Source organism: Trichoplusia ni, chromosome 2, assembly GCF_003590095.1.
Source record: "Trichoplusia ni isolate ovarian cell line Hi5 chromosome 2, tn1, whole genome shotgun sequence".
NCBI lineage: Eukaryota > Metazoa > Arthropoda > Insecta > Lepidoptera > Noctuidae > Trichoplusia > Trichoplusia ni.
In genome coordinates, this window is record NC_039479.1 from 16,281,600 (window position 1) to 16,353,435 (window position 71,836).

General features: G+C 36.0%; 6 protein-coding genes across 7 annotated transcripts in view; 3 read left to right on the top strand and 3 right to left on the bottom strand.

The window, feature by feature from the left end:
* Window positions 1–1,374, top strand: part of LOC113508424 (serine-rich adhesin for platelets-like) — a 10,008-nt gene extending 8,634 nt beyond the window's left edge. Inside the window, exon 8 of one of the 2 annotated variants that reach the window (XM_026891466.1) lies at window positions 1–1,374. This exon is cut by the window's left edge and continues 754 nt beyond it. The gene's annotated coding sequence lies outside the window, so the exon portion shown is untranslated. The other variant, XM_026891467.1, reaches the window with a different exon arrangement.
* Window positions 1,375–3,960: 2,586 nt separating this feature from the next.
* On the bottom strand, window positions 3,961–7,836 carry LOC113508429 (caprin homolog). The gene is made up of 4 exons (XM_026891472.1): window positions 7,582–7,836; window positions 6,742–6,928; window positions 6,493–6,655; window positions 3,961–6,259 (listed from the first exon to the last, which is right to left on the bottom strand). Exons 1-4 carry the CDS (start codon window positions 7,702–7,704, stop codon window positions 4,921–4,923), a joined length of 1,812 nt encoding a protein of 603 aa, XP_026747273.1. The 5' UTR covers window positions 7,705–7,836; the 3' UTR covers window positions 3,961–4,920.
* Window positions 7,837–8,925: 1,089 nt separating this feature from the next.
* Window positions 8,926–10,130, top strand: LOC113508427 (single-stranded DNA-binding protein, mitochondrial). Its single transcript, XM_026891469.1, has 3 exons — window positions 8,926–9,097; window positions 9,519–9,603; window positions 9,689–10,130. Exons 1-3 carry the CDS (start codon window positions 9,080–9,082, stop codon window positions 10,024–10,026), a joined length of 441 nt encoding a protein of 146 aa, XP_026747270.1. The 5' UTR covers window positions 8,926–9,079; the 3' UTR covers window positions 10,027–10,130.
* A 705-nt stretch (window positions 10,131–10,835) lies between these two features.
* On the bottom strand, window positions 10,836–15,661 carry LOC113508426 (ets DNA-binding protein pokkuri). The gene is made up of 5 exons (XM_026891468.1): window positions 15,402–15,661; window positions 13,593–13,869; window positions 12,923–13,480; window positions 12,497–12,746; window positions 10,836–12,397 (listed from the first exon to the last, which is right to left on the bottom strand). The coding sequence occupies exons 2-5, from the start codon at window positions 13,858–13,860 to the stop codon at window positions 12,055–12,057; spliced, it is 1,419 nt and encodes a 472-aa protein (XP_026747269.1). The 5' UTR covers window positions 13,861–13,869; window positions 15,402–15,661; the 3' UTR covers window positions 10,836–12,054.
* A 24,062-nt stretch (window positions 15,662–39,723) lies between these two features.
* Window positions 39,724–44,604, bottom strand: LOC113508428. The gene is made up of 3 exons (XM_026891470.1): window positions 44,504–44,604; window positions 44,331–44,429; window positions 39,724–40,272 (listed from the first exon to the last, which is right to left on the bottom strand). Exons 1-3 carry the CDS (start codon window positions 44,533–44,535, stop codon window positions 40,050–40,052), a joined length of 354 nt encoding a protein of 117 aa, XP_026747271.1. The 5' UTR covers window positions 44,536–44,604; the 3' UTR covers window positions 39,724–40,049.
* A 20,709-nt stretch (window positions 44,605–65,313) lies between these two features.
* Window positions 65,314–67,197, top strand: LOC113501119. Its single transcript, XM_026882147.1, has 3 exons — window positions 65,314–65,558; window positions 66,323–66,513; window positions 66,846–67,197. The coding sequence occupies exons 1-3, from the start codon at window positions 65,418–65,420 to the stop codon at window positions 67,141–67,143; spliced, it is 630 nt and encodes a 209-aa protein (XP_026737948.1). The 5' UTR covers window positions 65,314–65,417; the 3' UTR covers window positions 67,144–67,197.
* Window positions 67,198–71,836: the final 4,639 nt, after the last annotated feature.

A 71,836-nucleotide genomic window follows, 5' to 3' on the forward strand; every position in this document is an offset into this window, starting at 1 on the left:
AATAAATAGTACACATGCATTATAACTTGTTGAAAATACAGCTGACATTGTTTTGCGAGTTAGGGTCGTTAAGGCTGCCCTGACGGATCTTAAGCAGAATAATACCTTCCTGTACCATGACGCAGTCTTCCACTCAGTTTTACCAAATGAATTAAATATGTATTAATTTTTTTTAAGTTGTTATATTGCCTATATCTGTGAAAGTTTAATCCTAACGATCTACTGCGCTATTTTGAAAAGAAAATATATTAAACAGGCAGAAGAATTGGATTGTGCGAGTGTCTGGTAACGGAAAATATTTTGGGATGTTAAGCATAATAATTGTTTAAATAAACGTTAGTGCTGTTTAAATTCATTTAAAAACTTTAAAACCTCAAAACGGATTTGTGATATCTTATTATTTAAGGCCTAATTACTGTAACGGCAAAATGTAATGGTACGTAAAATCTTTTGTATGTATTTTTTATTTTATATTCATGTTAACATAGCTGCATAGGGAAATGTAATTACGTTTGAACAGTATATGAAGTTACTCATTTTATTTCATTTGAAACTCGTTAAAGGTTGTATAATTATTTAAATACATGGGTTTATTAATTTGCGATGAAACTGGAAGGGTTAATTCATACATTTCAAAGCGCATCTAATCCTCACAATTTATATGAATGCGCTTGCTCTTTGATGTCAATCTAGAAGAAGGCGTCGCTGGTCGCGTGTCAAGCCCTTGTATTCCAAGATATGCGCGTACAAATATCAGCATATGATGTCGTTGTGTTCGGGGTGGATTCTCTAAATCAACTTCAATCTTCAACTCGACTCGGATATGAATTGGCCCATGATTATACTGATTAAAGTTTATTTGTTTTACCTATGTTAAGCTGCTGAGTTTCAAATTTCGTCACGTGGTCTGAAAAATCTGTTATTGATTCTGCTTCCACCACATTCCAGATTTTTGTATGTAATTCAACTAACTATATACCATACTATTTTATTTGACCAACCTGCATTACACGCCTAGAGCAACCGACATGTATGCTAGATCTGATCATATTGCTTTTTTGTGTAGGAATATTATATCAACTGCAGTTTTAAAATGGCCAAATTTACACTTATCCAAGCTTTTAAATTAAGAAGCATTTTATTGTACGATTATCAAAGTATATATTATACTTTAGAGCAATTTTATGTTGTTTTGTAAAAATATGCTACCATCACAGTCTCTATGATCTCACCCTATATTATCTTTAAGGGGCAAATATTATTGACAATATATCTGACTTAGTTAATTGACAATGTTGTGATCAGGGACCGGACAACCCCACTTTAGAGTTAAGCCGTTTGACAGGGTAACCCGTACACGGGGTAACTCATATCGCAGTGTTACCTTTTGTTCGAGTTACATCCTCGAAACCCAGCGAAATGGTTAACACCTTCATTATGGTAACCACTTGAAGGGGTTAACCCCTTCAATAACTTAACCCTTTGAAGTGGTTACCTTCACGAAAGGCTTTTATTCGTGTTACCCTGAATTACCCACTAAACTTGAGCTGCATACTTGCACCCTAGCGGCCCCTCATTGCTTTACTAAGACTACAGCTGATTTTCTTCTATCGCCAACGCGTCGCGCCGCGACTCGCGCCTCTCGGACAAACTACCTACGCGCGAAACGTCATATAGGTAACTAGCTGTTGCCCGCGACTTCGTCCGCGTGGTTAGAAGATATAAGTTAGGAATTTTTGAACGAAAGCCCTCGAAGATTAATATTTTTCCCCGTATTTGCCACATTTTCCATTAAATCTTCGCTCCTATTAGTTGCTGCGTAATTTTATATACCTAGCCTAAAACCTTCCTCGATTATTGGTCTATTGAACACAAAATGAGATCAATTTTTTTAGATGAAATTATTTATAATAATTTAAAAAAAAATCGATTACAAGTTTTTTTCATTTTTTGCATTTTCTGAGAAGATTTGACGGGTGAATTTTCGATTGAAAATCAGAGTGTTTTTTTATATTAATTCAAAATAAGGTGAAAAAATAAATATTTTTAATCAAATAAATTACAGCGTATTTGGGACACATAAAAGTAAGTTTTCACCAAATTTCGTTACAAAAATAAATTTTTGTAAAAGATAAAAATAAAAAACCACAATACACACATAAATTTTGAGGTTATGTGAAAAAAATGTAAACACAAAAGTTTTAGATCTTTTTCTTTTAGAACTTTGCCATTTGACTTTTTTCGGTACGAATTTTAGTTTTGCCGGAAATCGATAAAAACCGTTTTTTACTCTTCAAACGTCACTCCCACCCCCTTCCCGACCTCAGATCACCCGTAAATTATTTTTCCTTTCATTTTTATAATATTCCCCTCCTTTTCTAATGGGTTTCATCCTACTATTTTTTTTTTTTTTGGTTTTAAAAATTATCGACCCTGGTCTACAAGTATAGACACGAAAAATGTATATCACAACGTTTGAAAAGTGCGACAAGCAAAATTAAACTGTAAGATCATATCCACAATGATTTTTATTCCATGTTTACAAGTCGCTCGGTAAATGCAACAATGGCGCCGCTGGGCGGTAAGATGTCACGTGCGCTCGTGGTTATACTATTTTCAAACTAATGTCTATGATAAAGAGTGCATATTGCATTGTCTTAGATTGGAGTGGGTTACCCTGTTACAGTGTTACAGGGTAGTAAAGGGTAACCTGTTCGGAACAGGGTTACAGTAATCCGTTCGAAGGTGTAACATATGTCATAGGGTTTTTTCTTGAAGCGCTTAAAAAAACCCCTTCAAAAACCCTTTCAATGAGTATCCGGCCGGTCCCTGGTTGTGATGTTCAGATTCGAAGTTACACATTCCTGGAACGACATATAAATTCAATTTGTATAAAATACCTCTATATTATAAGTGAATACATTTCGGCACGACAGGTGTTATCTGCCCTTTAATTTATAAATGAACAAAATGTGACGATATTATATTTCTATTTTAAATATAAGTACACTATGAAAAGATATTTTGTATAATTGCTTTAGGTTGTATAGGTTTTTATTAAAACAACTACGAAGATGTAGTTTCAAAGTAGCTATGTAGCATTGAAAAAAATACAGGTTCTGTCTGGTAATTAAAGTTAAAAAGAACTTTATTTATTTTGTTCAGATTGGACAGGTATAGGTCTATTTGTTTTAAAACTATTTCTTACTGTAAGACATAACGGCAATTTTATCGAATAAAACCTATTACTAGCTACTGTTTCTTTTCTTTAATATTACAAACCTTTACCCTCTGTTAGGTATCCCTCATTTACCTTTGTACACGAGTTTTAGTGATATAAATGTATTAAATTAATACAATATTATGTATTAAATACATTTATATCACTAAAACTCGTGTCAAATTTTGACACATATATGCCCAAATCGAGCGATTGACTGTTTTTACAAAATATTAAATGTCTTGCTAAAGTTGGCCAGATGATTAAAAAATCGGATAGCCGAATTGGCAACCAAGCCAAATTCACCGTACTCGACGTGTCGCGGGTTCTATTCCCCGCATAGGACAAGCATTTGTGTGTTCCACGAATGCTTTTTCTGAGGTATGTGATTTGTATGTTTGTAAAACTCCACCGCGACTCAAGGATTAAATTCCTCATTGGGGGACGTTTAAAAAAAAATGAATTCCATGCAGCATACACCTTAGTGCTATCTAATTAGGAAATAGTCAATTATTTTTCATTTTACCATTGCCCCTTTCGGTTTAAAATTTCAACTTGTAAATCGTCCAACGGGAGCGCAAAGCCTGTTTCAAATTTTCCATTTCTCATAAACTAGACAAATTAGTTTTAGCCCTCTACAACTTCATTTTCATGCACACCAATAAAAATAGTCGGTTTCTTCCAAATAATTTGCTATTATCATTATATGTAAGGGTAGGTTTCGAAATAAGTAAACATGCTAATTTTTATAGAATACTTTTAATTTGCTTGCACACAGCCTCTATTGAGAACAATGTTAAGGAATATGTAAAAAAAAGCCTGGACAAGACAAACAAAAATAATTCAGGACATCCAATTACCATAAACTTACATCTGATCAATTTATCGATAATAGCTCTATCTGAACGATAAATAATTACAAGCAAAATCATATAGAGCTATTCGCGTAAAGATCGGAACTTACAGTGCACATACATACATAATGTGTTATGGCCAGTTCAGTATCTTAAAACATAAATGTCAACAGGAATATATGAAGTGGCTTTCGGTATTAAGGTACCTGTTCAATTCCAATATAATTAAAAACAAAACTCTAAAAATTCGCGCAGGAATAGTAGCAAAATTATATAGTTAAGATGAAAGCTTCATACATAATATAATATATATTTAAGTATTATGAGAAACAATTATGTATATAATATCTTAACACATTTATAATTACTATGTTATATCAACTTTATCAATAATACAAAAATCAATGTGATTTGGAAAAAGGTCCCAGTTGACAGTGTTTAGTCAGTTGTGTGCATCTCCTGTACTTAAATTATCACGAGGACGAGGCACGCACGAGGTACTGAGCGACAGACGGCGGCTACAGCGGCCCTCCCGTACCGCCTCACATAGCCACTTGCGTGACGAACTTATACAAGAATCTAGAATTACGTAAGTATTAATAACTGCATATATCATACATCTAAACTCAAGTAACTTATTTTTTATTCAGTTTCAAGTTTCAATATTTTTCTTTTTTTTTATTCTTTTTTTTCTTTTATTTTTATACCATAATCTCTCTTCTTTATTAACCACATAGCGTTGTTGCCGGTGAAATCTGCCTTCCACGAATGAATTTGTCCGTCATAATAATACATTTATGTCGTGGCGATATCGCAAATGCAACACACCCTTGAGATCCCCGTAAACTATTCAACTCTTTCCGGTTTACGGGTGTATTGCGGGCGAGGAGGCCGCGTCGCTCCCCGTGTTCCTCCGCGCGGACCTCCTCTGCCGCGGCTTTTAAATCCGCCTTGGTAGCTCTGGTTATCGTTGTATCTGTCGCGACCACCGTTTTCATTTTGCTGGTGACTATCGCCAGTGTCGCCGTTGCCGTAATACCCGTCGCGATCATCACCTCCGCGATTCTGGTATCCGTCTTTGCCATGTCTATTTTGGTATCCATCGTATTGTCTGTTTTGATAACCATCTTTGTTTGATCGTCCTTGGTAGTCACCTGGGTGCCTACCACGGTAGCCTTCTCCTCCCTGTCGACTTTGAAAGGCTCCACGTCCACGGTGGCCATTCGGAGCGCCGCGACTACCACTTCCGCCGCGTCCAAACCGTCTGTACCTGGCTTGACCGTCACCCTGTCCGTGAATTTTCCGGTCACCACCATTGTCGCGTTCGGGGCTTCCACCCTCCTTGATCTCATCCTCATTCTTTTCTTCCGCTGGAGAGCCAAGGGTCCGCTCCTCCAGTTGCGGCGGTGCAGAGGGCATCGCGGGTGCCATAGTGGGCACTCCCATGGCAGGTTGTAGTGGTTGCACGTGTGGTACGCCCGGCATCGGCACGCCGCCCGGAGGAAAGCCCGCGTGCTCGGGATGTGGTGGAAAGTGCGGTTGCGGCGGCAATGGCAGGGAGCCTGGCTCAGCCACGCGGCCGCCCGGGAGCTGTACAAAGTGCTGGTTTGTGAAAGTCTGAGTCGGAATTGGAGCTGGTGGAGAAGGTTGGTTGGGAATTGCTGGTGGTTGTGGTGTCCCGACTGGACTGTCGATTTCAGATTCTTGCAGAAAGAAAAAGTTTTGTGAGCCGATAACTTCGGCGATAGGTCTTTGTTGAGGATATTGCTGTGCAAAATATGCATGTTCAACCTCTTGTAAGGTTATTGGTGGAAGAGGCCGAAGTGGATATGCTGGGGCAGGCACCACTGCTGGGGCAGGTGGCACAGGCAGTGTAGCTGGTGGGTATGCCGCTGCAACTTCAGGTTCCACTTCATTGTCCAATACTTCCACAGGCTCCACTTCCGCGACTAAAACGTGGCTTTCTTCTACCTCTGCTGTGATGTTGTCCAATGACCGGTCAAAGTAACCACAATCATGGACTGCACTCATGATTTCCTTGATGTGAGTGTAAGTTGTGCCTAATATTTCTTTAGGCTTTCCATCGATGATAGCATATAAATGCTCTGCTGCTTTTGTTGTTTGAATATGGAATCCAGGTTGACCTTCCTCATTGACTTCATGTTTTGGTGTTACTTCAGGATACCTGAAAAATTACAAATAACAATCATTTTACACAAACCAAAATTTGAATAGTCATTCAGAATTTCCTTACTTCAGCATCATTTGTATTATTATATTTTAGGTCAGACCTTTGCAATGTTTTTTACCCATGATCACTTTTATATGATTGGCAGGGATAACACAAATGCTGTTTCCAATATCTTCAGTCAGTGTTTCTTTAATAACTACAAAATTAAAGAATGAATCATTACTCACAGATCATCCAAAATTTTGAGGTCTTCTTCTGTAAGTTTAACTGCGCCATTAGTTCCATTCAGAAAGTCATTTCGAGCTTCTGTGTTACCCATTTGGACAAGACAATCCAAAATAAGCAATACTTCGCGAATTTTATTGGTGTCTGCTGCATAACGCACCCATGCTTCCTGTTAATAATACCTTTATTAATAAACCAGAACTTAAAAATAATCTTAAAGCAAACATCATCTAATCCCACTATTTCCATACCTTCTTTGCTTGTTTTTTTTTTTGCTTCACGCTCAGCTGAGACAGCTATGGATGTTATTTGCTTGGATAAGTCTCTAGCAAACTCCAGAGTCTGAGCGACTTCATCATACTTGGCCACTGCTACTTTTTGATCCGAATTGAGTTCTTTCCCTGCTTTTTGCAAGTCTCGATATGATGTTAGCTTGCTCTATAATTAAACAACAACAAATTAAACCTAATTATTTGTTGGTAACAGAATAAACACAAAGGATATTCTATTATAGGTATGTAACTCTAAAATTTATATTAATTTCTAAAGCATTATACTTGCTTTTGATTATGATGATTATTTGGTGATATGCAAACAAAAAGAATAGTTGAAGGTACTTCACCACAGTCATAATACAAGTTTTGCATTTACAAAATTATAAGTTAAATCTAATAATCTATGTTTTACAAATAACTCAGCAATCCGTGCCAATAAATTCGGTTTGTTATTACGAATAAACATAATCTCGATACCGCCTATAGTATAGAACAGCCGATAAGTTCGACCACGAAACGATAAAAGTTTGGATAAAAACATAATCGGTTTTTATATAGCAGTACTGGACATGGACAAGTAAAGTATAAAGTAAACTAAAGGCGTCATAGTATTGTATCGTCAACATTCCATGAGCACATGTGTGAAAATGGCGTCAAGTCTGCAACAATATTTTAACGCCATGAACGGGCAAAAAATACACGAATCTAGACCGTACAAAATTTGATTTGAGAATCTTAGGCACATCAGCGCTTAACAAAATAACAAATCTTATCAATGTATTGAGTTGTTACTGTTGATAGCAACATAGCACTTACCTTTCTTTTCTCCAAATTACGAATTTTGTGTTCAATAATCGTCATAATTTGTCGTATTGGAGAATTATCCGTAGCCTCCGAAGAGGCTGGTTTCTCGGACTTTGCATTCGCAGCTGAAGGCATCCTTCACAGGCAACAACTCTTCCCGGATTGCTTATGGTGGTGGTTGAAGAGATAGAGATAGAATTTTCTATCTATCTTTATAACCACAAAACAACTGTCATTCGAAGATGAACGACGCAAGTCGTAAACGCTAATTTGTTTGAGTGAGCGGTTGGTAAAACTGGATAAAAGATTTAGTATGGTAACATTCTATGCGGCTTTTGCAAAAAACCGTTAACCCTTCAAGGTTAACGAAATATTTTTGCAAATTATTATTTGCAAGTTTAGTATTTAGTTCATAAAGACAAAATAGTGCTTCCCCATCTAAATTGTAGGTAACTTAAAAAATAAAAGTAAAGACAAGTCTTTCGGTTACGTTTTTTAAAGGAATTACATCTATGAATCATAAAAATAAGCTGTACAGAGGCATAAATAAAAGCACATGTCATGAACATTTTAATAAATTTGGCATTCTTCAGACTTAGGCGATTATTTTTTCTAGTAAAATGCGGAATATTATTATGTGATTCGGTTTAATAATATTTTAATTAATTATTTTTAGTCTGTGGTTACACTAGGGATGGGCAAATGAGGAAAAAATATCGATATATATCGTATCGATGTTTTTCAAATATATCGATAAGTATTGACTAAATATATCGATATGTTGATATATCGATATTTTCTGTGCAATAAGCGATTATCTATAAAAATTGCCAAAATATTCGAAATTTTAAAGCAAATACACATCTGGTGGTTTTGACATCAGTTTTATTATTTGAAAATACAGAAAAGCCAAGCTAAATACTTTGAAAGGAGAATGTTTAACACAGATTTTGATAAGGGTATTGATTTACTTCTTACCAATATTTACTAAGGACATTTTAAATGTCTTATTTAAACATTACAAACGAATTTTTAACATCAAAATGTAAATTTTTTAACTCAAACGCCAAATCGAGAAGCAATTTACATTATGTTTATTATTTGTGTTATTTGTGTTTTAATGCACTGCCTATTTACTCTTTTTCTAAATTTAAGACATCAGATTTGTAAAAAGTCAAATACATGATGTGACGCAAAAGCAGACAGCAGAACTTTAAAAAATATATCGATTTTGATATCTAAAAATAAATATCGAAAGTCGATATATCGCGGGAAAAAATATCGCTGATTTATATCGATTATTTTCTGATAAAATATCGATATTTTGATATATCGATATTTTTTACCCAAGCCTAGGTTACACCCACCTTACCATTGTTTCAAAAAGTTTAAAGTTAGGTTATGTACTTGCTTGTAAAACTTTAGTCGGATGAATCCTGAAACATAATTTCGGATTGATGTGCCATTAAGAATTTACTTCTGTTGCTAGCAAAATCTTCGTCTTACCGCCATGTTTCCAGCACTCAGAGTACGTATAAATTTTATCTATTGAGTAATCATTTCGTGATCACGTATGCCGGCCAAGTAACCAAAACAAGTGATATTCAATTTATAAACAGAGTCTTACCGTGCAAAATCAAACTAATAAAAAACCAAAAATAACGTAAAATTATCGGGTAATTCTAATCCGGTTACCCGGTTGTAAATCATATGTGATTTGTGACCCGTGATTTTACTTAGTTTTGCTTTAAACCTTAATCAAATTGCTGAGAAAGTAATTTTGCCTTTAATTTAAATTTCAAAATCTATAAAGTAAACTATAAACTTTCTAGTAAGGGTAAGTGTGGTCCTACATACTTTAGGTAGTTAAATAACTTAGTACAAAAACATTATTTGAAATAAGTAGTCAAAAAATTATTATGACTAAATATTAGTTGATAAAATTTCAGATTCCACACATATTACGGCAAATCACTGGGTTTCAACATCTTCATTCATCTGCTACACAACATAGTACCCAGAAACAGGAGAAAAGTATGTTTTATTTGTGTTATATTATTTACTTTGTAATAATGTGTACATCATAATACCTATTGAAATTTTGTGTATTTTTTTATAGCAATTAACCAAGTTACATTGCTTGGTAGAGTTGGAGCAGATCCACAGAAGCGTGGTTCCGAGGAACATCCTGTAATAAACTTTCCATTAGCTACTCATTTTAGTTACAAATATGAATCAGGAGATGTCTTACAACGAACTGACTGGCACAGAATAAGTATTTTTAAACCAGGTCTTAGAGACACAGTATATAAATTTCTTAAAAAAGGTCACAGAGTTTATATTACTGGGAAATTGTCATATGGTGAAGTTAAAATGGATGATGGTCAAGTCAGAACTGCTTCCACAATAATAGCAGATGATGTCATATTTTTCCAGAATGCACCTCCTGAACATTAATTTTGGTAATAATAAAATTACTGTGTTTAAGTTTTGATTAGATGCTAAGTATAATGTAGATGAATATGTGATAAGAAATAAAAAACTTTTAAAACTGCCATGTATTAATACTTTTTAATTCCTTATTAATGAAAGCAACACTGACATCAAACTCTATTATCTAAATCGAAGCAAACTTAAGTGTCTTTAGTTTTGTCAAGGTTTATTAAATAGGCTATATCAAGTAAAACTGAGTTGGTCAGTAAAAGTAAGGAATTATTCCATAGATGTCGCTATGGTCGCACTTGAATGCCATCTTTCTGCTCATTTATGGAGTTATGATTTTATTATCCGTGCTTACAGCCATTATTATGCATTAAAATCTTGGAAGACTTGTTTTCTGTAGAAAATAATGCAAAGTGAAATATCTCTAAAACGAAAGTTAAAGGGGCTATTTATTTTCATATTGTCATAGTAGGGCAAATTCTATCCGGACTCAAAATTGAGGGGCCTGTACAATCGACAAGTACTTAAAGATCAATGCAGTAACTAATTTATTGTTTTGATATTTTTTCCTCCTCTTGTTCAGCTTCATTCATAAGCTTAAGAATTTGATTAATCACTCCAAGAGAATTGCTTTGGGATAATTTGAACTGTGCTTGCTCCTGATAAAAAAAAAGTCTTAAAAGAATCCACTTTTCTTCTTGAGGTAGTGAGGAATGTTTATAGGGAGGCTAAGAATAAGAGTTTCTTATAAGCAGCCTGGTAATGAACCAGCTAACTTTTTGTTGATTTCTTTGGTCTTGGAATTTCAATAATAAATGCGCAAATATAGACATAATATTTCTCATTTATTTTAAGTTATAATAATCTGACACAATATTTTAATGTGAAACTTCAAGATTGTATTGTGTACACGCTGGAAATTCTGGCATCCATGCCAAATACAAATTATTGTAAAAATACAAACTCAGTTTTAATCAAACTTACGGATATACTAGGTACTTTAATAAAGCTCCACTTTTTGTTTTACAAATCATACATACACTCTCTTTACAGTCAGTTCCTAATTCTAGCTTAATTATCACTTAATTAATATTTACAAAGACATAATCTTTACTCTATAACATCTAACTACCTACATTGATAAAAGAGATCACAGAAAATTGTAGCTGGAAATCTTTGAGTAAAGTCCCTACAGCACTACATGTCTACCACTTTTATTTTTATCACAGTGGGTGTGTTTTATTGAATTCAAGGCATATTCGAAAAATTGGTGACAAATTATTGTCTTTTAGTTTTTATACATAGATAGTAATATTTAAAAAATCAAAGCCAACGAAACTTAATTTTTCAAAGCTGCCAAATATAATAATAAGTTCGCATTACGTGGTAGATGTCATAGTTACTACATTTCACATGCTACAATTGAAGGTTTGCCAAAAAGAACGAATGGAAGACGTTACAATAAATGTTTTTTTTTTTCAATTCTTAACCCTTTAGATCGTGGGATTGGATATATCCTCTCTTTTTAGCAAATCAAAACAAAAAATATAAAACACTCATAAAACTAATTAAATTACGCAAATGCATTAATCGAGTGCGAACGACACACAACATATAGTATGGATAGATACTGAGTTTTGGCAACGATCTTATCTGTAACTTCAAGATCTCAGTCGACAGTTACACAAATAATAGTTCCATTGCACAAATCTTGAAATAATTCCTATGACTTTAACACAAATAAACTCTAGTCCCTTTTTGCTAACTATTAGATAATTGACACTATTAGGTATAAAAATCACTTGGCACAAAGGCATAATTAAGGTCCATACCCTGTTAAACTCCAATGACCGTTCTAAATCTGTCAAAGTACTCTCAGTGATTGTTCATCAAGTACGTTAATATTTTAGAGGAAGACTTAAATATCCTTTCTGAGAGGAATTTGACTAGAATTTTAGTGGGTGGAGCTGAATGCATATTCAATAATATGCAGAAAATATGCGCATCGCACTAATAAGTGTCCCACGTTTTAGTCCTTCGTAATCATTGTTCACATTTTTCACTTTTGAGGTTTAATGCGTAATGATCATTGTATTCCGATTCCCGTTTCATCATCATGTTGTCCCCGATGAGAGCGCTGATGTGATGTTTGTCATGCGGCGGCGGGGCGGGTGCGGGGTCCGGCCGCGCACGCTTTCGCCATGGCTCCGACGCTGCCATACTCAAATCAGTTGGCATATCTTCGTCGATGGGTTCTTCCTCGCAACGCTCCTCTTTCATCTCAGTTTTTACAACAGCTTGAGGTACAACTCTCGTTGGACTCATTTGCTGTCGTAGTAGTGAAATATTCTTAATGTTTTTCAGTTCAGTTGGGTTTCTCAAAAATCTGTAAAAAAATAATAATTATTAGTTAAGGTATTTAATAACGAAAACTTACTTTAATGAGAATTTAGTTAGATAAACTTAGTTTGAATATAACACTTACTGGTAGCAATGTCTTTCACCCTGCACCTTCCGCAGAATGTTAACACGGTAGTAGTACCGTAATGCGCGTGACATTTTGTCGTAGTTCATTGAAAGATGATTCTTTTGGATTCCCCAAAGTTTGGCTAACCCAGCAGGGTCTACAATTTTAAAGACTCCCGTGTCTCGGTTCTTCCAGGCAATGTAGTTGGTGTACCGCTGAGACGGGTCATTCAATAGCTGTTGTAAGAAGTCCCAAAGTAATCTTCCATCTGCAACAAGAACAAATTGAACATTAGTTTCAAGTTCATAGGGTCCAAGACGATCGTCATAATAATCACTAATTCGCATTTAAAGGTGTATAACAGTAAATACAATAGAATGTTGTTGAACATTAGAGCTCTTTTTAGAGACGTAAATTAATGTAACTACTTTAAATGATGCTTACTTGTATTAGATTCAGGCATATCGTTCGGGAAGAATTCTCTGTGTTGAGCACGGTAATGGGAATGCTGTGGCGCTGGGTGTGGTTGCGGTGCAGAATTTGTCAGCGGAGTTTCCTTTGGCGATCGTGGCTGTGGTGCAAATTGGGGTTCTTCATCAGAGTCGGAATGATTGCTTCCTGAACTAGCGGCTTGGGTGGTTGCAGGCATAGACGGCGCATAATTTGGCGCATAGTTAACTGCGTCTCCTCTTTGAGGGCTTCCTGAACTGTCTACTGATGGAGCCGGACTTAACGTCACAGAGTTAGGTTGCTGAGCAGCCGCAGCCGCAGCACTATGGAAGTGATGGAAACTGTCGACCGCCCAGGTCGGTGTGGGCGGGTGTGAATGTGGGGAAGGTGGGTAAGGTGCAGCGCGCGCAGTTGGCGTCACCGGAGATGAGGGGACTCTTCCCAGTAGTGCTGCATCACGGACTAACATTTGTAGCACATTATGTAGTACGTCGCCAGCGCCTGGGCAACGCTCCCCCAAGTCTGTTTTTGTTAGGAGGCATAAGGCCTTTCCTGGAAATAATAATATCTTTATTAATATTTTGCTACAAATTGCGCATTACTAATATAATACGACATGTTGACTAATTAAAATTGTTTCATTTGAAGTGTGTTGTTTACTTACCATTCATCTGGAAGAGATCCATATCGAAGTTGGGCAAGTCGAATTCACGCTCGCACCATTTAAGGAAAACCGAAACGTCTTCTCTTGTCCATAATCTTGGTTCTGGAGGTAGACCTGCTGGCAGTTGAGCCTTTGCATCACCGAGGGGGGAAGGAGGCGGCGGTGCCCATGGCAGGGGATACCGCCAGAGCAACTCCGTAGGGCTAAACGGTAGCGGTAACCGCTCCATGCTTGGCCCGGAAGGCAGTTGAAGACTAACAACTTTCATGTTGATTTTCTGTAACAATAACATATTTATGTTATATTTTAATAATTTATCTACCAAAGAAGTAATATCCGAAGCAAGATCACTCAATCATAAAAGTTTTGCTACTGATTAATAGATGGCGCTACATACTTCTCGGGTTCAACATTCTCTAACGAAAATAATTTGTTTCTTATCTCTACTGATGGCATCTTCTTATCTGTCAGTATTATCACAGAAAACTATGCTAGATGCTACTGTCTATTTATCCTTAGGTATTTTTATTGTTCATGTAACAATCTTTCAATTGTATTGATGTGGTTAAAATTGAATTCTATATGCTGTTATATAAAACCAGTTACTCAAATCAATATTTGTTACTGTGTGTTATTATATTTTATTGTCAACTTTCTTAGAATGCCGATAACTCGCATTACATAATTTATTGCTACAGATGTGATTATAGGTATTTTCTTTTGCAATATAAAGTCCTTTGACGTAATATGTTTTTAGAATCCTTATAGTTGCGAAGCTATTACAATACTATTATAGTTTGTAGTTTTATTTAATTATTTATTTTTATTTTTTGCTTATTGCTATTTAAATTTATTTTTCATCGTTCACATTTGAACATTTTTCCTCAAGACTTCGATTTCGTAGGTTATCACTTTATGATAACCCACACATTTCATAACCACTTTTGGAGGCGTTTTGCGATATCGACAAGTACTTATTTGCGGATCTTAAGATTGGTGTAGTTTTTCTCTAGTGATTGAATTATTCATTGTATTTAACATGATACACCTGCAGTATCTGAATATATTTGGTAGCCGAATTAGGAAAATAGAGAGTAAAAAGTTTTCGTATCGAACTTCTTCGATATATAATCTTAAATCTCCATTTTTATTATTTAGCTACCTATTTGTAATTGATAGGCAGTTATAAACCATTATAAATTTATTACAAATATCGTGTCATGCGTATCATGTTTACATAGGTGACGCAAAGGATTCGACAATTAACTTGTCGAAACTCTATCTAACTCCATACACTTCATGTTTTGACTGCTTACAAAAACTTTACTTCGCTTTGTACCTTGTTGTTGAAGACATTTTATAGCTTTTGTTATTTGTCCTTTTTCATTCTGATAACCTGATCGTTCGCCTTTTTATTAAAGTACATACTCCATCTTGAACTTGAACTGTTTACCAATGAACAATAACAATAAATAAACCGTAACTACCCGAGTTCCAGCACTCCCAGCTTGGATAAGTTCATTATGTCTACATTTTAATCATTGACAGATTCTTTGTGAAGACTGGTTAAACTTTTCCCCTTATTTACAAAACTAAGAGAGCAACTGGTGTCAGAACAAGTTTTGAACTTTTAATTTCCGCGTCTGTTCAGTAATTTAACTATGAAAAATATACATATTATTATATTAATTTTGCTGCCAGATTCGGAGTTCGTATCTCTAGGCATTGTACAGTCAGTTGCCTTATCGGGCGCGGTCGGAAATGCGTGAGTCCGCGATAGCGTGGTCTGCGATAAGCACCGCTACTTACCGGCTGAGCTGATCCGGAACTGGTTGCGTCGTCAAAATCCTATAGGTAGACGGTAACTGGACAAATCAGCACATGTACATCGTCACAACACAAGTAGCACAGAATCCAGTGTTCACAGAGCACCAGGCACACGCGAAGCAGCGGCGGTCCCTCCAAACGTGTCGTGTTACGGCACGCCGTAAACCAGCAGCGTATCTGAGGGATCGAGCTCGCAGACAAGCGTCGCGGGCAACTCTCCAACGCGGACTGATGATGCGGTGGCGGCGCGGGTGGACGGACGCGCGCTAACCTCTCCCCTCCCGCACGCTCCACCACACCGCGCCACCTCACACATTGAGATAAAACTTCGGGAGCCAGACCAAGTCCCATTTTTAACTAAACGTACGAGCACTGTTTCCGCAAACCGTTATCGGATCGGGGTAGATTGACGTTGACCGACGACGCCCTACGGATAGCACTTGTCGCGCCAAATCTTAAGTAATAACAAAAGTGTACGAGGGAACGTAAGTATAGGATTATTATTGTGCCTTAGGGCACGCGGAAGTGCTAGTTAGTGTGGCAAGATTACGTCAGCGCGCCAGTTTTTAATAACTTACAATATTTCCTTGTTTGTACAGTAATCGCAGAGCCACGAAACTTGTTTTTTTTTAATAGACTATGCGTTAATTTCCGCGGCAAAAGAAGACATTTTAATTGTAATTATTTAAAGTAGGTAAATTAAATGCCTGGATTAAACGTAAGTATACTTTTTTAAGATATTGAATAATTGCGATTTATAAAAAATAAGATAAGTATTTTAAATGTAAAAAGTTTAATCCTACAAAAACATAACATGATGTCAGATGAAGATAGCCAGCTGCTAGTCTATCTTCAGGAGCGTTTTACTGGGAACCCACGAATGTGATCTATCATCGAGCTGTTCAAGATATCGTGACAGTACTGAGACAAAGCACAGGAAACGTCTCAGCAACCGGCTGGCAGTTTCCTGGTGCAGAGTGAGACAATATGAGCGCTAACCGGTTTGAGTTGAGCTCATTCGACTCAGCAATGTGTGCATTATGTTTGTAAGCTTTGCGACACGCATAAAATCACTGAATCGCACCTTTTAAACATACATTTAAGTGTTCTCTTCCACGTACAATAATGTTCAGTACTAATTCATTTTAGCAGCCTTAATTTATGTCTTTGTGTTTTAGCATATGTAATATAATTTAGGAAACTAATTTGATTGTAAAAACGCAAGCGGAGGGCAAAACTCGGTGTTCGTGTGCGTGTAGGTTGAGATTATTTAGTGTGTGCCCTGGCCGCCGTCCCACTACCGGTTCGAGACAGAAATATTCGGCAGCCAAGACGGAAGTGGCCTCGGAATCTTTACCTGTTGCTCCCTTCGCCCGCCCCGCGCTCCCTGCTCGCTTCGTCTCGCTCTCGCTCGTTGGTTGTACAGCTTGCTGTTCTGGCGGCATGCAGACGTTCGTCGTGGAGTTATGTGCAGTAATTTAGAGAATAAAAGACCATGATGTTCGGTCATACGTGACCGTGACCGCAGAACTTGCTGCTACTTTCTTTGTTTTCTAATGTAACAAGTTTGATGTTACGTGATTACTTTTGACCTAAGTATTACTAGCAACCTTATTACAACTATTATGAAGCAGGTGTTATGCTAACTTGTTTAGATTGTTTTTATATACTTATTTAAATAATTAGATCGTCAATTTACGTAAATAATAGAATTGTGACGCACTAACAAAGTATATTATTTATTAAATTATGTTGGTGAGTAATAAAAATAATAGCACAACTAATTCTCCAGTTAATGTTATTATGAAACATGTTGATTGCGACCGAGTCGGAATTCGATGAACGCTGGACTCAAATCCGAACACATGCGGAAGTACCCGAAATAAGTTCATTGCGTGAGCCCATACTTTAGAGCTGCCGCGGTCGTCCGAACTCCGAGGTACTCTGTAACGGGTAACTGTTACTTGAAACTAATATGAACATTATTATTGTACAAAAGACGTAGTATTATTTAGATGTACAGGCAGCAATGTGTTCATAAAGTTCTATTTCTAAAAGAATCGAGGATATTCTGATGTTTGATTGTTTTTAAGATACAATTGATACAGTTTAATTATTATAAGATATAGATGATTGAGTAGGTACCTGGTCAGACCATAAAATATCGTCTTAATAAACGATAAGAGCATATTATGTTCTAGACACTTATAGCAGTAAGACACTATGTTTTCCTAACATGGTATAAAACGTTGTCAGTTTAGCCTATAACATAGGTAATCTCTATAAGATTTAACAATGTAGCACAGATATTGAAAGCTGGAATAAAAAATTAAACATCATACAATGGAAAGTATTTTTATCATTGTTATTGTAGTCTATTGGTATTACATCTAATTGTGAGCGTTCTATGAAAAAGAATATTCTAAAGAAAGCATAATGGGAAAAATTAAACCTACTATAATTTTCGTTAAAGTTTCTTGCTCATTTGCCTAATGGAAGTCTGAAGTGCCTTCGTATAAATGGAGATAAAACCATAGAGTGAACGATTCACATGACACAAGGTCTTAAGAAACTCAATATTCATGTAAAAATTTAAAGAGAAACTAAGATTGCATTACAAAAATTATTAGGAATATTAATAGGAAATGAACGACATGAAATAGTTTAAGCCGGAAATTAATACACGCGGGAAGAGGAAATTGGACAGCGGCGGCCTACGGGCACCGGACGTGTTGGGGCAAGAGGGGGAATGGGGTAAGAGGGAGGGAGGGACCGGACGCGCCGAATCTCTGTCGTGTCGCAAACCTTCCGAATGCTGTTCCACACCACCACGGGGAAAAGGGAACTGGCCTGTATGCGGAAATATAGTCCGTCTAACTAGATATACATTACACACACGTATACCAAATGTATTTATTTATTATCTAAACTTTGTTAAAATATTCCTATAAGGTGCTCGTGTTTTCTACCAGCAGCATTATTCGTGATCAGTTTTGCTTTTTTATTCGTTTTTGGTGTTTCATTGAACTGATCGATTTTCAGAACTTAATGTGATTAAGTGGTTGTTTGAAATCCGCTTTGTAGATAAAATTGCTTATCATCAAACGCTATTGTAAATCCGTACTTCACCGGGGTAGGATAACATTAATACAAATTAACACCGATTGCACAGTAGGCAAATTCGTGGGAAGTTAAAATGACCTTCAAACTTCCTTTGTTTTGCATCGGAATCGGAACAGAATATTAAATTAGTTCCTGTAAAATGTAGAGTGCCTGAGGATATGCTATTATTATTTCAACTGAATGACGTCAAATATGGTACGGAGTTACGTAAATTGGAAAACTCGATACGAGAGAAAAGCGTAGCAAACAGACCGGATGTTGGTACCGGATACCGCACCATTTAAATTGCAGTCGTATGGAAATAGTGGCACTTCCTGAGAACTGACCCGGTTCAGATGTATTACTTACATTCGACACAGCATTGCTCAAGAATGTCACTACCTACGGTTTATATATTTATAAAAAAAATCATGCGTGTAATAGTTTATTTCGGTAACATAAAGGTTTTCATTATTTACTAAAATATAATAATTAAAAGTGAAGCGTTTTAGATAGGTAGGTATGTAAGTAGTCAATTTTTCTGATCCAATCAGCCATTGCACCACAAGCGTTTAAAACACGACTCGATTCCCGACGTGGAAAATCCTTTAATTAACTGATTATTGTTTAAAACGCACTAATTTAGGAGAATATGATATGACGCAATTAGATTAAAATATAAGCTATATAGTTTGTGTTTTACGACGTCTTACATGCAATCACGATAAATGATCGAGTGTTGCAACATCTGAAGCATTCAATGAGTCTCGACGCACTTCCGAGCGCTCGTTCGCAGACCGCGACCCCGATTCAACCGTCGTTGTTCTCGCATTACATAATCAGGTGCCACTCAGAACTAGGCAACGATGTCACGCCGAAAAATTGCGCCACTTACTTGCCTTTAGAGTAGACCAGAACTGTGTAACGCTTTATTGAGAAATACATAATATTTTGAATAAAATGTTGTAGCCTTAGAAACAGGTATTCCTAATTATATTGCTGTTGTTAAGTAGGTACTAAGTAGTCTAAAACATACTTACAAACAAACAACCATATTGTACGTATTGTGAATGAAAAAGTATTAAAAAAATACTTTTTGACACTACATACATACTACAGCAACATAAATTCACAGGTTTTTTTAAGCTTATGGGTAGGTATAGCTTGCATTTAACCACAGTGCTCAGAAGTCTAAGTTATTTATTTGCAAATCGTTCTTCATCAGATTTTCGGATGTCAACGTTTTTATTGACCATGTCATGATAATACACATTAGCATGTTGCTTCTGTCCTTTTCTTGTTTCAATCTCATGGAGATAATTACATTCCGTTAAGAAATCGTCAACTTCCGTCGACCTCAGCCGATGGCAACGCGCAACTGTTTGTGGTCACGCAACAAAACCCATCGTTATTTTCCATAATTATGCACAAACACATTTACTCTTCCTATATGTTCTAAGACATTTTATCTGATCGGATATCGAATATTTATGTTTCGAAATATTTCTTCTGATACTTACATTCTCTCTCTCTCACTTGCGATTATTAGAATACAACTATAAAACTTCTACATATGGCATTTATTGATCTCGATGTTACAACGCGGACTTGGTTTGAATGGACAATTAATCCCTGATTTTAACGAGTAACCCCCCTGGGTGAGTCTCTGTGCACAAGTGTCACATGACAAAGCGACCCCTCCGCTCATTTCGGATCGACGTGATCAAAAAACCGGGTCGGGAATGCATCCGTATGGATGAGGGCACATGACGCGGGCGTTATTTTGTAAGTAACGCTTGTTCAAATGCTTTCATTTTTGATTTTGGTAAAACGTTTATTTACTGTAGCAAAGGCCTCCTCATTATAAATTTTAAATTATTATAAAGTTAGTCGTTATACTAACCTGCTGATGGTTGTCGTTTAAACCTTTTCATACCGTATTTTTTGCCATTCAGCGAAAACATTTAAACTCAGCCAAGAAGTATGTAATAACGTCCAATATTTTGTAAACTTTGTAAAGTGACGAGTAAAAGCAGGAAGTAAAAATACCGTACTCTGAAAAATATTCGCTTTGTTTATGGTTATGGTGTTAAAACATACTATAGCGTAGACAAACCTATTAAAAATGTCTCTACACCTAATAATAATATTATAATAACAACGTGTCGTAAAAAGTATATTGTCTGGGGGCTCACTTGGTATGTCCCAATCAGGCCATGTGCGCGCGGTCCCACGCATAGTTGACGCACAAGTGTGCGCCAGCGCCACATAGCGTTCCTACCTATAGCTGATATAGTCGCTTCCTATGTGTGAGTAAGTGAGCTGCTACTTCCTGGTACAGCGCGCGACTCTTTATTTAAATTCTTCCTTTGTGTGCGTACGCAATATTATTTATATTCAGCTACTTCTACTCGCGGGATGGTACCTACACGAATATTATTACATTAACCATGCGTGTGTGTAACGAGTCTCTTTAATCTTCATTGTACTTCCTGATTATGCGTTTGTGTGTGTGAGCCACTTGTTTGAATGCTAGGGCGACTTTATCTCAGTGAGGGACAAAGTGCAGAGTCCGATTACTTTAGGGCAGTGCGTTTTATGCTATCGATATTTTTGTTATTGTTTATCATGTTTTTTTGCCATTTGATGTCTTTCTATAGACAATTTTTTCTTTGTATATTTTGCGTACAATTTGTCATTAAGTACTTATAAATATCATCTTCGAGAGATACATTTGTGTGCCATATGTGTCAATCCTCGCGCCTTTGACTAGCTACTTACATCAAACAAAGAGCTGATGTTTATGTTCACATTGGAAACAGGAAGCATAAAGTCCGTAATATGTCTCAAGCTTGTACTGTTCTCCGTATGAAACAATACCAGTTCCGCTGTGTTTGCTAAACTGTACTCCTTTCAGGAAGTGACCGCACTTTAATTGAGTTGCTTTACCCGTTGGCTGAGAACTGTAACACTGCTTAGTTGCTGGGCAATGTTGCCATGATAAAAGGAAGTAGGCATAAAGGTGTCTAGTGTTGGCATTGAATCATAATTATTATATCCTGGTATTTGGAAATTTGACTGATTGCTTTTAGTTTTATGATTATACTGTTATACTTATTATCATATCGATGTTTGTGATATACAGCACTAGTAGCGCAAGTGGACAGATGCATCGCATAGCGAGCAGTTTGCACAATTCGGAAGGGTCCGATCACAGTTAGAGAGGGAGATCTATGAATTTTCACCGCTAAACCCCCTGTCGTTCACATCTGTCGCTTCTATAGGCCCTAGATTAGATACAACGTCATTAATTGATTTAAATTAAGGGAAAGGGTAAGGGATTACACACGAATGTATTACGCACATGTTTCTTTTTTAAAAATTATGTATTGTATGTAAGCCTAAAAAGAGCATAAATTTTGATGTCATGGAAATTGTTAGAATTATGTCAATCGTTTGCCTCCTACTCAATGATTTGATATTGATTTTTAGTCCATTTGCAATCAATTTCCGGGTGCAAATCCCTGATAGTCCGTGACAGTGACGGCATTGCAGTCGATAATGCAATTACTCTTGTTACGCATGTTTATGTTCTTGAAGGAGGGATGCGGTGAGGGACGAACTTGTAAGGTATCGTGCAGTGTTGTTCATCTGACGTAACTTGCGCCGTAATATAATAACTGAATATATTTGTTGTCAACAGATTTACTTGAGCCAAATGCTTTGATACTTATTTACAATTATTAGAAAAATGTTTTATGTTTGACCTTTTAATTCTCTAGCCATACTAAGAGGGATGAATTGAGCTATAAGTAGGTATATATTGTATAATGAGTGTTTTTTAATGTCAATGGAAAGAAAATATTCCTATGGATTCTATTAAACTATCTTGTTGGCAGAATGTTTTGATCCGAAATTCAGTAAGTGTACTTTCTTATACATAAATTGCGATACAGACACATTCGGGCACAAAAAAAAAACAATAGTACAATAAAAGTTATAATTTCGTCGATAGTACTTGTAAATCAAACACGACACCTTGCATCGGAGAGCGTGAGAAGAAGGGCAAGTTCAGCCCCTCGTTAAGATACACACACAGGTGTAAACATTGTTCTGATATACGCCCCACGACCCTTAAACCTTTTCAACAAGGAAGCGATAGTTATATATACCTGCGAGTACCTTGTCTCCAATGTGAAGAACCCTTTATATCAGTAGTAATAATAATAGAAGGAATCTGCACTTGATATAAAATTATTGTGGATGAATATGAAAGATGCAAGTTTTGTATTTTACTAAGGAAGTCCATCTTAATCTTTGTTACTAGGGCTTACTTTGAGTCCTGAGTTTAACACAGCTTGTTCAGTTGTTAAGGATCAAATTTGAAACCAGATCATTTTTTTCAGTATAGTCCTCTTTAGGTCATCAAAGTTACTGTTCGATGTTGTAGATCTTCATTTGTGCAGCATCATTTGTTTCTTAGATGTGAACAGTAGCTTCATAGGATGTCTCTTTTACTACATCGCGGCTTCCTATTACGCGGCGCCACACATTGCGCTCACGCACAGTACGGAGACAGACTAATAACTGTTTACTGTTACTGCGTAGACTGGTATCGTTTGAGTTTGATCATCTTTTTATGCCTTGACAGATTGTAAAATGTGCCTCTAGTATGGAAGTTAACAAAAAGTTTCAGTTTCCAAGAAAGTTATATTGAAGTCGTTTGTTTTAGTTTATTTTCAAAGATTCTTTCTACCGTACCGCGGCTAACCGATATCCTTCATTACATAAATATTGATCGTGATGCAAGTATTATGTCAGCCAGTTTCGAATTGTGTTATATCTACAAGTGCTGGTTTTCCTCAGAAGTATTTTTTGGTCAGTAGGGTTTTTTAACTCATTTTTCAGCGGATAGAGTCTTATCGATACAAACGTGAAATTTTTTACAAGTATTTCCGTTTCAGTTTTTGTTTTTGTTAATAAACGAGATAGGTAAATAATGTAAATACAATAATACAGGCTTTGATTGTTATGACTTGCAATTTATTGAAGAACATGGGTATGGGGTGTTTTTGTGGTGCCTATAATTTTATGGCAACTAACGGATCGGTCAAAATGAGGCCAATGTAGATGATAACTTTAAACGGCGACTATATTATTCTAAAACTTTTATACTATTTCTATGAAAACTCCTGTTTTTATTTTGCTCTGTAAAAAGGACAACAAAACCCAATATCCTTGTTCACCAATTTTTTACAAGATGACTCCTTTTTCAGGTTCAACAATATTGATACGTTCCGCCGTTCCCATTTCTGGAGTGATTGAGTATTATAATATCGCAATATATACTAAGATATTATACCTCTATGCCATAGGTCTGTTCAGATCCATCGTAATGGATATTAATATAAATTTGAATCATATGGATAACGATTCTTAATGTTTATGGTTTCGCACATTACAATATCTGGTATAGTGTTAAATATTTGTATCGAATTAATAGTTGTCGTATATTTTATATCATTAATCACATTACTATCTATTAGTGACTAGCTGTTGCCCGCGACTTCGTCTGCCCTGTTTTTTTCACATTTTCCATTGTATCTTCGCTCCTATTAGTCGCAGCGTGATGGTTTCTAGCTTAAAGCCTTCCTCGATGAATGGTCTATTCAACACAAAAAGAATTTTTCAATTTGGACGAGTAGTTCCTGAGATTAGCGCGTTCAAACAAACAAACAAACACTCTCCAGCTTTATATATTAGTATAGATTATACTTAAAGGTGATTAAACTATCTTTGTCCAAGATTAGGTACATTTAAAATTGCCAAGTTATACTGTATCTACTGTGGTCTGAAAATGTATGCGTTGCTATTAAATAGGTCAACATTAATATTTTTATGAAAACTTTTGTGAAAATTGCGTAAAACTTAAAAAAGGTTATTTTGACTTTTCCACGTATTAAATTTTGTACAATTCTTACAACGGATAAGCAGTGGTACTTTACGTAACTTCATTTACAAAAACATGTTAAACACCGAGCGGTGTTGTTTAATTTTTCAATTTCATTCACTTTACTTAAAGAGCAAAAATTCATTTCAGTAGGAATTAACAAAGAACGATGTTATGAATACGTGTCACATCACCCGTGAAACCCCAGCTTTGTCCAGAGTGTGAAAGGGTTCACTCATTAGGAAGATTGCAAGGGCGCGGAGCGATGCAAAACACTGTCTATGCGTGGTTGCGCTCCCACATTGTCTGTCAGAAGATACTGTACTGTTTCTTTTCTAACGCTACATCGTTGCTTGCGCTCAGGAAGTTTATATTCCTCCGCATAAAAGAAACGAGGCTGTATTGTAAGACAAAAGAAAGTGCATTCGGGTTAGGCTGTTTGAATAGGGTATACCTAAATGGGATGATATACCTGTGTGTCCATTACTGTAATTACTGTCAAGTGACGATAATAATTCTTGAGGATTTTTTTCGAGAATTGTAAACGTAATTTAAATATAGGGGTCTTGATAAAAAATGCTGCCGAATAGAATAAATGAATGGAAAAGCTTAAAAAACTTTCTGAATACAAAAATGATCTAATTTTAAATACCATTAAAAAGTTATGTGGTAGATCGTCATAGCAGTCCAGGTACATACATAACATACCTACATTCTTTGACATATTTGCTTGATGTTATGTACAGAGCCGAGTGTATGGCGCCGGCGTTCGATTCAAACCAAACTAAGATGGCATTCGAGCAGGAAGTGAAGTAGGAAAACGTTCTAGCGTCATTCAAGGTCGATAACGTGACGAGCTACATCCACCACGCTTACTATTAAGGCACCTCGCTTGACAAACCTCTATTGTCTCGTAATTAGTTGAGTTTTGGTATATTTTACATTACAAAAGATTAAGATGTTGAAAGAATATTGGTCTTACGTAACCTATTTAAGAAAACGGATTTTTGTTTACTTCTCGTTCATATTCCCATTTCATTAGATTTTTTTACTCAATTTTGGAGATTGGAGTAACTGTGTTTACATCGTTCAACCCAATTAAATATTCTATCAATAAGCCTGAGGATGTATTATCCGATTTCTTGTGAATATTTGCACTATTTATAACCTTCACATAATACGTGTGCAATCGCTACCTTTATTCTTTTCAATCGCAGGTAACATTTGCGGTACACAATGGAAACGAATTTCGTTCAGCTAAAATATTAACTTTCGCACAAAAGAATACATTATACTTCCAAGTATGAAGCACTTCTTCACTTCCGAACAATACTTTGAATGGGAAACGAAGTGGTAAACAGTGGTTCTTTTTCAGTTCCATCACATCACGAGGTGGCCTTTCGACTTTGTTTGATGTTTAACATTTCTTTGGAGTTTGTATACTTTGCTTTCGCAGTGGGATACAACTATCTGACATACACTTAACTAATCCTAGATTTTGTAGAATAGTTCCTTAGAATGTTGGACAAAATTCCATAGCGGAACTAAATAATTTGTAAAAACAATCGAAGTTAGATCAAAATCTGACTTCAGTGCAATAATCATTTAATGTTACCACAATAAAGTCTGTCACAGAAATGAGTCATAAATCTGCATGAAACAATTGTAAATAAAATACTTGAATCTTTCTGAAATTGTGGTCACGAACCAAACAGTAGCGTCCACAAAAACGTTTATTTATTCAATAATTCATATACCTGCTCAGTACTCGAGTTTTTACGTTGATTTATTTGTCTAACGGCATAAAATACATAATACGTCCTTAGTGGTATTCTATTAAAAGCCTTTTCGTAGAAAGTGAGGTCTATTCACATAACAAAACCATGGAAGAAACGAGGAAATAAAAGGTTCAAGAGCTTTACAGCCATTTCATTATTTGTCCAAATACAAAAGATATGGTCGGAATGCTAAAATTCTTACCAAAGCACATTGTCTATTAGACGCCGGCGTTAGATTATATGCAAAACAATTTACAGAAGCTTATCCTTGGGATGTAATAAGTCTGATCTTTATTCCTTTGTTGGAGTTCCGAATACAGAGGCGTGTTATAGTTTGAATTTTTTATTTTTTGTAGTATCAAAAATAAAATTTCTGGTTTATTATAATAAATAATTACATTTCTCTGAAACTAGATCATGAAAAATTAAGTTTGAAGAAATCTTTATTAACCCTAGAAAGATAATCATATTGTGACGTACGTTAAAGATAATCATGCGTAAAATTGACGCATGTGTTTTATCGGTCTGTATATCGAGGTTTATTTATTAATTTGAATAGATATTAAGTTTTATTATATTTACACTTACATACTAATAATAAATTCAACAAACTATTTATTTATGTTTATTTATTTATTAAAAAAAAACAAAAACTCAAAATTTCTTCTATAAAGTAACAAAACTTTTAAACATTCTCTCTTTTACAAAAATAAACTTATTTTGTACTTTAAAAACAGTCATGTTGTATTATAAAATAAGTAATTAGCTTAACTTATACATAATAGAAACAAATTATACTTATTAGTCAGTCAGAAACAACTTTGGCACATATCAATATTATGCTCTCGACAAATAACTTTTTTGCATTTTTTGCACGATGCATTTGCCTTTCGCCTTATTTTAGAGGGGCAGTAAGTACAGTAAGTACGTTTTTTCGTTACTGGCTCTTCAGTACTGTCATCTGATGTACCAGGCACTTCATTTGGCAAAATATTAGAGATATTATCGCGCAAATATCTCTTCAAAGTAGGAGCTTCTAAACGCTTACGCATAAACGATGACGTCAGGCTCATGTAAAGGTTTCTCATAAATTTTTTGCGACTTTGAACCTTTTCTCCCTTGCTACTGACATTATGGCTGTATATAATAAAAGAATTTATGCAGGCAATGTTTATCATTCCGTACAATAATGCCATAGGCCACCTATTCGTCTTCCTACTGCAGGTCATCACAGAACACATTTGGTCTAGCGTGTCCACTCCGCCTTTAGTTTGATTATAATACATAACCATTTGCGGTTTACCGGTACTTTCGTTGATAGAAGCATCCTCATCACAAGATGATAATAAGTATACCATCTTAGCTGGCTTCGGTTTATATGAGACGAGAGTAAGGGGTCCGTCAAAACAAAACATCGATGTTCCCACTGGCCTGGAGCGACTGTTTTTCAGTACTTCCGGTATCTCGCGTTTGTTTGATCGCACGGTTCCCACAATGGTTAACTTATACGGTTCTTGTAGTAAGTTTTTTGCCAAAGGGATTGAGGTGAACCAATTGTCACACGTAATATTACGACAACTACCGTGCACAGGCTTTGATAACTCCTTCACGTAGTATTCACCGAGTGGTACTCCGTTGGTCTGTGTTCCTCTTCCCAAATAAGGCATTCCATTTATCATATACTTTGTACCACTGTCACACATCATGAGGATTTTTATTCCATACTTACTTGGCTTGTTTGGGATATACATCCTAAACGGACACCGTCCTCTAAAACCAAGTAACTGTTCATCTATGGTCAAATGAGCCCCTGGAGTGTAATTTTGTATGCACTGATGGATAAAGAGATCCCATATTTTTCTAACAGGAGTAAATACATCGTTTTCTCGAAGTGTGGGCCGTATACTTTTGTCATCCATTCTAAGACATCGTATCAAAAAATCAAAACGATCACGACTCATTACAGAGACGTACACCATTGACAAAGATCGATCAAAGAGGTCATCTGTGGACATGTGGTTATCTTTTCTCACTGCTGTCATTACCAGAATACCAAAGAAAGCATAGATTTCATCTTCATTCGTGTCACGAAATGTAGCACCTGTCATAGATTCCCGACGTTTCAATGATATCTCAGCATTTGTCCATTTTACAATTTCCGAAATTATCTCATCAGTAAAAAATAGTTTGAAGCATAAAAGTGGGTCATATATATTGCGGCACATACGCGTCGGACCTCTTTGAGATCTGACAATGTTCAGTGCAGAGACTCGGCTACGCCTCGTGGACTTTGAAGTTGACCAACAATGTTTATTCTTACCTCTAATAGTCCTCTGTGGCAAGGTCAAGATTTTGTTAGAAGCCAATGAAGAACCTGGTTGTTCAATAACATTTTGTTCGTCTAATATTTCACTACCGCTTGACGTTGGCTGCACTTCATGTACCTCATCTATAAACGCTTCTTCTGTATCGCTCTGGACGTCATCTTCACTTACGTGATCTGATATTTCACTGTCAGAATCCTCACCAACAAGCTCGTCATCGCTTTGCAGAAGAGCAGAGAGGATATGCTCATCGTCTAAAGAACTACCCATTTTATTATATATTAGTCACGATATCTATAACAAGAAAATATATATATAATAAGTTATCACGTAAGTAGAACATGAAATAACAATATAATTATCGTATGAGTTAAATCTTAAAAGTCACGTAAAAGATAATCATGCGTCATTTTGACTCACGCGGTCGTTATAGTTCAAAATCAGTGACACTTACCGCATTGACAAGCACGCCTCACGGGAGCTCCAAGCGGCGACTGAGATGTCCTAAACGCACAGCGACGGATTCGCGCTATTTAGAAAGAGAGAGCAATATTTCAAGAATGCATGCGTCAATTTTACGCAGACTATCTTTCTAGGGTTAACAAAATATTAACAGATTGACCGTGATTGAGCATCCCTATCATACATAGATTGTAAATGAAAGGCATATGTGCTTAGCATTTATATCTCAATTTAATTACCCTACGAATAATTTGTCTTGTACCTTAAAATATTACCGAAACACAAGCAACAGAATCTATTCAATTTGCGGGCACTTCAAGTCAGTCAGTATAGCAATTATTATGATCCGATCAGATATGAAATAAGATGGGTAGATCTAAACATTAAAACTTCTTTTGCCGACGCATTGTCTGCTCGCTCCACCACATCCCAAAAGGATTCCTGTTCGTTATAATTCCGGCTAGCATTTCCATAAAAATCGTTGTGATCGTTATCTTCGTGAACAGGTCGGATTCTTTTTTCCAAGTGCATCATTTATTATCTTTAAGGGCACAAAAAATTTTAGGGTCTTTAAGGCGCCGCGGTGTCCCTTCTAGGAAGCGGGTTCGGATTTGTTTGACACTCATCTGTGAGATATAGAGCGGCCCGTGGGCACTGGACAGGGTAGTTAGGTGAATCTGGACACTTGCAACGGTTTGGACGACGTCGGCAGGGGACAAAGAGGTGTGAATTCACAACTCAACAAGTTTTGCATGGAGCACTCAAGAATAAGATCACAGATATCGTTTGTTTAAGGATTTGGGGTAAATTACTGAAATTAAATAATAATGGGGCCGGTATGGTTCGTCTTGGTCAAAGAGAAATAAGAAAGATATGTTTTTGGTCATCGAATTGATTAGGAGATAGTAGTAACCTCGATCGTTGCCAAGTGGTTGTATAGTATCATAAGTTCAAATAACTTTTGAATAAAATACTTGGTTTTGTATACATTTAATTAACTTTGAAGAGACAGCGACAAAATACCATTCAAGCGTAGCTTTGCTGCTAATTGGTACAGAATGGGACAATAAGCAAAAAAAACGCATTTTCTAAATGGAGGCCGACTACTAATCCTTGTTTCTAAGCAACCTTTAGTATTTTTTATTCATTCTGAAAGTACTTACAATATGCCTAGGGTCTTTAAAAAAAAACTTATTTAAAGGGTTGAATAAAAGCCTTCTTCACGCCAACTGCACTTAGTTATCTGACATGATACAGCCTTTAAGATGATGGATCAAACATTTCTTATAACATTCAACGGTTCTTGCGCAATTTCCCACAGCTTCTCAAAAGCAAATATTCTCTATTGAGTTCAGATACAATGGCAGGGCAAGAGTCAGGTAAAGCGCCTCGCGCGGCGGGGTTCCAACGCAGAAGTTTTATATTTCCGCTTCTTTGTCATGTCTTTGGGCCAATTAATAATTTCTCTGGATGACCGAAGTCATTGTCAAGCCATCGCGCCGCACCTACGCCCCATTCAAATGGCGAAGATTGATGAACTCCCAACAATTGTCACATTTTTACGTTTATAGACTGTTTTTGCATTGCATCCACTGAATGACTGCTCTTTTGAGTCGTTCGTCTCATGAGAAATACAAATAAGAAGAAATAGACGTATTATGTAATGCTTGATAATTTTAATGTAGTGTAAATTATGTAGTGAAACAGTGTTTCTGGTTTTTGATAAGATAATAACATTTTACTGGATTCCAGTTCTTAGTGACTATTTTTAAGTTCCGTTTGACGTCATTAGGATTGTGAAGGTGTAATAATAACATGACATCGCAATTGTCTTCGAATTAAGCCGTTAAATAAACATTTATTTAATTATTAAATTACGCAATATAAAGATTTCCTTTCAGCACATGGCAAATACTTAGACTAAACGTCACAACACACCTACTATTGGTCGCATATAAAAAAACTTCCATCAGAATCAAGAATGAAAAAGTCTAAAGTAGGTAATGATGTAATATACCTCTTTATCGGGTTTACAGTTTGATCTGATGTATGTTACACTAAATAACAGGATAGTCTGCTAACTACATTCATGTTCTTCTATGTTCATGTTCATATGGCCTTATTAACCCAGTAATCATGATCCAGCATGAACAAAATCACAGGTGTAAATATGTGGAAGACATTTTTAAAATCCATGATTATCTTAGCGATATGACATTCAATGTTTATCAATGTTAATTAAGACAATTGAATCTTTTCTACGGTATCGTAAGATATATAACCCGGAACGTATATGTAATCACAAATTAATCAATTCAAGCAACTTCTTACAGAACTATTCTCGTTAATATCCTCGCTCTTTGTTCAGTGGCTAAAGATAAATCGCTATTGTTCAAAAAACGAAGTTTACACTTTATTATAAATATTGCTGTATACATCTGCCAGCCAGTTTATAAATACATATCATTACCTGTATCTGCAGAAAATACGGCATCAATATTATTTTCTTGGACTAACTACGAGGTGGACATACCTACAGCGAACAAAAAGTTCCGCGTCAACATTCTTTCATTAACATGAATAGGTAAATAAGTATGTATTTCGCCTTTTGTCTTTTTTGTTCTTATATTTGTCTGCTCGTCTCAGTATTTCCTGTTCGCAAAATTAAATTCAAATATATGCATACTTTTTGTCGACCATTTACGACCGGGCAAGCGGAGATGATGAACACAAGTAAAAAATACAAGATTTTCGATATTACATAGCACATTTGAAATATGTTTAGACCGCGCTATATCACATCCTTATTACTTAGCATAAACAAGTAATAACTTAAGAAATCTGTTAACTGGTAACCGACCATGAAGATGAAATACAAGCTCTGATTTCTGAGTCTGTTCAGATATCAATTTAAAACTGCCAGATCCCCACCAAAAGGGTCTACCTTCTTAAAGGGTTAGTACAATGTAACTAGGATTCTTACTGTAAATAATACCAAATCCAATTCTGTATTCACCTAACATTTTATTGGCGTATGTACTGTTGTTTTGCTGGAATGCTAATGAGCAAAGCATAATTCCGGGAAATGTTCATCGATATGTTATTCCGTTCGAATGTCAACGTTTTTTTCCTACGAACACGTTTCGATAAAGACCAAGTTATTTAATAATTGACTTGATTAGTTAGGAATAATTTCTTCTTTATGCTTTCCAGAAGTACCGGGTTGGTTACGGCAAGGACGGTATTTAGATTATAACTGATAAACACGTTATGCAAGCTTGATGGACCACGATGTTAAGAAATTTGAATTCGCTATAAATAATACTACCTATAAGCCAAGTCAGTATTAAACTGGAATATCTTGTTTTATTGTAAGACGGTACCTTTAAAAGTAAATGTTACAATGTGCAACAATTTTTTGTTTTTCAGTCGTTTAATCGACTTATTTGCTTTAAATTGATGTTCTTCTTATGGACTACTTTTACATCCAAGAGATTCAAATGACGTTTCCGAAATAAATACCCAAGAATGCTTAACCGAATCGAGACTGATTAAAAACCGACATTCCAAACTTCCCTATTTCTCATGTAGGTTGCAAACTTAGATAAGGGTATTATTGAATTAATTACTGACACGATAAAAATAGTTGCGCACTTACTGATTAAGTATAACAGTCTTTAATATAATTTCGCATAACCTAATCCGATAAATGACGTGGTTCCAGATAGTTATTACTCGTGAGTTTGTTAAACCGTATCAAGTAGATAATATTGACCCTTTATCGATCGTAATTATTATTTTATCATCGGAAATACAATAAACTGAATTCTTGTACTGGGAAATTTAAAATATTTTACCTACTACTGTTATCTTTAGGATTATATTTAAAATATTATAAAGTGCATTATGTAATTATTTGTCCATCTGCACGTGCTATTTACCCAAATAGAATATAGAATTGAGTCGTCCAACAGGCCGCGACGTTGGCTGCGCAGGCGCCGACCGCTGCGGTGCCGTTCGCTTTCAGTCCGCTGATAAGTGTCACCTGGGGACGTAGCGGTCTGCCTTGCACTCTAGTTGTGATTTTAATTACATTTTATTGGCACTCCACTTGCTATGTCGGTTTGTTGCTACCGAACTATATGCTCGCTGAATTAAGGGTGTTATTAGCAGAAATACCGTTGTCGATTCCGAAAGATTCGCGCATGTAAGTGGATATTACTTATGGCTTGTGAATCGAACACTCCATACTAAATTTAATGAAACAAGTTTTCATTTCACAAAGTTTTACAAATATTCTCCAGTTTTTTGTGAGGCTTGTTACGAATACTATAACCTATCTCATAAACTTTTAGAGTTCGATGTCAAAAAAGTCGGTGACATTAGTTGTTTCCAATGTCAACAGTTTTTTACGATTCAATTAATTTATTGCAGCTAATCCTGCATACGTTGCAGGATTAGCTGCAATGGAATTGTTTTCGAGTTTATTTTTACAATTAAATGATACTCCGCTTTGAGTTGATGCCTGATGTTGTGTAAACTACTCTAATTTGTGTTTGCCAGCTATATCCTTAACCATCTTAAAAACCGGTTTACAGCAATAGATGTCTTACACTCTGGAATTACAAACGCCAGATAAATACCATATTTTATCACCATATTAATAAAGAAAAGAAAACTAATGACTTTTATCTGGAATCAAGTGCATACTTATTCGAGTAAAGTCCAATTAGGATAAAGCTATATCAATTAAGTGGCGGCGGCTCATCGCACAAAGCGGTAACAGTATTGCAAGCATCGCGGCATCGTGTGGCGATACTGTTATGTATGTAATGTGACAGATTAGTGCATTTTTCCATGTGGTGCGCGTTTACAGCGAACGGCTCGGATCCGGGTCAGGCGCGTCACGTAACGGGCTCGATGATAACGGCGAGGCCCAGCCTAGCCTAGCCTAGGTCGCGCAGCGGGATGAACTACGCGGAAGTAGGATTGCGGACGCCGATTAAAGCTTGCGTCGCTGTATTCAATATACCTCTGCTTCGCTGGAAATTTACAGCTTATTGCGTTTTTATTAGATGTGTTTTTGTTTTGTTTTGCGGTACTATGGAGTTTATGTAAAGTGTGATATTGAGGCGAGCAATTCGGGTCGTTTTATTATCGATTGTACCGATTTTCATATCTCATGAAAAAGTATTTCGTGTTTGTATTTGAATTACATTTTCGTTAATACAGACAGCGCACACACTGCACACGTTCGTTTAGACATAGAGGTTTTAAGTCACTTGCAGAGTTTATTGCCATTTAAATGTTTGACACATTGCAGATAGTGTTTGAAAATAATTGAATAATCTTATAACATTTGACATTAGATATTTCAAACTTTAACACGCACTAAGCCATAAAATAAAGTAATTTACGAGATACTTGCTAGAACAACATTTCTTTAATTTTGTACCCTAGTCCTTCCAATTGTATTATGTAAGTTAACGAACTTATGTCAGAGCCCAAGAACCCTGCGGCCAGAATCAATAAACAGGTTACAGTAACAATAAAACAAAAAATGTTACATACATTAGTCAGTATGAGAACGTAAGCAAAATGTCTTAGAATAGGAATGATCGAAATAGTGTAATAAATAATTCAGAAGTGGTTTTCATTACAATAGATTCAGCTCGTTTAGTGAGTGCGACAGGTAAGGTTTTATTAAGCGGGCACGATTCACGCTTGGTCGGCGGTCGCAGGCTGCGCGCGAGCCAAAGAAAGTAAGTTCACTGCCACGGCCGCGCGCGGTACGACAACCTTGCTCCACACAGGGCTGACTACTTTTTTGTCGTTACTATCTGTTACTGAATTATCTTTATTTTATTTGACGGTTAGCTAGTAAGCTTTTAACGGCCAAAACCTTCAGAAATCCTATATTAAAAAAAAATCTCCGTGTATTTAGTTTATGCTTCTTAAAACTGGAGTATTTGAGGCGGTAGTAAAAAACAAAACCTCAAATCTCAAAGTTTGCTTTTTCCTAATAAGGTTTTAAATAGTTTGTAACTAAAATGCAAAAGTATATTTAGTTCGGTAGGTCAATTGTAACAAAGTTCGTTAAACCATATTTTTACTGATACACTCAAGTAATTTAAATTAAAAATAATGGAACTGCTTAAAGTCTATAAGTAACTTCTTCTCGTTAATGAGTTTTCAAAGATTCAAACAGGATAAAGTAAAAAGAATGTTTATGATTAAAACGACATAAACTAATTCATAGCGCTCTAAAACCGTTGCGAAGATATTTTCTAGAATTCTGTATAAATAAACGTAAATTTAAAGCCATAGTAGTTTATATTCTAGTATTTACATGATGTAACGCGTCTCTGCAGAAATACGTTTGGCAACCCTAGCTACGTGCCTCATCGTAACGTAACATTTGTCTACTGCCAAATTACGACTTTTACAATATTTAACACATTACGATAAGATGAACTCATATGATATCTGAATATTTACAAACGTACTTACACAATTCCTACATCCGAAAAGTAAAAAAACGTAAAATATATATTCAGAGTTTCTCTCGTACGATTGATTCATGAATAGTTATTTATTTGCAATACATAAAGAAAATGCCTCAAATGTGCACATTACAATTTTTCGGATTTCTCTCGAGGGCATCATAATTCAAATATAAATTATTGTATGTTTTGTTTTCTTACTTCTGGAGCAAATTCTAATATTCTCGGTGAACCCACAATCAATTTGAGGTCGTTAAGGGCTGATGGCACATAGGTACATACACGCGTCGAGGTTGGCGCCAGCCCAGCGCCTTCGATGTGCGCACGCGCACCGTTGCTTTGCGGAATGTCCCTGGATCCGGTTCATGCACCATAAGTGTATAAAGATTATTTGTTTTACCTCTTACGTGTACCAACCAGCTTCTTTTAGAATACATAGTCAAAATATCAAGTATTTTGGTAGCTACCTCCCAGTACCACTCCGTGCCGGAAAAGTCTAGATTACAGTAAAATATGAACCTATGTAATTAAGGAAACATTTTGCCCTAATGATGCTTTAATGGATACCTAAGGTTACAGCGAGGAACGTTACCGAGTTACAAAAGCGAACATATTTGTACCATCTACAAAAGAATGATGACAATCATCAAGGAAGTGATATTTAAGACAGCTGAATATAATTTGTACTTACATTGAACCCATACAAAAGGACTGGAATAACAATCAGTAATTTATAAAACCGCCAAACGTTTACAATGTAACTGATGGATACATGAATCATTCGCATAAAGTGCAAACTTCTAACTTCATTTCATTTCGTACACATACAAATAAGAAATTGAAATCACGAGGTTCGACGAGATTCTCAGACGCACTGACGCGTATTCGATAGTAGACGCAGACACGTGTCTAGAATATAAATGCGACAAATCAATGCATAAGCGTCGTAACTTTACGTACATGGTACTTTATCTACACAGAGAATCCTAAGCACTTTTGATGTAATCAATCACACACAGGAAATGTTACTTGTAAGTTTTAATTATCTTAAGTAATTTAATAAAGATAGCAATAAAATTTAGCTGATGTTAACTCATTATTGAAGAATCATGTTTAGTCCTTTCCTGGTAGTAAGTTTCCACGAGTTTCTGAAGACGTTTAGTCTGAGAACGCAATTGTTCATGGATGTGTGCTAGACAACGAATTCCAAAAGACGTTTGTCTGGACACCTACTTGTTGTGTAAGGTTGAATCATACTGCAGATATGCAGTGAGCAAGCCAAAGTCAGACGCCATCATATGTGAATCAGCAGCACGGCCGGAAACTTCGCCATGTTGGCTCGTCGCCGCCATGTTTATCGGCGCTCCGGAAGTTGCGCGCGCGCCGGCCGTCTTTAGATACCATTTTCACAAGTAGTGAGGAATACGAGTCGGAAATATTCAGCATCTATTTTGGTTGCCGACGTTTTTCCGCTTCACGGAGACATTCGCCGGAGTTAATCATATACTTGACGACGGAGCCCGTTGTATTTATAGAGAAAATTGCTTGCTGAGACGCATTTAGATTTAGAGTCTCATACTGCTGTCTGGGCTGATGTTGTGGCACACAAACTTTGTTTAGGTTACATAATCTTCAATTGATTATTTATCGCATTGTTCTTCTGTTCATAAAATAATGATCATGAATAAAGATGATTTAACCCTAGAAAGATAGTCTGCGTAAAATTGACGCATGCATTCTTGAAATATTGCTCTCTCTTTCTAAATAGCGCGAATCCGTCGCTGTGCGTTTAGGACATCTCAGTCGCCGCTTGGAGCTCCCGTGAGGCGTGCTTGTCAATGCGGTAAGTGTCACTGATTTTGAACTATAACGACCGCGTGAGTCAAAATGACGCATGATTATCTTTTACGTGACTTTTAAGATTTAACTCATACGATAATTATATTGTTATTTCATGTTCTACTTACGTGATAACTTATTATATATATATTTTCTTGTTATAGATATCGTGACTAATATATAATAAAATGGGTAGTTCTTTAGACGATGAGCATATCCTCTCTGCTCTTCTGCAAAGCGATGACGAGCTTGTTGGTGAGGATTCTGACAGTGAAATATCAGATCACGTAAGTGAAGATGACGTCCAGAGCGATACAGAAGAAGCGTTTATAGATGAGGTACATGAAGTGCAGCCAACGTCAAGCGGTAGTGAAATATTAGACGAACAAAATGTTATTGAACAACCAGGTTCTTCATTGGCTTCTAACAAAATCTTGACCTTGCCACAGAGGACTATTAGAGGTAAGAATAAACATTGTTGGTCAACTTCAAAGTCCACGAGGCGTAGCCGAGTCTCTGCACTGAACATTGTCAGATCTCAAAGAGGTCCGACGCGTATGTGCCGCAATATATATGACCCACTTTTATGCTTCAAACTATTTTTTACTGATGAGATAATTTCGGAAATTGTAAAATGGACAAATGCTGAGATATCATTGAAACGTCGGGAATCTATGACAGGTGCTACATTTCGTGACACGAATGAAGATGAAATCTATGCTTTCTTTGGTATTCTGGTAATGACAGCAGTGAGAAAAGATAACCACATGTCCACAGATGACCTCTTTGATCGATCTTTGTCAATGGTGTACGTCTCTGTAATGAGTCGTGATCGTTTTGATTTTTTGATACGATGTCTTAGAATGGATGACAAAAGTATACGGCCCACACTTCGAGAAAACGATGTATTTACTCCTGTTAGAAAAATATGGGATCTCTTTATCCATCAGTGCATACAAAATTACACTCCAGGGGCTCATTTGACCATAGATGAACAGTTACTTGGTTTTAGAGGACGGTGTCCGTTTAGGATGTATATCCCAAACAAGCCAAGTAAGTATGGAATAAAAATCCTCATGATGTGTGACAGTGGTACAAAGTATATGATAAATGGAATGCCTTATTTGGGAAGAGGAACACAGACCAACGGAGTACCACTCGGTGAATACTACGTGAAGGAGTTATCAAAGCCTGTGCACGGTAGTTGTCGTAATATTACGTGTGACAATTGGTTCACCTCAATCCCTTTGGCAAAAAACTTACTACAAGAACCGTATAAGTTAACCATTGTGGGAACCGTGCGATCAAACAAACGCGAGATACCGGAAGTACTGAAAAACAGTCGCTCCAGGCCAGTGGGAACATCGATGTTTTGTTTTGACGGACCCCTTACTCTCGTCTCATATAAACCGAAGCCAGCTAAGATGGTATACTTATTATCATCTTGTGATGAGGATGCTTCTATCAACGAAAGTACCGGTAAACCGCAAATGGTTATGTATTATAATCAAACTAAAGGCGGAGTGGACACGCTAGACCAAATGTGTTCTGTGATGACCTGCAGTAGGAAGACGAATAGGTGGCCTATGGCATTATTGTACGGAATGATAAACATTGCCTGCATAAATTCTTTTATTATATACAGCCATAATGTCAGTAGCAAGGGAGAAAAGGTTCAAAGTCGCAAAAAATTTATGAGAAACCTTTACATGAGCCTGACGTCATCGTTTATGCGTAAGCGTTTAGAAGCTCCTACTTTGAAGAGATATTTGCGCGATAATATCTCTAATATTTTGCCAAATGAAGTGCCTGGTACATCAGATGACAGTACTGAAGAGCCAGTAACGAAAAAACGTACTTACTGTACTTACTGCCCCTCTAAAATAAGGCGAAAGGCAAATGCATCGTGCAAAAAATGCAAAAAAGTTATTTGTCGAGAGCATAATATTGATATGTGCCAAAGTTGTTTCTGACTGACTAATAAGTATAATTTGTTTCTATTATGTATAAGTTAAGCTAATTACTTATTTTATAATACAACATGACTGTTTTTAAAGTACAAAATAAGTTTATTTTTGTAAAAGAGAGAATGTTTAAAAGTTTTGTTACTTTATAGAAGAAATTTTGAGTTTTTGTTTTTTTTTAATAAATAAATAAACATAAATAAATAGTTTGTTGAATTTATTATTAGTATGTAAGTGTAAATATAATAAAACTTAATATCTATTCAAATTAATAAATAAACCTCGATATACAGACCGATAAAACACATGCGTCAATTTTACGCATGATTATCTTTAACGTACGTCACAATATGATTATCTTTCTAGGGTTAAAGTTGTTTCCTGGCAGTTGAAAAATTATTATGATAGATACTATTACGACACGTGAATCTTGTTGTAAATCACCTTATTTGCATAAGTATAAATAAATTGTGCGAATCATTTAAGCAGATATGACGTTAGTTTTAAATATTTATGGTACAACCGGTATTCTGTTTTACAAGTGGAATCAATTTTAGCCGGAAAATGTGTTAAATAGTGAGCAACTAATTATAGGTAAATTATAAAAATATTATTATATTAAAAGTCATAATTTAATATAACAGTTGAAATAAAATAGCCTTTAGTTTCTGCCTGTGTGTCATTGTGCGTAAACATTGTTATTAGTTATCAGTGTGATGTTTGATGAAAGGGTGCGCTCGCGCACGGAGGCTCTAAAGGAATGTGGTCGAACAGGCGGGGCGGGAGAGGCCTGGGGACCGGGAGGTTGTTGAGGGACAAAGCCTCAAGAACTGGTTTTGCTTCCTGTACGTGTCGGATGTCCTGCGGCTTCCTGCCCCTTTCCCCGCCTACCGCCGAGCCGGAGAAAAAGGCGTGAGCCGTAGGGCTGCGGCTAAAACAAAACAATAAATATTATGAGGAACTATTTACTAGCAGTTCGTTACACTCTTAATGCAACTGAGTATTGTCGAACGATAGATTGATGTAAAAGAACGTCAATGATTGCTCATTATTTGGAACTGCCGATATTGCACTGTTGCAAATTTTGATGAAGCTACGCCAGTCTTTTTCGCATTCGCGCATTCATCCCCTCACCAATCTCTATACTAGGGTTATTATTATTTAAACAATTCCTTACCCTACCATAACGATTGTACGCAAGAATATAGTTTTGCGTACTGTAAACAAGCGTCATACAAGTTGATAGAGACTATTTATCATAATTTGCACATCGGACGTCGGACACAAATATAAACCTTATGTACGTAACTTACTAACGTAATTAGGTGATGGTTGCTATGAATGATAGAATGACACATTTCAAGGAAAAACTTAACAAAAATAATGTGTATTGATATATTATTTTTTCCCTATCAAGAGATTTTGGATAATTAGCATGTCTATACAAATACTAAAATTGATTTAATTATTGTTTATGTTTTTTTTGTTTATAGCAAATGATTATACTGTAAATATTTAACTCTATAAAATTGTAAATAAATATTGAAGAAAATTAAAAAAAAATACTAAAATGATCATACTTTAAGAATTGTTATCAAATTAAAATATTTACACCACGAACTTTCATTTTCCAATAGGGATACCTAATAAATTTTTACTTTGATATATAAATTTGATTCTGCAAACAAATAAAAACGAAAAACTATATTACCAACAAATAAAAATAATACTCATTTGTTACCAGCGACCTGACTTATTGTTTAAAAAATGCTGGTTCTAGTGACAGTAAGCCCTGCGCGTGAGTGGACCGCAGGACACGCACGATTGAGAACATGCTCTTGGTTTGTTTTTGTTGCGCTGCGGTCACTGTAACACTACACGAACCGAGCTGACTTTCCGAATAGCTATACAGTACGCATATAACGTATTTTATGTCATTAGTTATTCAATTTCATTAAATTACTTTAGGTTTAAGGGCTTTGTAATGAGCTAGCTTCTATATATATAGTATTAACCTAATATAAAATCATTTGTTCTTTCTTTGATATAGACCGTCAAATACTTAATTTAACACGTATAAAAAGAAGTAGTAGAAGTAGGTATTCCATCTATTAAATTAGTCGCGGTTAAGATATGGGAGAATTTAAATGCTCTACAATTGTTCTTTTAATGTTGATTGTTAAGTTGTAACTGCTCTACTTTTTAATGAGGGTTTCAAAAGAGGAGAATTATTACCAATTTTATATTTTTTGTCTATATTGTTCTTTTGAGTCCTCATGGTTTTAAAAGGTTTTACTTTCCATGTTCCTTTAGCTGTAGAATGTAATGTTAGGGAGAGCCAAATGAGTTGTCTTAGTAAAATACATTATTCCCTGCTTATCATTATTGTTCAAGTTGTTTAAGACTATCTTTAAAAAAGGTACATTTTATTGTTTTATAATAATACCAGTATTTATTGAGCACTTATTTTTATACTCTCCTAGAGCGAACGATGTATAAAATGTTTTTGTAAATTGATACAAGAATGAATTGTTTAAAATAATCAACCACATATAATCTCAATTTCCGTCGATAAATGTTTATTATTGACTCTGTAACTGTACCTTGTTTGTGTATTCATTATTAATTGCAATGTACCAGTGATATGTGTCAATATTTTATTGAATAAACTCATCTGCTGTGAGCAAAAATAACTACCATATCTTAAAAAATATGATCTTTTACAATAATAATAAGGATTGAGACTTTGAAAGACGGATTGATGAATGCTGTGATTAAGATGGTGAGGAAAAATACATAAGACTACCTATTGAATCAATATCAAATAGAAACATGTTAGGAAAAATACAAATGTCCTCTAATAATGTTAACAAGGTTCGCGCCGCCTATTCTGTGCCATCTCACAGTCAAGCTGTAGAAGACACAAACTGCTTATAATACGCCGTGTAATTCATTTACCAATATGGTAAACTAGTTTTTAGAAGTGCTATTAGCTCTTGAATACGTGTGTCGCAAGTCGCATAATGTATCCGTTTAATTCCGTTTCCTCGGCGGTCGCCTCCCCCGCGACCCCGCCGCCCCGCCCCCCGCACCGATCTACGTAATCTACGTTAAAACAATGCGCGGGCGCTTCCGTATCGTCAATCGTTTTCCACGCGCAAGGCTAATGCCAAGGTCTCGACTTTCTACCGTACTAACATTCACTAATACCTACTAACAAATACAGTTAAACAGATCAAACACATTGTTTGGTTCAAATATTATTGTTTAAGCGGTAGAAGTAAAAGGCTTAAGTAGTTGGACTATGCATGTTGGATGATACGAGGTTTTTTGTTTTTCTCATGACTACATCTTTTAATAATTGGGTATGATAAAGATAATATTCCGGTTAAATAAAATCCTTACACATAGGTGAGTTCTGTAGCTATTAGTCTTATCTGTATTTACTATTTATTAATTTATTGTACGATATCGATAACTCATCGGATCTTATAAAAAACTTTAAAGTAAAATTACAAGACGTTTTATAACGACTATTTTTGAATTCATGGCAACAGCAATATTTTGCGGAAGCATTTATCTATAGATATCGACATAAATTCACCAGGTTTGTGTTCAGGCACGTACTAACACTACCTGCTTAGGTGGTGTTTGACCATTAATGAGCGATCGCAATTATTATGTCAGTACAATGGCCACTACAAGAGTTAGAACATCCGCGATTGCGTCACGCGAGATGAGAAAAACTCCGAGCAGGAGGAAAATGAATGGAATCCAAGCCGGATATCGTTGTTCACACGATTAATTATTCGATGCAACTTGGCGTTTCATGGCTCACAACTCAGACTTGGCACCTGTTCAACCGCTCCTCCAATTTCCTCGAGTTTCAGGATACAAACAGGCTCCAATTAACTCTTTATGTACCTTGTCCCGGATGTTGCCTGATAAACTCCGATACGTCTGTTTTGTCCTTATATGTTATTTATTGCGACGACTGCGTGCGTTTATCTTTTTTATTATATGCTAATCAACGACACGGAGACTGTTGAAAACGATAAACTACATTTTACTTTTAATACAAACCATAAATTAGTATTTTCAACAGAAATCTCCTGTCAATTCAGGTACCGAAAAAACCCAGCTGATAAGTGTGATTACCGTTAGATAAAACTAATAAATAATCGCAAATTACGTCAGATTAAATAATACGTGGAGCCAAAAGAGACAAATATGGCATTTGTAAAAAAATCTTATCTTAAGTAGTTTGTTTAGGTAGTGTTGAGATACATGGAACATAAAAGTTTTGGTTTAGGAGTAAAAAACACTCCGCCATTACATTACGCCAAGAGGGTATAAGTTAAAAAAGTACGTAATCGTGTTGACAATGGGTAACATTATCCTCGCAGTGAGTTAGATCTAAATTGAAGACACATGATACCAATTGGTCACGCGCGCTGCGCTTAGAAACCCGGGGGGCGTCGACTGCAGCGGCGCGGGCGCACGCAACCCGCTGTCACTCTCCACCGTCCCGAGAGGAAAAACAATGTGATTTCTTCTTTAGAAAAACATGCGAACCAATCTACACAGTACATATGCTTAATGAACTTCAATACTTTTGCTGTCGATGATATTTTAGACATCTATTCCATTTCAGAGGATTACCTCCTCGAGGAATTTGCGAGCGAATTCGAGCTTGTTTGTTCTGGTTTTCCTCAATAATTTGCATAAAATTCGTGGTAAGCAGCTTACAAATTTCGTCAACTACGATATGGCTGTATTTATATGCCTATATTAAATGTTGTAAGGGGAAGTACCTACCCGAGAAACGAGCCAAAATAAACCATTAAATTATTTGTAAACGTTCTAAAAGTATTCAGAATATAAATCACGAAAGCAACGTGCAATAGAACATTATAGTAGACAAATTACATGTGTAATGTGTGATAAGTGTTGCACTTCCACAAACAGTACGATATATCGATCATCCACCTCGGTTTGAGCCCTGATAAGCTATCGGCGTCGACGTCCGCGGCCAGCTGTCCCGGAAACTCAGCGAATATCAGCCACGCTGACGTCATCTCGGTCGCACTACACAATAACCGTTAATTAACATAGCTAAATATTATCTTCTATACTTGTAATAAACAAACTGAAGTACTTACTTACAGAAAGCAAGTGTGCTACAAGTAAACATTTCCGTTGCGATAACGATACTTACGTAACTGGCTGGTGATTTCGAATTCCGAATTATTTAAATGACTTGATATTCTTATTTTGAATTACGGCTTTTTTTTTAATTGAAATGGCAATAGTATAAATATTAATCAAACCTCTTTTGTTACTTTTAGTTCTAATAAGTTTAGTTTTATTTAAGGAATACCGAGTACGTGATTGCTATTTATATTCTAGGTTGATTTTCTTCATGAAATGTAAGTACATGTGTACTCCATAGTACAAAATACATATGTTTACAATTATTTGTATGACTGCGCATTGAGATTTATCGCAACGGACTCTACATTGTATCATTAGCATCACAAGTACTCGTGTAACATTTTTTTCCGTTTCCTGCATATAAAATCATTTAATAATTATACCCTTTATTAGTCATCATCGACATATATCTCCATAGTCTTATATAATACCTAGATTGACACGTGTATAACGATAAAAACACGGAAACAGCTACATTGTTGGTTTGTTGGCGTATTAACTTAGTAACCACAATGCTTCGGACATAAATTCAGTATTATTTAATCAGTCATGTACTATTAAATACAATTAAAGAAAAATCTATTGCTTAAAGTGACGCAAATGATATTGCTGTACGCATTTCTTGACACTATTCTATTAGGCATAATATATTGAGTGTAAGGAAACAATGTAACGAATTCACTTCGTGTTTATGAGTTAATCATTGTCTGTGGACACCGATAAAGGCGTAATTTCTGATTTGATTCTGAATTGAAGTGGAAGAATACATCAATTAGACCTATTGCTTCTTGTTTCTAAAGACTGTTTGTCAAAGATAAATAGATAGGTTTGATTCTTAGTGCTATAGAGTTTTCTTTTGTTAGAAACAAGGGATTGCTGAATTATTATTCATGAACATTCAAGTCACAGGATAATTTAGAACGAGCGTTTGTGGATAACACAAATGCTTGTCCCACGCAGGGATCGATCCTGCGACATGCAGATTACAGTGGGTTCGGCTATGAGTCAGAATTATACATAAGATTTTTTCCGAGTAATGTTTAATCTTTTCCTGCTACACCTATGTTAAATGACTTCCATATTGTCCTTAACACAAATACCGCGCCCATAACCATTTGATTCCATTATCTCGCCCTATTATGTTTTAGGAACTGTGTCAAGTTTGTTTATAAACCGTTGAGCGATAACACCAGATAACAACACCACTCGGCACCCATCATAAAAATAAAAGGGTACTGACAGCGATCAATTGAAGCAATTGTTGACTTGTTGTATTCGCGAAAAGAAATCAAATAACTTGCATCTGTGTGTGTCTAGCTGTAAAACACTTGCGATCGTCAAACGAGCTAAATTGCTCAAATGATACCTACACACAATGACCTTAATTCGCTAATTAAAGTCATGTTATAAAAACTAATTTACCGCCCAAATTACTATTGAAGCTACTTAAATCTGTGGCTGTCTTTAACGGAAATGTAAGACTAGTAATCACGCGGCGTGAATTGCAAACGTAGTTGATGAGTTACGTACTAGTTTATAAGGAATTCTAAATAGAATTAATACCTAAAGGAACGGGTATATATTTATGTAATGATATTGCACAACGTTACACTAGTTAGTTGGGCAGCGAGACGATGTAACTGAGGTAATCGTTACTAAAGGACTGTGCGATAATGTTCTCGGGTTTGTAGATACGGATGGAGTAACATAGTGATGTGAGGACAGATGGCAGATGTTTGGAGCCGAGGTTGATGACGGTCTAGTTAGAATAGAAAGCGGAAGGGTGGCAGTGTCGTCAATTGGCACAATTGGCAGTAATTGTGGGCGGCATGTCCGGGCGCGCCGCGGCCCCGGCCGGTCGCCGCCGCGCCGCCACGTCACAGACTGAAAAATTTACTACGTGAACCATATGTATGCCGTTTGTATATCTGAAAGAATAAAATAGACTTGTCTTGACCTGCTGGAAATATAGTACAACACGCAGATGTAATAAATTAGTGCAGTTCGTCATACTTCGCCTGCTTAGTTTAGTAAGAAGAGAGATAACTTTGAGTTACGGACACAGATTCAAGATTGTATGTGGCCAACATAAAATCTTGAATCCATTTTGATAACCGTAATCGGAAATTTAGTTATTGGTTATTCATCAGCTTCTGTGCATAATTTAATCTTTTCATCAAACAAAAAGTGCAATTTCATTCTGTTGCCAATAAATTGTTATACATAATTTTGATTTTATCATTTTTTTTTAGTAAATATGTAGATATTCATCGAGTGCATGTATATTTGTATAATAAGTTTAATTGATTAAGTTATGTTAAATGTAGAGTCATCACTAACCCTCTTATATTCCAACACGTGAATCGTTTAGATATAAAATCCATTTTCTCCTTGAAACATCAGAAAAGATTAAATGAATGATCTCGAAATCAGACGGGCGATTCAAATAATATCCCTTTCTCACCGGATCACCTTAATTCAGTTTATGCTACATAATGGCAACTCTAAACGCGATGTGTCGCCTCGAGCTCAAAATTAGTCAACTTGTCTTGGCACTGAATGTCGACCATTTGTGCATAACGGCGGTACCTAATAGGTTTCCGGTCCCTGATGGAACCCGAACTACATTTAAATATTTTATTTTTAGATTCGCCACTCAATACACCGCCTAAGGGACTTAGCCACTCAGCTTCCTTTACTCTACTTTTCTGACGACGGAAAATGCTTTCAACGGTTCTCTGTAAGTTATTCCACTGATTTTAGTACTCTATGTAGCGTTGTCTTGTGATACTGCAACATTATGTGGTACGTAGGCACACGCATGCTGTACTGTAGTTAATACACATTAGCCCATGATTCGTTGTTATACGGCACGCATTCTTCGCATTTAGATGACGAGAGCAGCAATATTAAACGTCTACTGGGGCCAAAGAAACATTCATCTATCGTCGTTAACTGGATTACTTTATGAATCCTGCTGAAGATTCACAAAGAGTTCTTTTGTTTTCACACTTTTAGTGATTGGGGTTTATTAAAACATCATCATCCAACAGATATTATATAGGTTACAAAACACGCTTGAAATAACGGTATTATTTTTAAATTATTATTAAAGTAGAATTTTAATAATTCTACCATTCTACATAATTAATCACTTTCCTTAATCATTGGCTCTACATCGTTCTATTTTCTTTAAATATATGTATCATCGACGTATTTCTAAACGACGCAAATAAATTAAACTAATAAATCCATTTAGTCAAACGAACGTTCAATTAATTTGTTATATCTGATTTATTGAAGATAAATCGCGTTTCCTGTTTTTAACATGATCGACCTGATTATTTGTAGAAAAAGTACATTGTTATTAAATTATTGTCTTTGGTGGTTACTCGCATATTATTATTTACCGATTTTCTTTTATCACGTCTGATCTTGTTTTATAAATTAGTACATGTGATGTGCCATGCTTGCTATTAAATTTATCAAAATAAATTGACATACTTGATCTGATAAATTTTTAGATAATTCCCATATATGTAATTGTTAAGCTAGTAAAAGGTATCTTTTCGTGGTCGTTCGCTTATTTTTTGCTGTACAAACTATTAAAGAATATGGTGAAAAAAAAATACAATAGGTACCTACTCCAATTTAATTGTTTTTCTTTCGGAAGTCATAATTTTCATGTGTCCGCGATCGACTTAGGAAATGAATACACACACGTGACTATTACAGATCAAACGTAACTCTCCCAGGACAAAAACGTCACACTACGCATAGACACAGATATCGTGTTACAACATTTAATAATTGTCTTCCATTTGGATGTCTCATAATTACGTTACGAGCCGGTGGTTAATAATGTATGTAGAAGTCACGAGTGGAGCGCACGCGCGCAGGCGCAGGGCAACGCGGAAGTCGCACACACTTCCGCGTGCCGCCATCTTGGCTAACACCTCGTGAGATTCGCCTGTTTCTTAACGGATTAACTGTAGATTTAACATGATTTTTTAACTTTTATTGATTTCATAGTACCTGGTATATGTGGTATATTGGTGACGTGACAATTTCAGTATCATAAAGGTCTTCAGCTTTCCAGCGGTCCAAATATTTCCCGTGATAATATTATGAGCGCTCGAAAACAAAGCTTAAAGTCTCTTGCGATGTCAAAGAAATAAGCTACCCCAAATTAGCATACAAACTCCATCCTTGAGCCCATCATTAAGAACTTCACGTGTTCTCGCAATCAACCACCAAAGTTAATTTACATGTACTCCTGCATAATTATGTGAAATCAGCGTAAGAACCCTCACCCTCTCTTTCTAATTACGGAATAACTTGGTGGAACAAAAAGAGATGTCCCACTTTCGGGACCGGTCGTGCGAGATCGGGTGCGCACCGTTGCACACATTACGTGTTAGAGATGGGGTTATGCACTGAGCGAATTGCGCTAATGTAACGGAATACAAGCGATGTGAATTTTCTCGCCCTAATACCGTTTTTGCGTACTTTTTCCGATTTTGTAACGTTAGTGACGGCACTTGTGCAACGGTTGACATGACTGCAATCCGAATACTGATATAACTTTTTTAGTTAAGTTGGTGTAGTTAACAAATGGGCGTGTCTATTGTAAATAAATTAATATTAACGTTATTTTGTTATTTAATTCGAATTGTAGAGTAATTAGTTATGTCATTGTTTTCAATTTCACATTGTTTTCGTTAGGAAGGCAGACGTTATCTTTATGATTATAATACTTAGGAAGTTAATCAGGCACGATTGTGAGGTATGCCTATCAATCACTATTTAGTTGACTGTATTTCGGCGTATCCACGTTGTTTCAAGAAACAATAATCGTAATATACACTAACAAATTATAAGAGTAGACATCAATATTTTATAAAATATTTTTAACAGGATTTTTTGTTTGAAAGCGTAAAAAAGTTACTATTTAGATAATAAGAAAATTAGGAACCGATTACTACAGCATCATGCTTTTTATTTAATTAGATTAATGTATATCATCATCCAAAGATCTTTTTTCGATTCAATTTTGCACTTAGATTGACCACCATTTGATTAAACGAAATACGTCAATGGAATAAAAACTCAATGGACTATAAAAGTAGTTATTTACGTTTTAATGAAAATCGAAAACCACTACTATTACCAGCCAGTTTTTTCATCCAGATTAGTTTTTCCTGTGACAACAGTCTTTCAATTTAATCAAATAATTGACTAGACATTCGTGATCCTTACGTGCTAGTAATTACCTATCTATTTTAGGCTTAGGCTATCTGCTTTACCTCTTTTATGTTTCTGTTTTCTCACACTTTACTTGCTAGGAGGTTGTTTTCATGGAAAATACCTAGCAAGTAAAAGTAAAAGGTTTCATAAAATAAAAAGTTTATGAACTTATTTCAATGTCGGAAAGTGCTCATGCGGGGTACAATCCGTACAATGCTCATATTGGTAATTTGATTTCATATCCTAACAATTAAAGATAAGTGTCTTTTAGACAGAAAAATCTATCTGGACGCTAAAGAATCGTTCAAATGTATCGAATTGAAAAGTCAAAGAAACATCCTTTGGCGAAAAGGAAAAATCGCCACACATTTGAAGTTTTCCATTCACCTCAATTCGATTAGGACCTTGGCAATGTTACATCGGTATTAAGTTCTCATGAACAGAGACAGTTGTAAAAAGAGGACTCTATAAATCGCGGAAAGTTAACCAAATTATTGGCTAATTTGTTTTTATCCGAATGTCACAAAAACTGTACAATCACGACAGTTACTGTTATTTGCGTAGTTAAGTAGAATAGTTCTTGTATGACCCATTCTAAACTGTGAGTAGACTATAAGAAAAATGCAAAAGAATATTTTTGGAGTTGAGCAAAGACTACGCAGAAAAAATAATTCACATATTATTTGGCGTAAACCTCTGTTTTAATATATTATACAAATGAAATCGGTAAAGAGATTGCATTTCAAGTAGGACAAAGCAAAGCTAAAACCATAGTTTTAACTCAGAAATGCTGCTATCTGCAGTGTTTGGCACTCAGGCATTGCATTTCAAACACCAATCACAACTTGTGAATCGTACATTAGGACCATTCTCAGCAAATCCCTACTAAAAACGACAGAATATTCGCCCTTCACGTTAAGGGGAACATAAACCCACTTGTTAAAAAAGGATGAGTCAATTAGGTTTCGGAAAAGTTATCATCATATGTATTCGAAACAGTATACAATAAAAAATATATAAGTATTAAAAACCTCTTGATAGCGATTAAAAGAAAACATTGAGTAATATTATGTTGCAAGTAACAAGTAATTTCGTAACAGCTGTAATGTAGTACCTACGTTAGGCAAGCCTTATAGGCTTAGGTAACTTGCCATAGTTCCGAGAGAGATTATACATCCTGCTTTACGGACGACGGCAAGATTTGTTTCTTCATAGCCGTAGGCGTTCCCTTGTTTACGTTCTACTTGATATTTATCGTAACATAACCCTTGTTGACGTTACTCATAAACCATTTTAATGTAAACCGTTTATGTCCTGGTGAAGGTAGAGTTGGTTACTAATTAGTGTAAACTTAGTTTTAGTAATTATTTATTGAGATTTAATTTTAATGAAGAAAAAATCTGTGGTATTTGAAATGTACCTAATTATGATTGTACTAAAATAGTATATATTAAAATCCAAAGGTATCAATTGTTGTAACAGAGCAATCGTCTGTAAGTTATTAGAGAAAGGATGGCAACTAGCATCATTCGCGGCAGCGCGCGGTGCGGCGGGCGGTAGCGGTGCATTGCACAGCATGGTGTGTGGCAACAGCCAGGTCGCGACCACAGGCTCCCGTACGTGTTTCTCAAGCAAGGATAGTGTCGGGGCGGGTGGGGTGCGCCGCGTGGTGCAGCCAGTTCGCCCGCGCCGCCGCCGCAGCTACGTAATCCCAACGGCACTTCCTGAAGGTGGCGCAAGCGGTACGCGAATGTCGGCCGAGCATTTCGCGCCACTTTCGTAATTCGTTGCGTGGTGCGACCGGCCGCCTTGCCTGGCCCGCAGGAAGTAAAAGTTCGAAGGTAAGAAAGTAGGTCTCCGCTGTAATTGGCAACGCGCCTGCATACTGATGTTTGCTATATTTATATAGGTTGCGATGCGAGCACCTGTGAACACACCGGTGCCAATTGACAAAAATGTCACACTCGGATTATTAAACGATTACTGACATTGTTGTTGGTACGGAATTTTAAGCATGACTTGTTGCAAAATATTGTTTGATTTATCTCTAAATAATTAGGTTACGTGATTTGCAAAATATTTCTTATGAATTTACTACAGTATATTTCTCATTATTTGAGTAAATAAATGTAATCATTTTCTCAAATATGTGTATTACGTCGAAATAGGTTAAATGTTTTGTCTATTGATTTAAAGTAGATGTTATTTTGTAACAATTTTAAAGGGTTCGTAGACAGCACGTATGCATGTTACGCACGCACTTTGTATGACATAACTCGTATGGACAAGGCGCAGGCGCCGCCGCTGACCCAATCCGCTGCTCTATGACGTAACGAAGCACGAACTCCGCGCGAGCACGCTACGAACTAGGCCGAGAATCAAGATGCGCCGAAACTGATCGTTTGCGCAACGCCGCGCCGCAGACGAGTGTGCAATGGGGTTTATATCGATTTCATGAACTTGTTAATTAGATAAACATTAAATGTTGAAAGACTGGCACTTAAAAGTTTGTTTTACCGTAAGGTGTTACTTCTAATCAATTTACGATTTCCGTTTCGATGACTCTTTTTTTACGAGATTTTTACCATAAAAAAAGATTGCAACATAATAACAAAGTATTTGCTAAACCCCCGCAAAAGCATTGCATCAGTGAGCAGGAAGTCGACAGCGCAGGCTTCGTCAATGGCGGGGCGCGATGCGCGTGCGCCGCTGAAGAAATTGGGCGGCGCGCTGTGCAATGGAGGAAGTGCTGTTATCTGATGAGCTTGCAACACACCCCGTCACTAGCTTTGCGAAATGTCGGCTGTTACGAATCATAACATATTTCTAAAATTGAGGTAAACTGTAATAGTCAAGATTCAACGCGTTCTTTAAAAACACATTCACTTTTCAACCTGACATGCCAATACTAAAAATCCTTTAAAAACAATGAAAGTTATTTTGAATTTTTCACGTCAGTTAAAAGAAGATTGTTTGTTTTGAGAAGCTTTTAAGGTTATACGAATCAAACAACGGGTTCTATGAGACTAAACAATTTTATGCCAACTGTTGATTAGTAGACTAGACACTAGTATTTTTGTGGATGAAAAAACGTTATACACAAAACGCGCGAGACTAATTGTAGTGGAATCAATGAAGCATGCTTGTAAATTAATCTCTGAAATGTTTGTTTTATAGATAGACCGTAAATCAAATATGTATTAAAAAGAATGCTTATTATTATCATGTGTTCCTTGTATATTTACATTAGTAAGAAAAAAGTCTGGGTTGCGTAAATGGATTGTAAAATCTTTGATGCAGCTCTGGCAATGTTCCGGCAATGTAATTTAATTGTTCATAAGGAGGATGTAATACAGTGCGATCATTATTTGTTTTGTTTATTTATTGAACGTTTTGATATTCTAGTAATATAACCAAATTTAAGATTCAAGTCCGATCGAATCGAAGTCATTTGCTTGTTAGGAAAGCAATTGTTGCTTGCCAAAAATGGTGAAGGAGAAACAGTGAGGATATCAGCCTACCAAAGAATATTTAAATTTGTTTGTCACTTCAGACGCCTTCGGGCAGTTTATTCGCAACCAGGTTGATCATTAACCATACGGACGGAACGACCTGAACTTGCATAAGGATTGAAAATAATATAATATAATAATAATATATCCTGGGACAACTCGCACACGGTTATCTGATCCCAAGCTAAGCAGAGCTTGTGTTATGGTAACCAGACAGCTGATAAACTTACTTATATATTTCTAAATACATAAATATTATAGATAAATTACACCCAGACACCAGAACAAATGATCATGCTCATCACACAACATCAGATGGATGCAGATAGTAAATGTCAGTTTTTTATATTATAAGACTGCTTTTTAAATTGGACCAATATAATATAACGGTTTTCAATATTTCCTTACTAATATTCTTGTTGAGATAATACTCAGCCCTGGAAATGTTGCATCATACGACGATTTCCTATTAGCGGCTTAGAAACAGATCTTGTAGCTAATCATTCAGCAGCCAATCATGAGTTACAGTAATAAAATTGTGCGTCTAAGAAATGATTTCAGTTGGATTTAGAAACAACTCAAGCCTAGAAGTCAAGTTCTTGCATCAAAACTCTACACACAATATTTTCCAAATGTTACTTTAATAAAGGATATTTTTTCGATTGTTTCCATTTCTTCAGAACGTGTCTAGACTCTCACGTTAATAATATTGACGTAATTATCGCATCTACTGAACCAAAAAGCCTCTTCCACGACAGGGTAGCGAGGAGGAAACTTCGACCGACTTCAAAGGCAGCCGGAAACCGGAACCGCGGTAAGGGTTAGAGCGGAGACGACGCCCGTTTCCGGCGGAAGTGCGGCGCCAGGAAGGTGGGTAGATACAGAGAAGATAAATAAACCGACGCCATATTGCCGGACTCCAATCGATAAATCCGTTCGGTTTTGCATGTTCGTTACGTACGACTTCCGTCTCCTGTTTACTTTTAAGTAAGCACTAACATCGGAAAAGCTAAAATGTGATGCGAAAATCTTTTTAATAGGACGTATACCATTCTACGATCGTAACATAAAACGTTAAAAAAGTAACTATAACTCCATAGAAATTGTATACCAAGAAAAACAAAAACAATCAATTACTCAAATTTGGAATTCAAATAAACAACCACAACACATATATCAAGGACAGAATATGCTGACAGCAATGTAGGTTACTAGGGCAATGAAAGGACGTGGGGTCCACTTCCTTAAATATATTCTTCCGCCTTCAAATTAAGATCTTTACCTACCTATAAACTGTATGTAGAGTAAACAGTTCAAAAGATTAGACCTAATTCATCAACGTCTACGTTCGTGGCGTAGTTCAACTGACGTATAATATATTATTGTTAAAAATGTAATGTTTACGAACGTGTAAGAGGCGGGAGCCGGTGTTAGGTCATGCCGACGTTTCTCGGAAGCAAACATATTTTATACTAAACATATCTGGACTAATTTAAAATATCACGGATTATCTGTTGTTCACATGCTTCGAGACTGTTTCACGTTCTATAATTATAGCGGAAAGGAATCTGAGATGTTACAGGTATTCTGTTTTGGTTACTTTTTTGTAACCTATTTTTTATGGTTATCATGGCTGAATATTGAGAATCAACTTTTGGGGTACCATTAAGTCTTGGACTAATTTTTAATTAACATATAATATTGACTGCACTGATGGTCGAGTGGTTGAGGTCACAACAAGCCAAACCCTCGCGTGCCGCGTCGCGGCTTCAATCCCCGGATATAACAAGAGTTCTGAGTGCAATATTGGACAGTTTAGAGGAAGTTTCGACTTCGAATGACTAACTAGTAACCACAACTACCTTAGTAACAAAAACAAATACACATAAGATACTTCAATAACTCAAAACATTTATACGGTCAAGTTTATTTAATTGAATGATGTGGATTTTTCCTGCGGATTTTTTTACAGGCAAGACTGGCAATGACTAATCGATATTGATATATTAGATGTTTTAAAATGCTGCTGTGTTTTACCGGTAATGTTCAGGTAAGGTTCTGACTATTGAAGACAATACATTTATTCTTACTCTCAGGGTAAAACTGTGTCCTTTGAATGGGTTTTAAAAGAGGCCCTTTCATAAATTCTTATTGTCGTCGATTGACAAACTGGCATAATAGTGTTTTATGCTGTACTGAGTTTTAGATAGAACACAAACACACTTTGTTAGTTGTCTCAAAGTGTATTAAAAATCTGTTTTCACAAATTGTCAGATCTAAATTATTCTAAGACTAGCTGTTGCCCGCGACTTCGTCCCCATGGGTAAAAGATATAAGTTAGGATTTATACCTGCACTGTTTTTTTCACATTTTCCATTGTATCTTCGCTCCTATTAGTCGCAGCGTGATGGTTTTATAGCCTAAAGCCTTCCTCGATTAATGGTCTATTCAACACATAAAGAATTTTTCAATTTGGACCAATAGTTTCTGAGATTAGCGCGTTCAGACAAACAAACAAACTCTTCAGCATTATATATTAGTATAGATAAAGTAGTGTTACGAATTTAGTATAGTTTTTGCGCTGGCAGTCCAGAATGTTGATGAAGAACAACTTCAAAACAAAACAATAACAACTGGCAGCAAGATTGACTGAAAATGGCCGAGTGGTAATTATCTAGTGCTAGAAGACTTTAAGAGTAAGTGACGTAAGGTCATCGAGGAAAGTTTACTGCCTCAAAGAGAATTCATGACCCATAATGACAAATCACCTACATAGAAATAATGCCTTAATCTTAAAGCCACCTCTTCATAATACAATGTAACAATTGAATAGAACGTATTAAACTGTAAATAATTACAATGCATTTCCTTTATTTGTAGCAAATTATACATAAAGGAACTAAAATCTAAATACAATTATTTTATAAGTTATGCTACGCATTAAGTGAGGCTCTTGTAATTGAATGTAAAATAATTATAAGTATTTTAATTAATGTTTCTACGTAATTTGCATGTTTAAATCTAAATATAATCACTAAATAATACCTATAATGATTGCTTATAGAACGGGTCGAGTTTTTGTTATATAAGCTACGGACATATACCTAAACTCTATACGTTGTTTAAAATGTAATCGTCTTTGATAAGCAGTGTTGAAGTGTAAAAATACATTTTAATTTTGTTTTGTAATTATATGCCTTAAATATATTATGTAATTTTGTTATTTCTTTGAAATCACAGCTAGGATTTTCATGCAAGTTTCATACGCGTAAAGGAAAACGACTCTACAATATCATTTAATTAGACGGTTTCAAATTATATCGATTTTTTATTGTTTTCCATAAAAGCTGATTTTTAAAATATGAGAATATCAAGTATGAGTATCAAGTTTACACTAGGTAAGTATACACCGGGCGTCCGTCACGAGGAAGGAAACAAGTTGATATTTGGCGTCGGCGTCGATCCTAACCGGTTTCGCAAATGTTATTCTGTAAACGAGATGACTCTGGACTTTCCGATCACACATTATTCTTACCTACTCATTTTTTTTCTCGCTCATATGTGGAGGACTACAACAGCTTTTTACTGACGGACAAATTCAAGGTCACACGGAACTCGACACCAGCCCGTCGAGAATTATCGTTGCGAATTACGAAGGAAGTAATAAAAACTTACTTAATGGAATTGATAGAGCAGGTAACATTTAGAGACTTTTTTTAGCAATTTAATAATTATTTATACGTATGCAACTCATTTATGCCAATTTATACAAGTGGAACGTACCTTCCTTCATGTATATTTAAATGTCTGGCAGCCTACACAATAATTAGTCGTGACGCGTGAGGAGCAAATATTGCTACATCCGTATCCGACAAGTATGAATTTGAATGACCTGGATTTTTTTGCAGCATGAGTGCACTCAAATGTACCTTCACTCTGACGCTCGTTATAATATAGTTATTTAAATGTATTAGAAGACCCGATGTGTAAAAAAAGACCACTTTCCTCTCTCACCATTAGTCAGATCTGGGCTCATCTCGTTTATATAATTATCAAATAACAAATGCTTTTCAGGAATATTAATGGGCAGGATATTTAACTGAGTAGATAAACATGTCGTTATTCTCATCCCAGCCTCATTAATATGTAGATGAAGTTGTAATGAATATGTATGGCCACCGAGAAGAGGCCTCGGCGACCGCTCTAGAGGTCAATGTCAGTTGAAAGATACGACCACTCAAATCAGAACCTTCGTCGACAGTGTTACTTCCCTTTCTCTATTTATGTTATGAAGTACAATAGAAAATACGAGAGTTCAGGTTATGTTGGGGTTTACGAAGTCTACCGGTTCCGTTTGGTGTAAGTACGCCTAAAGTTATCACATATTGTTAAAAGATGGCTTTCGGTGGTAATGTCTTGCTAAAATATTAGTGCGTCGTGAGACTCTCTTTTAACGTCTCTCTATACACTTGTGGCTTGGTTTACCTTTCTTAGAGACAATTTATTTCTATGTGTTGATGTGAATTTAATGGGAACAATTTTAATAATAAAAAAATTACATATGACTGTAATGTTTTTCTTTCAAAGCAAATATTTAAGACCTTTTAAAGAACAGAAAAACGAATTATACGGGTACTTCCCACTTAGAAACAAAATAAAGTTTGGTTCTGTTTTAAAGTAGGTGCATTTAAAATATAGAACCTAACTATTTAATAAATGATGTTTAACATTGATGTTGTTGCTGTTATATCTATAATGATTTATGTCTTTATATATTACTAGCTGTTGCCCGCGACTTCGTCCCCGTGGGTAGAAGATATAAGTTATGATTTATACCTGCCCTGTTTTTTTCACATTTTCTATTGTATCTTCGCTCCTATTAGTCGCAGCTTGATGGTTTATAGCCTAAAGCCTTCCTTGATGAATGGTCTATTCAAAACAAAAATATTTTTTTCAATTTGGACCAGTAGTTCCTGAGATTAGCGCGTTCAAACAAACAAACTCTTCAGTTTTATATATTATAAGTATAGATATAGAAGTATAGATTAATACGGGGTTTTCCCAGAGTTTACTTTATATCAAAGTAGGGTCAATATGTTAATGTTTAGGAACATTACTGGTTTTATATAATGTTGTGTGAACATTATACATATACATGGTGTGGAAAAAAATGATCATGGCTGGTGTGGTGTGCGAAACTGTTTGCTTTACAATAAACACCTGAAGATCTGCTAAATTACTCAATCAATTTCTGTTGTCTGTTTGGTTTCCTTCGGAATTTCCAACTTCGATTTGTTTTATTTTTAGATTTAAGTAATTACGAGAAGTATTTGTTTCTGTGAAGTAGTATCTCGTCGTATTTTGGTAGCTAGGACAGTTTATTAGCTAATTATCAAATGAGAAGAGCTATAAATGGAATACACGTGTAGATACGTAGTGATTGTTAGAGACAATGTTTTTAATTCAGTGGCACAATTCAGCCTCATAACGCCAATTAGGACGATGTACAGAAATAGAACGTTAAACAACATATAATATATCTCTTGCCTTACCTAATATCACTAGCCTGCTAATAGAAATAATAAAGTAAAATATAAAAACCTGATTAACAAAATTAATCCACATTAAATTTAATTATTTGCGGATCGACTAGAAATGACATATTAAATTTAAAAAAAAACTATTTTCAGCTACCTGTTAGATTTACATTTTAAATCGTTGAAGCTATCTAAACCTGTTTTGAAATACCTACTTGTTTCTTTTATGTTTTTTTTTGTGTGAGTGAGTTAGAAAAGTGTCGTAGAAACTGTAGAGAGCAAGGGGCATGGTCACGCGGCGTGACAACTCGCTCTACCAATTGGTGGAGATTGCGCTCTTCCGCCGCGCCTTCCGCTCGATACCAAGACCACTGCAGGTTACAACAACGGTCAACGGACTTGCTCAATACTCAATACCTACTTAGACGCTCGTAATGCTATTTAGACCGGACAAACGCCACATCGGATGTTCCAATCGAATATTCCGGACGGACTATTGCTAGGTGGAATAACTTGGAAGTTTGATAACTTTTACCATTTCACATGTATCTACGTGACTATGACAATTTATGTTCAATTAATTAATAATAACTGCAGTACGTATCTTTTGTGATGTTTGATAATGTTATCGAACAAAAATATCGTTTCTATTTCGATAATTGTGATAAAAGGTCGGTGCTAAGTAGATCAGATACCTGTTCGAGTAAGTCCTTTTTATCGATTTGGTTTAATATTATTGGATTTGATGTAGGTTCTGTTGCCCTAATCTTGGGGTCTGCGAGTCGACGCAACGGTTAGCAACCGCTCACAAATTCCACGACGTTGCACAATAATGTGGTGGGTACACATTCTACGTATGTTAATAGCGTTCTTCGAATTCTAAAGGGAAGGAAACAGCATTTATAACAAATAGTTAAGTGTCTTAAGGTATTAGTTTTTTAATTGATTCAACTAAAACTTAACTTGCTTCGATAATCTTGCACATGCATAGCGTCCGCAAAATAAAACGGATCCAATATTCAGTTTTATTTCTTTATAAAAGAAGTCATATTCTCATTGACAAGACTTATAAAGAAATGCCATCGTTCTCGTAAACAAGGTTAACTGTATCTGAAGTGTATCGTTTGCCGATAGGTATTGATAAATATTGCAAAATTTCCAGAGAAACGTAGTGGGGACATTGCGACACGATCCTGTTGTGCAACTAAGACGGTCCGTTAATAAATGTAGTGGAACCAAACGTTTTCGCTTCAGTGAAACCTACTTGGTGACCAACTAGCCTGGTGCCTATGGTATTCATTTATTCGTTGGACAACGTCAGTCCAAAAGTTCATTCTATTTGGACAATAATATTTTTCAATACAATGAAATTAAATGATAAATTCTGTAAGTTGACATATTATTGTTGCTTGTATTTCTTATTTAAAAGATAACTCTGAAGAGAAACGTAAAGCCAATTCAGGAGTATACATTAATATACTTTAGGTACATATAACTCGCAGTCAACCGACAATCTGTTTCGTATCTTATCCTTACTACTAAATATATAAAAGTTAACTGACACCTTTATAGTAAATACAGCAAATTAATTAAAGAGATAGTATAAAGGTAGATAACGGATAATGATAGTCATGATAAATAAAAAAAATAGATCTTTGCTATAAAATTGTAACAAGTTCGTCACATTCATTTTAAGTTATATAAGGATTCATGAATCACTCAATGTTTCTTTATTCAATGTGGGTCAATTTATACAACGAAGATTAGCAATTGAAACATGAAACAATAATGGGATTATACTCGAGTTGTGTGAACAATATTCAATATTCTTCAATAATATTATATGAGGTCACCCTACGTAAAGGAAATAGCTGAGAGTGCCGAGGCGCGAGCGAGCAGAGCGGAGCGGAAGTGACGACCGTTCCCACGGACATTCATCCGTTACTTCACCTTGTATCTGCCCCCTTCCCCTCCTTACCTCCTCAATCCTCATCACTTTCTTGGAAAACACTGATTTCTGATCAAAACCTTAGAAATCCGTTCAAAAGTAAACTGGGCAAAACATAACTTTGCCCATTTGCCAATCAAACTCACAAGTCTCAACATCCATAAAAGGTCTGCTCTTATCAATCTATCGGTGCGTTAATCTATCCCTGATGTGATACAGTAACTTGTTTAAAATTTAAATGAGAGCAAAAGTGACATAAATATGGAAACAACGTTTGTTGGGATGGAGGTATGTCGGTCAAGGGTGCCATCAATCAAGGTGATCAACATTACGACGGAAGAAGGACAGAAACGTTGAAAACAATGTCGCATAATTGAACTACTCATCTGTTTCTAAATTGTCCCGGAAAAACACTTCCATCGTGATTTTATTGATTTCTGTCATACCATTTTGAGGGAAATCTTTGTACTTAAATATGATATCATTACTATTGGAAACACTCCTTTCATTTTATTTAAGTCTATACAGAAAATGTAAATATGTAATGTATGTAGGTCCTTATTATCCGTAAATGACACTATTATAATCTCGACAGACATTCAATTTGTTCGCTCAGTTACCAGACAGACATGCGTCAAAAACGCGCATACGAACATTTTTATAAACGAGCATTTTTCCATAAATACCTGATTGTTTGATCAAAAATAAAACTTTTAACGCGTTCAATATGAGACGTGGCTACAGACTTCATAACAATAGTCAGGGATAATTTGACTCTTGTTTACAGACTGGAACAAGACCGCGGCGGGCCGAATAGAATCGATGTCTTTGTCGAGTAAATAGCCGACGTTAACGCCTAACCGCAATAGGTCCAGCTGATCTCATTGTTTAGTCTACACGGGAACGCTTTTAATTCCTAACAAAACTGATTACAACGTTATGTGATTACTCACGACGATATTTATTAGTTATGTGTGTAAGTTATGTGAGCAGCGTAACGTGGATGGGAGCTTGGGTTACAACCTACCTACAGGGTTTGATAAGGTTTTAAAAAACGTTAATACTGGTTCTGTTGCTATGGGTGTCTTTGTTTTGTTATTTCAAAGGCCAGACTGTGTCAGGCGTTTCTTGAAGCAATGACATACCCCGCTTTTAAGAAGATCTACTGACAGAAATCTTTGTTTAAAGTAAATGAGATTAATAGTGAATACTTACCTAACTAATACTTTGAGTCCAGACTGGTGTATTACTAGGTATAAAGGTATAGTATCGTCTAGCCACACGGTAGCTGCAAAGACACGGCTTGCATACAGAGAGCCTCTGGCGTCCGATGCGTTTAATAGCTTGTAAGTAATAAAAAAGTACGATAAACATGCTTCGTATGAAGTCAGGTGTATTTCAACCGGTTTAATTAGGGACCACGCCCTATGTAATTCTATACTAGAGTAAATGTTATTTGAATGTCCAATCCAGCTTTTAAGTGGACAACTGGGGGTTGTCTGGGTATGAAAACTAAAAATAGTTACAATTTCTCTATAATTTTCTGTTTGAAATTTATCGTTTTTAACGGCAAAACGAGTCCAAAGTTTTTAACAAAACAACCAACAACGTTCATGATGATTTTGTTTTTGTAACAGTAAAATAGACTATCTTAGTTACTTAATATTTACTAATCTAGGTTCATAATGGCTTCACTATTGTGTATAAACGTTGCCTCACCACCACCAACTTACTTAGGTACTTACTTCTTAGTTTTTCCGTACCGATTGTAAACCAATATTTTTACTAATTAGTCACATTCAACAAAGTTCAATATGGTACTCATCCGTTGAGAAGATTGTAGCACAGCCGAACCCAGTTCGAGATTGTCTGTTGTATATAAACGGCCTTCCCCTACATATTTGGTTTCATGATAGCAGACATTTATCGGTTGTAATTCAAACCATGTGTTTAATTTATAGCTTTTAGGTGAAGACAAATGTTTTAACTTATAGTATAAAATAACAAGAACCTTATTGTTCCATGTTCTTGTTTGGCAGTAACTTTAGTTAGATAAATACTTAATAATGTTTCATTTGTTCTGACTACTTCAACTTCCTTAAGCGTATTTTTAGTACTACAATCTAAAATATTTCCCACTACTTCCGTGTACGGAATTAAAAACATAATCTTTTCCGGCATAGTAACAATATGGGCAAAAAAACTGGTCTGAGTTTTTTTTTACGTATGTTTAATAAGTACAGTTTATATTAACATAGTTAAGTCAGTGTGTGGTTAAAATTAATATATTACGTTCTAACTTCCTTCAGATCGTTTTTTTTTAGATCTCCTGGCAACAACCATTCTACTCACTTCTTTAACGATAGATCTAAAGATGAATCAAAATGGAAATCACATCATTTTATCCTTCGCAGGTCACAGGTCTTTGTAACCAAAGAATGTACGGCTGTTGAGCCTGTCGGTGTAATCACAAAAGTATTGTAATTTAAAGCTAGTTGGTGGAACGTCGTGATAGTACAAGTGGACCGGATCTCCGGCGTGTGCGCCGGCCAGCGGAAGTGCGCAAGACTTCCGCTCCCTCGGGAGCCGCCGTCACGCGTCGCGGCGACTGCGCAACCGTGTCTTACCAACGGCTTTCACGACACAATATTACACACCACACCAGTTCAATATTAAGTGACTCTTGCCCATATGGACTGCATTAACTATAAGTATTGTTAATGTCATTTCGTGAGGTTGATTGAGGACTCCGCTTCGGCCCGGAACTAGTTGGGCGATACCGATACACGTACTCACGAGTATTTATCGGGATCGACTAATACGGAAAAGCGTCATTTAAGTATGCATTAACTATATTCCCGACTTCGAGTGCACGATTCCACAATCGTGTCGTCTAATTTATATGGCTTATTATTAACTAGATTTACGAAGCAGGCAAACACTTTTACTGTATTTATTATCGCTTTATAGACAATGAAGCAAACTAACTCTAATGTTAGAGTGCAGTGCATATAGAGACTTTTTACAGTATGATTTACATAGTGGGCATGCCTAGTAATTAATGGCATCTGATAAAATATTTACTAAGTTTTCTTTTTCCTCGTTGGGTTTTTCGTGGCGAGTAGGTACGCAGCGAACGCATTGCCAACCTTTTTTAATATCTGCACAAAATTGGTTTTCCAATTTAGAGTTCTGTATCCCCAATTAATAATACTGAAAATGCCGTAACGACATGCATTTGTTTATTTCCTAAATTGAAAAATAATCTTCGTAATTGAAATCTTCGACGTATAACAGTGTAACCTTTGTGACCCCTCCCTGACCCCATAAAGGGCAAATGTTAATTAGTTTTTACTGATAGAAACAATCTCCGTTTGACTTCGGTTCGGAAATGTGCGCTGAATGACGGCTTCCGCTTCATCCCGTGTAAATGTAACTTCAGTGAACCCTTAGTAAGGAAGGTCAAATACTTAGTACTTTATGTGGTGAGGTGCATATTAATAGCACCTTATGTCAATGGCATAAGGTCGAATTTTACTGTCCGTTTTTGAGGCCACAATTATTTTGGATTGTTACAACCTGTGTGTGAGTTTAGTGGAAAGTAGAGTAACCTTGCTAATATATTCTTATGAAAGAATGAAAAAAATACTATTATGACATTACTCACTTGTAATCTTAAGGTAAATCTCGTAATTTAAACTTACGCACTAATAATTCATAACCTCTTTTCGGAGAAACCGGAGCAATAGGTCTATTAGGCAAACTATGACAGACTAAAAGAAAATCGTTTTTGTTAAGAATCATCATCATCATCAGCCTATTGCAGTCCACTGCTGGACATAGGCCTCTCCAAGTGCACGCCACTGAGATCGATTTTAATCCACTGAGAATATCCTGCAATAAATCTTATCTGATACTTGTGGTCTTACTCTATTGGCATCAGTCCTGCCTATCCAAGAATCAATGCAGATGGCACCATCAGCATGCGACAGAAGTCAGGTAAAGCAATCATTTGAAAACCATCCGCATTTGGCAAGTGTGCGAGATTACATGAAGCGAATAGGAATACATTATTATACATCTACTTCAACCACAGCCCGTTTGGCGAGTAAATGTATGCTAGCTTGAAATAGCGTATATTTTACCACTTATTGACTATTTACCATCGGTTGTATATTGGATTCATTAGATACAGATGGTTTAACGCCATGTTTGACTTCATAGAGACGTAAATGAGGTAAAGAACGACGTATGCTGTGCTAAACACATTTATTTCCACTGTTTGATTCTATTTCCACTGTTCTACGTAAAAAATCCTAAAGTCTAGCATACTAAACCACTGAATTTATCTATCTACGTTATTTGGCCTTCGTTCATGATATTTATTATAGCGATTTTTATGCTAAAATTATTTTATTTACAATAGATTTCTATTTTTGTGAGCATATCTAGGAAAGCAGTAAAGAGGTTGGTTGCACTTATTTTAGTTCATCTTGATAACCTGTAGGTAATTTTATCTGTAATTTGAAATTCGGACGTCATTCAAACATTTGTAAATAAACAGCCAAACAATCAATCCAGTTTTCATACAAAATGTAAATTTATAGAAATTCTTACAATGACGTCGAAGCAGATGGTTGCTGAAGCGGTTGGGGAGGAAGCTGCTGTAGAACAAGCAAGTGAAGAACCAAAAAGCCCAGGACCGGGGCTGCCGCCAATGATTGTTCTAAATCCTCGGAAAAAAATAACTGCACACAAGGTAAAACATCAGAGAAAAAAAGGTAGGTTTTAGAAAAATGTTTTCTTAATAAAATGCTGCATATAATGCCATTAAATATTTGAAAGAAGCACAATCAAATTCGACTGATGTGAGAAATGTGGTCAGTGGAAATGGCCAATTCTGCTCTAAAACTTTCCTTCCAAGAGAGGGTGACAAAAAAAGTCATTGATGTTTTCAGTTGTCTGCCCTGCTAAAGAAAAGGTTCCATTTTAACTTACGGCTTTATCTCACCGTGCTCTGTTTCAACTTAAAATACAACTCTGTGCTCTGTTTGAACTTACAATAACTTAAAATACATCAAGAAATTTTCGCGAATACTTAGTGATATTTAGTAGGGCAGAGTCACTGACAAATTTGTTTAGGACTGTGAATTAATATATTAGCACACTCATCAGGGAATCCCCGATAGAGTTTATACACATGATTTTAAAATATAGTTTTAATCTCTGCGGTATCCGATCATTCATTCATCAGTCGATTTTTCTCTAAATGTAAACTCGATGAAGTTTAAGCGTGGCCACCTTCCTGCTCCAGCATCAGATCAGTTCTTTGTTATATCACTATATTGTATTATCACATTTGTCACGCAATATACCTAAGCTGTCAAAACTTAAGCTTATTTGGAAACCAGGAGGCGGATCAAAATCAACTTGCAAGACTTGAATACAAGCAGACAGATAGCGGGATAGGAGAACCTAAATGAACGCGTGTAAAATTCATCCGAGTTTGTCATTTTTCCTTAGATTCACGTTACTGAATTACGAGAAGAAGTTAAACAGAAATACGAGCCAGTGGATTTGAATACTCACCACTTGGTGCACTATGAAGTCAAACGACCACCGCTTCCTGTACCAATGTCCCCATTGCAGATAACGTGGGCCCCAGACACCTTATGTATTACTATGGAGTCAGAACCTGTGGTTTCAAAGTTATGGTGAGAGATTTTCTCTCCAATTCCAAATATAAAACAGGTATAAAAATCGAGCAGGAAATTAGGTATTATTCAATTGCTGCTTTCGTAGATACCTAGGTACGTATGGATTAATGAAATTGCGTGCTTTGTTTTGTTAATTTCTATTTGAAATGTAAAATTATTGTAAAAAGCCAACGACCCCGGAAATGTGTTAAAATTAGGTACCCTACCTGGTTCTAGGGTCATGGTCTATCTAAATTGTAACGTGGATTGTGAAGTTTATTCTAATTACTCATTGTGTGTTACTATTGAATAAGCCGTACACCGTAATAATAACCGAAAATTTGAAACAGGGTTTGGAATTCGAGCACTCGTCCTATCTATATGCATGTTTGCGGGCTGTGGGAGGAGACTGCTCGCTTTGGTGCCAGTTGGCGCTGCTACCCGCGTACCAGGTTCTGGATGCCCACAGGATTGAGATCAGAAGTACGGATAAGAGCAAAACCTCGTGAGATATCCCCCGTACCATGCGCCACTGCCTATCTGCAATTAGCAACTGAACATATGAGAGATAACGTCACTGGATACTTTGCTATACCAATGAAGATCAAATTTTTAAATTATATTTCGCCCCCCGCAAGTGAAGGCTAATAATCATGCTATAAAATGGAAAAAATAGAACAAAATGTGTCGGTACGTATTTGGAAAAAATGGTAAGTGTAATAATGGTAAATGTTTTTTATGATACTTTTAACTGTAATGTAACAATAAATCATGTAACTATTGAATTAATTGATTTACTTATTTAATAGTTTATTGATGAACAGGGCTCATAGACTTCATGCGTGTATTTAATCCACAACACAAATAAATGATTAAACACAATCTAGTAAGTAGGTAACTTAAGGTAATAAATGTTGTTTATTTTTTAGCATCTGTTTTTCAACCGCATGATGAATCGGTTTTTCCTGATGCTTGTGCTATCCTATTTTAAGTAATTAATCGTGCAAACAGATCTTTTTACACATTATATAACTAACATTGCAAACATTTGCTAAAACCTAAGAAATCAGCATTCTTAGGCCTATTATAAGATATCTCCAAATATTGAGGCAGGCCGGAACACATAGCTGCTTAGGCTTTCAAAAACTTTTCTGTAGCTATCTTGTTAGGGATGATCTTCCGAAACTTTGCTCAGCAATATTTCAAACAGCGCTTTGCAGTAGCCCTCGATTGCCGCTCAATGCTAGGAAAAAAATAGTCATGAACACACAGATGATTTTCTGCCCTGACTTTAAACAAAGAATATATTCTAAAGCCACCCATCAAAACATATATTTTCTTTCTTATTTGTTTAATATTTGTGAATAACTGGTTATAAATGTAAATGTATAATAAAATACCGTAGACGTGAGCTTGTCTTGGTCCGGTGGGAACATCGTATTGGCGTCATCGTCGCTTTAAATAATATCAGTTTTATTATTATGTAGGTATGTTATGGAACCCGGATGACTGAGAAACCAGTTGCTGTACATTGTTAAGAAGCTATAGGACTAATTAATGTGATTGAGCTACATGTCTCGGAAGCGACAGTTGTCAATGACAATCGTTAATTCGCGGCAGTCTTCAGTCGCTCAGCTGCAGGATAAATGTTTCCTGTTATAAGGATTAAGTAAAAGTGTTCATTACTAAGACTTGAAGTTAAATATCCAACTTTTCAAATGTTTTTTTTTTACTTGATGACGAGTTTGGCTGAAATTATTTTCGGGCAGAAAAAACTACCGAAGGGTGTTATTGAAAACTGATATTGTGAAAATAACCTATTTATAATTTCTTTTTTGCCAATGAAATGCGTAGGATGTCACACGAGCGAAATAGTCAGTTTTTGTATCAATGTCATGGCGATAAGAAGGTCGGTCAGTCAACTTAAGACCTTATATTTATTGCAAAATATTTTTTTAATCACATCTAATAAAGCATACATAAGGTCTACCAATGCGTAGAAGATAGTGAGAATACAGAATCAGGCAGATCTATCACCACCTAATACTCACTGTGTCTTGTTAAGAAATAAGGTGTATGCGGATCCTTGCTAAACTCTTGACAATTTAAATAGCTGCCACAGACACGCTACTTGAATTCGATAGGGAAATTCCTGACAGCACTAAGGGAGAATATATTTAATTGAAGAATTTCCTGTTCGGATTCTAATAAACTATTCATACAATTTCCTTAATACTTGCGTCAATCGTGTCGTTTATCTTAAGAACGTCGCATGACTTGGAATAGCAATCAAAGTGAATCAAGAGTCAGCATCGTCTGCGTCGCGACAGGCATGCAGCGAGGCGGCGGCGGCGGCGGTCGCGCGCCTCTATAATATTAGGCCTAATAACCATGGCGATGACTCACTCCTTTGTCCACAAACCGTAGGTAAAAACTATTACACGAGAGTCTTTGATGAATAACCCAGCCAACATATTCTTAGCCGTTTCATCAACGATCTCATACTGAACAGACGCCTTATTTTTAAACACTTCGAAAAACGTGGGTGTTGCAGCAATTCTGTTTTCGCTTCGGAACAAGAAAGTACTGAAACGGATTACAAAAATACCTGCATTAACGCACACAAATTCCTTCTTATAATAAACTGGTACATAGATCGATACAAGAGCTATTTACCTGCGTACGTAGCACTACCAGGTATCCGACTACGACGGCTACGTAATGGAAGATTTAACCCGTTCTGTTTATAAATCAGTTCTGGTGATATTTTTGTTTTAATGTTGATTGTCGTCTGAATAAAATTATTTGTATAGTGCCTACGAGCCGCAATAGCGCGAGAAATAGATTTTACGAGTGCGTGTGGCGCGATATTTACGTGTGTTTACACTTCAGACGATTTTATAGGCGCAACGACACCGTCATGTGCCATATTAACATATAAGGAGCACTTTAGCACCACTGCGTCGTTACGTAACTGCTGTACTTAAGTACCAACCACGTTTCAGGTATCTTTATGACTGGAAGTAACTCTAATCTCGGTGGGCGTACTAAAGAAATATTCAAATCATTGTAAACAATTTGTTATCTTCCGAGCTAAAATACTCCCTGACAGATAACATTTAAGGAGTTTTGTCTTATTCGAATTTTATACTTGGTTGCCTTTGCGAATAGCCATTACTATTAGAAGGGACTTTGTGGGAGATAGAAATCGTAAAATGATTTACTTGTATTAAATGTGCCGTTAACCGACCGGACCGGCGGAACAGAACCGCTTTGGACACTGATGCCGTATTTCATGTTACAGAGAAGATCTAATAGATTAGGTACTTACGTTGATTATCTTTGGTACGTATAACGTCGCCTTAACACATACTAAAACGTATAGCTCACGTACGTGTAATACACTGTTTGTGTAAGTGGGTGTGTCATATTTGTATTTCAGCAAATCTTAAAATGCTTCTCAAATATATCAACATCAAATTTCAAGCAATTAAGTGAAAGCAATCCGTTATTGTTGGGTACATAATATTATAAGGAAGATTGTCTGTCTCGCAAACTTTATAATAATGAATATACCTGGATTATTATTAATCGCGATCAAAGTAGGAAAATATATCTGCTTCTTCATCTTATTGAGGAAGGAAGAAAGATTTGCCAACCTCCTAATTGCACACTTTTTGTGATGTTAGGGAAAAATTCGCGAAGGTTGCCGAAAGTCATTGAACCAAAAAAACGTCTTCTATGTGAGGCAAAAAGTCTTAAACAGGGAAATGGCTAGTTGATAAATAAACATGTGAATTTGTAGCACGCATCATCGCGGCCGAACAATCAGTTGGTCCAACTACAAGGCTTCCGGGAGCTGATTGATGCTGATTGATATTGATTCGTACGCTGCCCCCTCCCGCTCCTGCCCCCTTCACGCCCCGCGCCGGACATCTCTCTACACTTGTATGGTACCTACTCAGATTATATTAATCAAGTCTAGTTAAGTGTTTACGTTTTAAATTGGTGCTGCTCTATCTTCTTCCTAGGCCAGTTGTGTCGATGAAATCTTTATTTTTAATTTTTAAGTTAAGCTTGGTTTTTATGTCTCCTCTTCATTATACCGTTTAATTCATACATCTTTGCAGCTTGGAAGTAACGTAAATATCCAGTTTTCATCTCTTACTTCGAGAGCCTGCTCTGAATATAAATTCTTCCACACGTTTAGATAAAAGTAGGACAAAGGGCCATGAAAACAGTAACAAGGAAGAGTGTATTCACCGCGCGATGCTTCTTAATTAAACTGTCACCAAAACCAAAAACTATTCCTATTATAATGTGTGTCATTCTATAAAAATATTATCTAGTGACACTTTCTTTGAAACACCGACGTCTTACCTATTCAGATATGTTCAAAGGCATTTTATTATTGTTGAGGACTCGCTTCTTCTTTATTATACTTAACATAAAACGTTTTCAACAATTTAATTTCACCGTTGCTTCTGATGTTCTATTCGGAACACAAATTATCGACTCGGTTTGATCCCACGCCCAAAATAAAATATCATATTTCCTGTCAGGCGGGCAAGCTTCAGTATTCGAGTGTCTTTTTTTTCGTTTTTTTTTCAGGCCACCAAGTTTTTTAAGGAACTGCATCGCACATGTTTGTTCAACATACACGTCTACTTTACAAGTATTTTTTGGCGTCTGGCGACGATACGTATTTCTAACGCTTTTGTTGCTGCGCTGATATTTGAGCTTCAGAGTATTGGTAAAGCTTGAGGCAGCATCACAATGACAATATTTTGAGAGAAGCCATATTGAAGCACAAATATTGCAAAATGTTTAACTCTAGAATATGTAGTGACTGAAATGACTTAGACAACATTAACTATTGCATTATGTAGGTCAAATTTAGGTCTTGTAGATTCTAAATTTGTGCAGAAATCTCTAGTATGTAATTAACCCACTCCCAAAAAAAGTAGGTGCCTGCTTAATTTGAATTTGTTTTGTGTATTTATTTACGGCGTTATGAAACGGATTTGGTTGACTTTTATTTATTTAAAGGATTAAATAACTCCAAAGCTCCTTAACGGATTATGACAAATCACCGTGGTATTATTAGTTTTATTTAGATACACTTCTGGGTGGTTTATGAATAACATTTCAGGTCATGATACGTCGTCGCTGAATATCCGTTCTTATTCAATAATTTTCGGTTTCTACATCGAAATGTCGCCGCGATTCTTTGACTTCCGCAGTGCTAATACATAGCGACAATAATTATGGCAATCTGGAACCGTTTCTAAACTTTATAAGGCTAGTAGTGTATAATTAATTCAATGACGTGATTTCACAA

Coding starts and splice junctions, on each gene's coding strand:
- LOC113508428 (XM_026891470.1), bottom strand. CDS start 44,535: ATGTTTACTTGTAGCACACTTGCTTTCTGTAA. Junction 44,430..44,503: donor AGCACACTTGCTTTCTGTAA/GTAAGTACTTCA, acceptor GTTATTGTGTAG/TGCGACCGAGATGACGTCAG. Junction 40,273..44,330: donor TTATCAGGGCTCAAACCGAG/GTGGATGATCGA, acceptor GTTTTGTTTTAG/CCGCAGCCCTACGGCTCACG.
- LOC113508429 (XM_026891472.1), bottom strand. CDS start 7,704: ATGCCTTCAGCTGCGAATGCAAAGTCCGAGAAACCAGCCTCTTCGGAG. Junction 6,656..6,741: donor AAAAAAAACAAGCAAAGAAG/GTATGGAAATAG, acceptor ATTAACAGGAAG/CATGGGTGCGTTATGCAGCA. Junction 6,260..6,492: donor CTCAAAATTTTGGATGATCT/GTGAGTAATGAT, acceptor GTAATTTTTCAG/GTATCCTGAAGTAACACCAA.
- LOC113508427 (XM_026891469.1), top strand. Junction 9,604..9,688: donor TACCCAGAAACAGGAGAAAA/GTATGTTTTATT, acceptor ATTTTTTTATAG/CAATTAACCAAGTTACATTG.
- LOC113508426 (XM_026891468.1), bottom strand. CDS start 13,860: ATGAAAGTTGTTAGTCTTCAACTGCCTTCCGGGCCAAGCATGGAGCGG. Junction 13,481..13,592: donor GGATCTCTTCCAGATGAATG/GTAAGTAAACAA, acceptor TATTATTTCCAG/GAAAGGCCTTATGCCTCCTA. Junction 12,747..12,922: donor TATGCCTGAATCTAATACAA/GTAAGCATCATT, acceptor TTCTTGTTGCAG/ATGGAAGATTACTTTGGGAC.
- LOC113501119 (XM_026882147.1), top strand. CDS start 65,418: ATGACGTCGAAGCAGATGGTTGCTGAAGCGGTTGGGGAGGAAGCTGCT. Junction 65,559..66,322: donor AAAAAATAACTGCACACAAG/GTAAAACATCAG, acceptor ATTTTTCCTTAG/ATTCACGTTACTGAATTACG. Junction 66,514..66,845: donor CCTGTGGTTTCAAAGTTATG/GTGAGAGATTTT, acceptor AATTTGAAACAG/GGTTTGGAATTCGAGCACTC.